The 66,359-nt window shown below is 44.8% G+C and overlaps 1 protein-coding gene across 1 annotated transcript; it reads right to left on the reverse strand.

Annotated features, from left to right (window-relative positions):
• Positions 1-365: 365 nt before the first annotated feature.
• On the reverse strand, positions 366-35,479 carry RAB31 (RAB31, member RAS oncogene family). The gene is made up of 6 exons (XM_054381604.1): positions 35,426-35,479; positions 31,234-31,313; positions 26,961-27,042; positions 8,956-9,027; positions 5,610-5,716; positions 366-483 (listed from the first exon to the last, which is right to left on the reverse strand). Exons 1-6 carry the CDS (start codon positions 35,477-35,479, stop codon positions 366-368), a joined length of 513 nt encoding a protein of 170 aa, XP_054237579.1.
• Positions 35,480-66,359: the final 30,880 nt, after the last annotated feature.

Here is a 66,359-nt window from a genome sequence, read left to right on the forward strand (position 1 = left end):
CCTCCTCTGCTGCTTTTTCACAGACCTCCAGATGCATTTCTCAACATCTAAGTTGTTATCAACAAGATGATAAGATCAACAGGATCACCTCTACAGCAGGCTTGGCCCAAAACAGAAGTTGTAAGCCAGGTCAGAATTTATACACACAATTAGAAGGAACAGGCTTAGCCCATACCTACTATCTACTATGAATTGCTCTGGTGGATTCAGAGTCATTCTTAGTTTACATCTGCAAGAGACAGCAGCCATGCTACTGGCCCAGTAGATTGCTGAGTAGATATCCTTGGGAAGGAGGTTTTTAGATCCAAAATAGCTATTTGCAGAATGCTTCCAAAGAATCACCAATAAATAAATAAATGGAGCATTTACTCACTGATTGCTTTAAAAAGTTCAGCAATGTTACAACCACTCTTTGCACTGGTTTCAAGATAAATTGCACCTATGGATTCTGCATAGTTTTTGGCCATCTTCAGAGGAACCTTCCTGCAAATAAAATAAATACAAATTTACAAATAAAAGAAACCAAATTTTAAGACAATTATGTAATTTTGGAAAAATAATTTTTAAAAAAGTCTCCAACAGCCTGCTCAGAAAAACATTGGTGTGCTCTTCACAGAATCACAGAACCACAGAATGGTAGGGGTTGGAAGGGACCTCTGAGATCATCTAGTCCAACCACCCTGCTAAAGCAGGGTCACCCACAGCAGGTTGCCCAGAATCATGTCTAGACAAGTTTGAAACCTCTGCAGAGAAGGAGACTCCACAACCTCTCTGGGCATCCTGTTCCAGGTCTCAGTCATCCTCACAGCAAAGAAGCTTTTCCTTACGTTTAGGAGGAACTTCCTGTGTTCCAGTTTGTGTCCCCTGCCCCTTGTCCAGTTGTTGGGCACTATGGAAAGGAGTCTGGCCCCATTCTCTTGTCCCCCACCCATTAGATATTGATCAGCATTGAGAAGATCCCCTCTCAGGCTGCTTGTCTCCAGGCTAAACAGCCCCAGGTCTGTCAGCCTTTCCTCATAAGAGAGATGCTCCAGTCCCCTCGTCATCTTTGTAGCCTCCACTGAACTCTCTCCAGTAGTTCCCTGTCGCTCTTGAACTGAGGAGCCCAGAACTGGACCAAATACTGCAAAAGTGGCTTCACTAGGGCAGAGTAGAGGGGGAAAAAACCTCCCTTGACCTGCTGGCCACAGTCTTCTTAATGTACCCCAGGTGACCATTTGCCGTCTTGGCCACAAGAGCACATTGCTGGCTCATGGTGACCTTACTGTCCACCAGCACTCCCAGGTCCTACTCTGTAGAGTTGCTTTCCAGCAGGTCAGCCCTTAACCTGTAGTGGTGCAGGGGCTTATTCCTCCCCAGGTGCAGGCCTCTACACTTGCACTGTAGTCCTAGCATTCTTCTTATGGCATTTAGATTATGAGACTGAAAATGTCAAAATTTCAGCAATGAGAAGTCTGCAGACATTTTGGACTTGCTGCTGGATCCATGGCTTGTGGAAAGGTAGATCATTTAAATTATAACCCATTTGTTTTCTTTTTCAACTTGACCCCGATAAGAACATTGTTAAAACACAGCAGAATAGGCACTCAACTCTGCTGATCCAAGCAGCAACCAGCACTGCCGACACCAAGGGTTCAAGCAAGGTAAGGTTTGACTGTGGTGGAAGAAAACAATAAGAGCATCATAGGACTAAGAAGAAAAGCAGCAGGTTAGACTGGATGATCTCCAAAAGTCCCTTCCAACACACATCACTGTGTGATTCTGTGATTTTAACATTGACATCTCAGCTCCCCTCTTTGAAACTACTTCTTTATGACCTGTCAGAAAGACAGGACACATATCAGAAGAAAAAGTCTATTACTGCTACTTACAAGTACGCCAAACACTCACCAGTCCTAGAGCTGGAGGTATTGGAACAAAGGAGGATTTACTCTCAACAAAATTGCCTGTCTACCTGTAGAAATCCCTTCAAAGTGGAGAACTTGACTTCAACAGAGTGCCAGTAACTGCTGATTGACAAGACTGAGAAAAGCAGCACGGTCCCTCAGCATCCCAAATCCATCTTGGCAGCTGAAAACCAAATCTGAGATGCTAAATGAGGAGGGTAATGTGGAAAGTGATGATGAGAAATAGTGCCACTCATCTCCCAAAGGAACAAAATCAGCTCTTATTGCTTCCATTCATTCCTCCTCATGTTATCTCCTAGAGTCACAGAGGTGGCAGAATCAAACATGAACCGGGTCAGCCTGTTCTCTTTAGCATCTATCCACGCTGGTCTGTAAAGTAGCTATCTCTCTGATATCCAGCAAAACATCTGCCAGAACTTCCACAAAACTAAAGAGAAATGCCAAAAAAGCACAGAAACAGAAACTTGCTCCTGTGTGCTCCCATCATCTCAGTTTGAAATTCTCCCTGCCCAAGGGCATGTGTGTTTTCTTTTCACTGGAAAATAGTCTGATAAACTGGTGACATGTTTCACCTAAAATCATCTTTACTGAAGTCGACATGAAGACATGAAGCAGAGAATGCAAACAGCAGCATGCATTGCATAAACAATCACATTCCTGGGAGAACTGTGAAAACGTCACATAGGAGAGAGTCTGCTCTCTATTTTCCACCAAAACCTCTTTAGCTGGGGATCCATGAGATGACTTTGGAAAGAAAAAGCAGCTGGGGGATGCAGAAAGAGTAAGTGCATGAAAAAAGTACTGTCAAAACCATTTATAATAATGAAGAGGGGGAAAAAAAGTCCGTAAAACCAAGTGCAAGGACCTACATCTGGGTTGGGGCAATCCCAAGCATTGATACAGGCCAGACAGTGACTGGCTTGGGAGCAGCCCTGAAGAAATGGACTTGGGGGTGCTGGCGGATGAGAACCTCAACATGAGCCACCAGTGTGCACTTGCAGCCCGGAAAGCAAATCGTGTCCTGGGCATAACAAGAGGAGCTTAGCCAGCAGATCAAGGGAGGTGCTTCTTCCTCTCCATACCACTCCTGTTAGACCCCACCTGGAGTACTGTGTCCAGTTCTGGAGCCCCTAGTACAAGAAAGATCTGGATGTGCTGGAATGTGTCCAGAGAAGGGCCACAAGGATGATCAGAGGGCTGGAGCACCTCTCCTATAGAGACAGACTGAGAGAGAGTTGGGGTGGTTCAGTCTGGAGAAGAGAAGGCTCCAAGGAGACCTTATTGTGGCCTTCCAGGATCTGAAGGGGGCTACAAAAAAGCTGGTGAGGGACTTTTTAGGGTGTCAGGCAGTGATAGGACTAGGAGGAATGGAGCAAAACTAGAAAAGGATAGATTCAGATTGGATGTTAGGAAGAAGTTCTCCATGAGGGTTGTGAGACACTGGAACAGGTTGCCCAGGGAGGTGGAGGAAGCTCCATTCCTGGAAGTTTTTAAGACCTGGCTGGATGTGGCTCTTAGCAACCTGATCTAGTGTGAGGTGTCCCTGCCTACAGCAGGGGGGTAGAACTGCCTGATCTTTAAGGTCCCTTCCAACCCTGACAATTCTGTGATTCTGTGAAAACAAGAAGAGACATAAGCTCATGGAGGACAACGAGGACCATGCAGACACCATTTTGTGCATGGAATTGCTGTACAGGCTGAATAACATCAAGAAGCTGATGATCATCATTGATACTGCTTAAGAATAATGTGGTGGAAAGATCCCAGATGCTTTGTGAGAAAATCCAGTATTGTAGAATCACAGAATCTATCTGGTTGGAAGAGACCTTGAAGATCATCCAGTCCAACCCTCCAACCAGCACTGAAGAGTCAACACTAAACCATGTCCCTAAGCACCAGATCCACATGTTGCTTGAACACCCCCAAGGATGGTGATTCCACCAATGCCCTGGGCAGACCATTCCAATGTTTGAGAATCTTTCTCATACCGTTTCTAGGGTGCAGGATTCTCTTCAAGTCCTCAAGTTAACCTGCCTCAGGTGGAACAGCATGGAAAATGCTGGTGCCATGGCAAAGGCTACCAAAAGCACAGGGAGGGCTGGATATGGATTTATTGCAATTGGTGCCTTTTGTCACTCTCTCCACAGTTATTATTCTTGATTTAACCAGGCAGTTGTATTGCTAGGAGCACTTAAACAATAAATTTAAAGTGACTCTCAGGGCAACTGAAAGCTCCAGATTTCTGCTAGCTGGGGTTTGGGTTTATTTTTATTTTTGTCCTTTCGTCTTTTCTCCTACTTCCTATTTGGAAACCTTTAGTTTTGCCTTACAGGGTGACAGAATTGGAACCAGCATCCCAGAGAAGTTGTGGAGAGATTCTCAGGTGAGATTCCAAACCCACACAGACATTGCAATCCTGGGCAACCTGCTGTGGGTGACCCTGCTTTAGCACTGGGGTGGACTGGATGATCTCCAGAGGTGGCTTCCAACCCCCACCATTCTGTGACTCTGTGATTGTGTGATCTGTGTGTCTGATTCTTAGCCCAACAGAAACCAAGAGTCTTCTACCTTCAGAGCTCTTTCAGGTTGTGCACAAAGCAATGACTCACAGATTTGTGTTGGTTTATGGCTGATAGTGGTGGTGGAACAAAAAACCCAAAACCTTAAAAACCCACACAGGTCCAGTTCTTGTAAATACCTTGACTGAATAAAGCCCTGCACCTCCTACTTGAAGTTACATACATGCTTCAGGGCTTTGGTGAACCTGAGGGGTATAGCTGAAGAACCATGACAGCCAATGAGGTCCTGAGAGGAAGGCATCAAATATGGTTATTACAGAATAACAAAATTATTGAGGCTGGAATAGACCTCTGAGATCATCAAGTCCAGCCTATGACCTAACAACACCACATGGACTAGACCATGTCACTGCATGCCACATCCAATCTTTCTTTAAACACCTCCAGGGATGGTGACTTCTCCACCTTCCTGGGCAGTCCATTCCAATGCCTAATTACCCTTTTCAGGAGGAAGTGCTTCCTAACATCCAACCTAAACCTCCCCTGGTGCAGCTTCAGGCCATGCCCTCCTCTTTTGTCATGAGTTGCCTGGGAGAAGAATCCAACCTCCACCGGACTACAACTTCCCTTCAGGTACTTGTAGAGTATGATATGGATTGAGTTTGTACTCATAGGAGGAGACTGAGAGGTGACCTTATTCATGTTTATAAAGATGTGAGGGGCAAGTGTCAGGAGGACAGAGCCAGGCTCTTCTCAGAGATGCCAAATGATAGGACATGGGGCAATGGGTGCAAGCTGGAGTATGGGAGGTTCCACATGAACATAAGGAAAAACCTTTTCACTGTGAGGGTGACAAAACACTGCAGCAGGCTGCCCAGAGAGGTGGAGTTTCCTTCTCTGGAGACATTCAAAACCTGTCTGGATGCATTCCTGTGTGACTTGCTTTAGGTGATCCTGCTCTGGCAGTGCTGTTGGACTGCATGATCTTTTGAGGTCCTAATGTTCTGTGACTCTGTGGAATAATGTATTATAACAACACAGAACAATATAATAATAATAATAGTAACAATAATTATTTTTTTGTTATTATTATGACTACAATTAAATAAACTGGTTGCCTGAAGGTAGGTAGGAAACTATATATTTAGTGCAACCAAAGCACCACCACCAATGGACATGTTACCTGATATCAGAAATATCACATTTGTTTCCAGCAATAGCAATTATAATGTCTTCAGGCTCGTGTTCTTTTAGTTCTTGCACCCATTTCTTCAAAGTATAAAACGAAGTCTAGGTCAGAGAAAGAACAAATAATAAGCAGTCAGCCTAATCTCCATTGTGGCATTTGCTTGTTCTATTTATTTTTTTTTTAATTTCGAGGAAAAGGCAATAATAACTTTATAGCTCACAAGACCAGAAGAAGATAGCTGTATCTATGTAAACTGCTTTTCAAACTTTAGGTCCTCAAATTAAGTCTCGACCTTGGACAGTTCTCCCTTTTACCCCCTGAAAACAGCACTGAATGTTTTTCTGACATTTTCAGTGATAAAGAGACTATCACAGCTCTTTTGAGTGTGGCTAGTTGCTAATTTCCTTCACTTTTAGTGTGAGCTTCATCTGTCCAGTTGCAGCTCCTGTCCATCCGGATGAGGGTTATCATCTCAACCACTGTCATATTTTGGGTATCATCCAGCAGGGCTTTCAGGGACCTCCTCCCCACTGCATTTCCCTGTCTATGAGCTGGTAAACCTCAGTTTACTCATTATGAAACCAAAGAGACAGGTGACAATTCACTTGGCTTTTTCCTCCAGGTACAAAATTCAAACACTTTTTGATCATAGAATCATAGAATACTTTGGGTTGGAAGGAACCTTTAAAGGTCATACAGTCCAAACCCCTGCAGTCAGCAGGGACATCTTCCTCAGAGCCCCAACCAACCTGACCTGAAATGTTTCTAGGGATGGGGTATCTACCACTTCTCTGGACAACATGGGCCAGTGTCTTACCACCTTCATTGCAATAAGCTTCTTCCTTCTCTCTAGTCTAAATATCCCTCTTTTAGTTTGGAATCATCACCCCTGCTAAAAAATCTGTCCCTATCTTTCCTGTAGGTCTCCCTTAAGACCACAAGAAGGTCTCCCTGAAGCCTTCTCTTCTCCAGGCTGAACAACCCTAACTCTCTCAGCCTGTCCTCACAGCAGAAGGGTTCCAGCTCTTGATCATTGTTGTGGCCTCCTCTGGCCCCACTCCAACAGGTCCATGTCTCTTCTGTGCCGAGGACTCCAGAGCTGGACCCAGTACTGCAGGTGGAGTCTCATCAGAGTGGAGCACAGGGGCAGAATCCAGCTTTCTTATTGTCCCCTTTAAGTACTGAGAGCCTTTCCTCCTCCAGGCTGATGCAACCTACCTTTTAATAGTAAATTTTCTATTTCTTTCCACTAATGAACTAATAGCATTAAAATCACTTTGCTCCTAGAGATTCTAATTATAACACATGGTTGAAATTTTTACTGAAACTCAAAGTGAGCTTCAAGATATATTTTAAATCTTTTTTTTTTTTTTTCACCTTTGGAAATGCACCTAAGAGCTGTGTCTGTATCAGCAGTGGCTGTATCAGTGTCATGGAATGGAGAAGACTATCAGTCATTTGGTTAAAAACAAACAACATCCATTCTGCTTTAGTGATCAATGCTGAATACTAAGCATCAGAAAGTGAAATACACATTGACCTTCCTGTTTCCCCTTCTTTATTCTGAGAGCTGATCCACCTAAGCTTGGAGAAAGGCTGGCAAAACAAAATTCTATCCTTATAATGTGTTACAAGATCAACTATAAGATATTTATATTTATACCTCACTACAACTACCAAGGAGGTTGGAGTGCACTGGAGGTTGGTCTCCTCTCCCTAGTAACAAGTAATAGGATGAAAAGAAATGGCCTCAAGCTATACCAGGGGAAGTTCAGGTTGGGTATTAGAAGAAACTTCTTCACTGAAAGGGTTCTTAAACTCTGCAACAGGCTCCCCAGGGAGGTGTTTGAATTCTCATTTCTGGAGGTGTTTGAAAAATGCAGAGATGCAGGGCTGAGGGTCATGGTTTAGCAGCAGACTTGGTAGAGTTAGATAATGGTTGGACTTGGTGATCTTAAAGGTCTTTTTCAACCATATCAGTCCTGATTCTGTATTTACATTCAACATAAGTATCAATCCAGCATGAGTCACTCTTCCTCATCTCCTCTTGGCAAAGTAGCAAAGGAGAGGAGCACTGCTGTGCAGCAGTGGCCACCGTTATCAGCCACAGATCATTACACTAACACACTGAAGAACCAGCCCAATGCTCTCAGCCTAGCAGTAAATAATTCAATTGGCAGCAAAGGAATAAAATGTGAATGAACTGTCAGGACCATCCAACCATTATCACCTCCTCTATCTCAGCTTTATCAGCAGCAGTTTCTCTTAAAAAACAGCTACAACCTTCCAGCCTCCTCAGCCTAAGAAATGAGCCAGAGCAGGTTAGGATCTGAAAATACAGTTTTCATTCCAAATGAATAATGCTGAGACAAAGCTCACAGACTTACTATTTCATCCATCTCTGGAGACCTCAACACAGGAAGGACATGGACCTGGTGGAGTGGGTCCAGAGGAGGGCCATGAAAATGATCAGGGGGTTGGAACGCTACTCCTATGAGGACAGGCTGAGGGAGCTGGGGTTCTTCAGCCTGGAGAAGAGAAGGCTCCAGGGAGACCTAATAGCAGCCTGCCAGTATCTGAAGGCCTACCAGAAGGCTGCAGAGGGACTGTTTACAAAGACCTGGAGTGTTAGTATGAGGGCCAATTGTTTGAAATTAGGGAAAAGCAGATTTAGATTGGATGTTAGGAACAAGTTCTTTACATGAGGGTGGTGGAACACTGGAAGAGGTTGCCCTGGGTGGTAGTTGAGGCCCCATCCCTGGAGATGTTCAAGGTGAGGCTCAACAGGGCTCTGAGCACACCTGATCTAGTGGAGGATGTCCCTGCTTACTGCAGAGGGGTTGGACTAGATGACTTTTGGAGGTCCCTTTCAACCCAAACTATTCTATGATTCTGTGATTACTGGTTTCAAAGACCTGGGTCCTGCAATGAAAATTCAAGATGAAATAATGAGTTTTAACATCAGTAATGCACCAACAGCTAAATGTTTGATAAAGTGGCCTGCTGGTTTTTGTAGTACTAACTCAATTCCATGCAGAGGATATAGGTGGTGGTGGCAGCAGGAGGGGATACTGAAGGATGTTGTAATAATTCTTCTGTCTACTTAGCCAGAGGAAATCCAAGCAAACCTTGACAAAACAGAATCTCCAACTTTTTGCCTAGATGAAGTTTAAACAATGTTGAAGTAGGACACCTCCATCCTACACAAAATCCTGAAGCATCCAACCCCTAATGACATATACAGGGATGAACACAAATACTTCTGTGGTTGTGGGTCCTAACTTCAGCTCTGGCCCAAGCAGAGGAGTTAACAGGGCAAAAGGCATGCTGAAGGTCTTACCCATTTGGTGACATCATAAACGATCACGGCTGCTGTTGAACCTCGGTAGTACATTGGAACCAAGGCATCAAACTGTGAAAACACAACACAAAATGTCATTAATCAATCAGGATTTTCATGCATTTGGTCGTGTCACAAAGAACTTGCCATGGTAGGACCACTGGCTCTCTTTTATCCCACAGAAAACACAGCTCTTCAGTGGTTACCCACCTCTAATTTTCCTTAAATCCCAAGGAAGCAAAGCTCCCTTATCTACTGTATTCTTCATCCTGTTGGCTTTACACCATCAGCTCTTACTGTAACTTTTCCATTACAGAGCATGGACTCTGAGAACAAGTTCTGACATGAAGATCATGCACCTGGGGAGAAATAGGCACCAGTACAGATTTGGGGCCATCCTGCTGGAAAGCAGCTCCATAGCAAAAGACCTTGGAGTCCTAGTGGACAGTAAGTTATCCATGGGACAGCAATGTGCCATTGTGGCCAAGAAGGCCAATGGTATCCTGGGGTGCATTAGTAAAAGTGTGTCCAGCAGGTCTAGCAAGGTTCTTCTCCCCCAATACTCTCCGTGGTGAGACCACACCTGGAATACTGTATCCAGTTTTGGGCTCCCCCAGTTCAAGAGAGACAGGGACCTGCTGGAAAGAGTCCAATGGAGAGCTATGAGGATGATTGCAGGACTTGAACTTCTTCTATGAAGAAAGACTGAGAGAGCTGGGGTTGTTTAGTCTGGAGAAGAGAAGGCTAAGAGGGGATTTTATCAATGTCTGTAAATATCTGAGGGTGGGTGTCAAGAGGAAGGTGCCAGTCTCTTTTCAGTGGCACTTAGTAACAGGACAAGGAATAATGGATATAAACTAGAACACAGGAGGTTCCACCTCAACATGAGGAGAAACTTCTTTACAGTGAGGGTGACAGAGCACTGGAACAGGCTGTCCAGAGAGGTTGTGGAGTCTCCTTCTCTGGAAACTTTCAAAGCCAACCTGGACATGTTCCTCTTATGTTGCAAACCTCTGCAGACTTTAAGAAAAGTGTGTGACCATCAGGCCAAGGAAGGTTCTCCCCTCCCTCTACTCTGCCCTAGTCAAGTCACATCTGGACTAGTGGGTGCAGTTCTGGGCTCCCCAGTTCACAAGGGACCGGGAACAACTGGAGGGAGTCCAGTGGAGGCTACATGGATGTTGAGTGGACTGGAGCATCTCTGTGAGGAGGAAAGGCTGAGAGACCTAGGGCTGTTTAGCCTGCAGAAGAGCAGTCTGAGAGGGGATCTTATCAATATCTAAGGGGTGGGTGTCAAGAGACTGGTGCTAGACTCTTTTCAGTGGTGCCCAGCAACAGGACAAGGGACAGCAAACACAAACTGGAACCCAGGAGGTTCCATCAGAACATCAGAAAAAGTTTCTTTGCTGTGAGGGTGCCAGAGACTTGGGGCAGGCTGCCCAGAGAGGTTGTGGAGTCTCCTTCTCTGGAGAGATTCCAAATCCACCCGGACATTGTGACCCTGGGCAACCTGCTGTGGGTGACCCTGCTTTAGCAGGAGGGTTGGACTAGATGATTTTCAGAGATGACTTTCAACCCCTACCATTCTGTGAATCTGTGACTTATTGATCACATCTCTTTCTGAGAACTGTCTTTACAAGACTGAGTATTTAGACCCAGCAGCCTCCACATTTCTTGCTGTTTCATGTGTGTGTAGGAAGTGAATTACTTCTAATATCAGTGGACTTCCACTTTGTAAGTTCTTCCTCACAGATCACACAGTCCAGCTCAAGGTCAATACCTTCTCTAATACCAGTAAGGATGCACAGCAGTAATGACAGATGGTGAAGTGCTAGAGTGTTTTGGGGAGTGAGGCAGGTGGGAGAGCTCTTTAATAGGAGAAAACAGCAGGAAGGAGGATGAGAAAAGAAACAGGAATCAGTCAAGAACTGTGATCTGAAGATCCTGAGGGAGTGGGGTAGATACGTACCTTCCAGGGTTTTAGTGTGTGGATTTAATCCTTGCCTGTTTCATGCAATAAATGGTTCCAGAATCTCTGAGCTTCCAGAGCATGACAGAAATTTCTAGTGTGTTAGAACAAACTAGGCTATTTCAGTTGGAAGGGACCTACAATCCAGTCCAACCAACTGACCTGTTGAAGGCTGATCAAAACTTGAAGCATGTTGTTAAGGGCATTATCCAAATGCCTCTTAAACACTGACAGGCTTGGGGCACTGATCCCTTCTCCAGGAAGCCTGTTCCAGTGTTTGACTACCCTCTCAGTAAAGAAATGCTTCCTAATGTTCAGTCTGAATGTCCCCTAATGGATGCAGCTTTGAACTATTCCCACACACTCAGTCACTGAGTCCTAAGGAGAAGAGGTCAGCACCTCCCTCTCCATGTCCCCACCTTGGGAAGCTGCAGAGAGCAATGAGATCACCCCTCAGCCCCTTTTCTCCAAACTACACAAACCAAGAGTCCTCAGCCTATGTTTTCTTTAGACCTTCTCTTGCTATTAACATACTTTTAAAAGTCCTTCTTGTTGTCTGAAGCAGCTCTGGCCAGTTTCAGCTCTAACTGAGCTTTGGCTTTTTGTGTCTTCTCCCTGCATAAAGAAACCACAGCTCTATACTCTTCCTGCAAAGCTTGACCTTACTTCCAGAGATCATACAGTTCCTTCTTCCTCTTCAGCTCCATGAGGGCTTCCCTGTTCAGCCAAGTTGGCCTTGTTGACCATCAAGCCAAGCTTCCTTGACTCAACACAACAGGATTGCCCACTCCTGCACTTCTAAAAGGTGTTTCTCAAGGACTGATCAGCATTTGTGGACTCCCAGAATACTCTGCTAAATAGCTCCCTGAACAGCTTAAAGTTTATTTTCCTAAAGCCCAGGATAGCAACACTTTCTCTCCTTATGCTCAACCACTTCATGATCACTTTGGCCAAAGCACCCACCTACCATCACTTCCCTCCGCAACTCCTTCTCTATTCACAAACAGCACCTCTAAGAGAGCATCTCTCCCAGCTGACTCACTGAGTACCTGTGACAAGAACCTATCACCTATAAACTTCAAGAATTTCCAAGGCCTGCTCATCAGCATGTATGTTGCGTTCAAGTAGACCGAAAATCAAGGATCTTAACAGTGGAGGGTAGATCTCACCTTTCCTCACCTCCCAGTCTGTAAACTCCTGGAAAAAAACCAGCCAGCCTAGCCTACCCACATGCTGATTTGGTTTTAATCTAGATTACATGGTATTCATGAATTTACAAAGAGCTCTCAGATAACAGTAATCACACTTCACAGGAGCCAGCCAATTAAACTCACATGCTTCACATTCCTTCAGTACTGGCCCAGGAAGCAAAATGAGAAGCCCTACAACATCTTGGGAATGTCTCTCCAAGTTTCTTTTGACCAAGGGAGAAGAACATTTTCCACAACAGCTATTTCACAACAGAATATTGCCAGTGTTGGAGGTAGAAAGTAAAAATAAATGTTTATAATAGTTAAAAACCAAACCAACCAAACAACCCAAACAACCAAAACCAAACCACCCAATCAAACAACTAACCAAAACAAACCAACCAACCAACCAAACAAATCAAACAAACCAAACCAAACCAACCAACCAAACCAACCAACAAACTAAACAAAACCAACCAACAAAAAAACCAACCCAATAACAACAACAAAAGCCCCACCCCCAAAACACCCAGAAAATATCTCTTTAATTGGATCCTGAACAAGTAGAGCAGGATGCAAACTGTAACCAGGAAGCACAAGTCTTATGAAGAGTGGTTGAGGGAAGTGGGGTTGTTTAGCCTGGAGGAAAGGAGGCTGACGGGAGACCTTCTGGCTCTCTACAACTCCCTAAAAGGAGGCTGGAAAGGAGGTTGGATCCAGGTGGATGTTGGTCTCTTCTCCCAGGTAACATGTGATAGGACAAGAGGAAAGCCTCAGGTTGCACCAGGGAGGTTTAGGTTGGACATTAGGAAAAATTTCTTCCCCAGAAGGGTTGTCAAACCCTGCCACAGGCTGCCCAGGGAAGTGGCGGAGTCACCACCCCTGAGGGATTTCAAAGCTGTGTAGATGTTGTGCTGAAGGACATTGTTTAGTGGTGACTTGGTGGTGCTGGGTTAACAGTTCAACTCAGTGATCCTAAAGGTCTTTTCCAACCTAAAAATTCTGTGATTTCATGATTTTTGGAGTAGGATTAGTTTTTAGCTGAATTCTCAAACCAGCTTGTGCATCAGATAAGCCTCAGGCAGAGCTGAAAAGAAGGGGTGGGAAAGCATGGCTGAGAAAAAGGATAAAGGAGAGAGACCCTTGAAGTCAGATTCACATCAGTTTAGGCAACACTTAAATAGCTCTGCACCTGCAGAACTCCATTGTGCACATCTCTGCTGGTACAGTCTACTGCCACTGACAGTGGTATTCCTTCTCTCCTATGAGGGAAGCAACAATCACTTTACATCACTGCAGGTAACCTATGGAAACAAAGAAAACTTCCTTTGAAATGTTTTTGGACATTAATTCACTTCAATGTGTGTTGCATTTCAGTGACACAAACAATGTCAAATTATGTTTGACTTGCTCCTTGTGTCAAGAAACAGAAAAAACAGAGACCAGAGGCACAGCATGCAGGAGGAATCTGGTTCCTCAGCTACTTAAGAACAAAATAATCTACTTAAATATTCCAGTTCCTCCCAGCTTGGAAACAGGGAGGGCAACAGGACAAAAAAGCTAGGCTCAAAAAGGCACTCAGGGTCAGTAGTTGTTGTAAACATCTAAGTATGACCTCCACACACTACTGAAAATCTCTTTATTGCTCAGCTGACAGGACAGTTATTTCCTCTTTCGAAACTCCACAGTAACATTTTACCAATAAGGCCTTTTCAGCACAGAAAACTCCTCTGACCCTAGTGAGGATACAGCTGGAGTACTGAGTCCAGATCTGGGCTCTGCAGTTCAAGAGAGAGTCCAGCAGAGGCTACCAAGATGCTGAGGGGTCTGGAGGATCTCTGTGAGGAGGAAAGGCTGTGAGGCCTGGGGCTGTTTAGCCTGGAGAAGAGCAGCCTGAGAGGGGATCTTCTCAATGCTCAGCAATATCTAAGGGGTAAGGGGCAAGAGGATGGGGCCAGACTCTTTTCAGTGGTGCCCAGCGACTGTGCAAGGAGCAATGGGCACAAACTGGAACCCAGGAAGTTCCATCTAAACATAAGCAAAAACTTCTTTGCTGTTAAGGGTGTTGGAGCACTGAACCAAGCTGCTCAGAGAGGCTGTGGAGTCTCCTTCTCTGCAGAGGTTTCAAACCTGTCTAGACATGATTCTGGGCAACCTGCTGTGGGTGACCCTGCTTTAGCAGATGGTTTGGACTAGATGATCTCTAGAGATCCCTTCTTACCCCTGCCACTCTGTGAGAACATTTTGTCAGTATTTGGGGGGGGGGGGTTTAATAGCAAATGATCAATTTCATCTGGCATGTGACTTTATAATGCCATTTGCATAAACCTGACACTCGGGATTTCATATTCCAAATGTGGTTACAACACATCTTAATGCAACTTCTTGTGCTGTGTGAAGAAAAGAAGTCCTCTGAAATAATTTAACAATCACTGAAAGTACATTAGTAACAACTATTATCAGTTACCACAGTACAGAATATCAAATAAACCCAAAATGTCATCCCTGTTGCACAATCTAATGAACAAATGTGCTGATACACCCTGTCTCAGACACAAGAAATCATTGTTATCCAGGAAAAAAAAGCAGGAAACGTCTCCTGGCAACACTGAAGGAATCAAGATTTGATCAACAGCTGGCTGAGCATGAGCCAGCAGTGTGCTGAGGTGGCTATCGGCAGCCTGGCCTGGACCAAGAATAGTGTGAGCAACAAAGTGATTGCCCCCTCAGCACTGGTGAGGCCACAGCTTGAGTACTGGGTTCAGTGTTGGGGCCCTCACTACAAAAAGGACATTGAAGTGATGGAGCAAGTCCAGAGAAGGGCAAAAAAGCTGGTGAAAGGTCTGGAGAGGAGCAGCTAACGGACCTGGGGTTGTTTAGTCTGCACAAAAGGAGGCTGAGGGGAAACCTTCTCACTCTCTACAACTCCCTGAAAAGAGGTTGGAATCAGGTGGAGGTCTTCCACTAGGGAGTTTCTTCTCCCTAGTAAAAAGTAACAGGATGACAGGAAATGGCCTCAAGGTCAACCACAGGAGGTTTAGGTTGGATATTAGAAGAAACATCTTCACAGATAGGGTTCTCAAACACTGGAAGAGGCTCCCCAGGAATGTGGTTAATCCCTGGAGGTGTTTAAAAGATGCAGAGATGTGGTGCTAAGGGACATGGTTTAGCACCAGCCTTGCTAGAGTTAGATAGTGGTTGAGCTCAATTATCTTAAAGGTCTTTTCCAGCCAAAACGATTCTATGACTCTGTAAGAGGGGTTGAAAATTGTAACTCTGAGTAACTTTCATAAGAGACACACAAATGTGCTTCATGAGTGTGGATTTTCCATAGCAGTAAAAATATTACTCAAATAATTATGTTAATTGATGCTTTTAGGGGGAGAAGTTCTTTCTGTTTCTTGTTACCTTCTAAATTAGTGCTCGAAAGCTCTTGAACCTTTTTCTGGCCTGATTACCTGGATAAAGAAGGTCACACAAAATTAATTGAAAGGGTACAAAATACTAATATGCACATTTTTCACCTGCCAAGGACCAAATATGGGACAGACGCCCAAACCAAGTGACACACAAAAAAAATCAGCTCACAAAATTAAATCTCACTGGACTGCCTTTCTATTATAAATTATGGTCTCCATAACCTCATATTTATAGCTCAGTAATTCCCAAGGAAATCAGGGAAAACAGGAGCAGTTTAACATTTGGCATGAGAACAGCTCTGGTTCTTGAGAAGGGCCACCTAAAACACTCAGGCAGCCACCACCAGCTCTGCCACATGAATGCCCAGACCCCATCCATCTTGCTGAGGAGCCAGCCTGTCCATAACCTGCAGCCAAGAGCAGATGTCACCTCTGCCTACAACCAGGAGCAGCTCACACTATCTTGAGTTAACAGGGAAACACAGACCCAAAACAGTAATCTTAACAGCTCCCACCAGCACAAATAACCACACTTCTGATCTATTGCAAAACTCATCAAGGCCCAGCCCCAAATCATTTGGGTTTTTATTTCCATGATACTTCTGAGTGGTCTAGGGATAACAAAGCTGGTGAAGGGTCTGGAGAACAGGTCTTGTTAGGAGCAGTTAAGGGAACTGGGGTTGTTGAGCCTGGAGAAAAGGAGGCTGAGGGGAGACCTTCCCCAACTCACTACAGTCTCCTCTCAGGGAGCTGGCTTTCTACAACACCCTGAACGGAGGCCACAGTGAGGTGGGGGCTGGTCTTTTCTCCCAGTGATGGGACAAAAGGAAATGTCCCCAAGTTGTGCAAGAGGAGGTGTAGATTGAACATTAGGAACAATTTCTTCCCCAAAAGTGTTTCCAAGCCCTGGAACAGGCTGCCCAGGGAAGCAGTGGAGTCACAATCACTGGAGGGATTTAAAAGCCATATAGATGTGGTGCTGAGGGAAGTGGCTTAGTGGTGGAGCTGGCTGTGTAGGGTTAACACTTGGACTCAATGATCTTAGAGGTCCCTTCCCACCAAAATGCTTCTGTGAGTTTTTGATCATATTATTTTGATGGTTAAAACAAAAGTCTGACTTCATAATTCCTAAGTTACTTGTCATTTACTTGCAGCTTGACTTACTAAAATTCAAGCATCAATGCTTGTCTTCAGCTGACACATGAACAGAGATCACCCTCGCAGTCTTAACTTAGCCACACCACTAAACCAAGATCTTTGAGTCTGAAGATAAAGTAATTGGATGAATGTAAGATCTAATCCCATCTCTCTGTACCTGCTCCTGCTTCAGTTCATCTTTCCTGCCTGCCAGTGACCAAGTTTGTATGTAGCATTCTAGATATTAAAGAGCCCTAACATGTAACACATTTCCCATGGCTGCATCATGCACAGCTGATTATCCTTCTACCAGTCAAGACATTCACAGGTGACTTTCCTCCTCTGTCTCTGAAAACATCACCTACAACTTTATAGCAAACATTTTTGCTGGGAGTCAAAAGGTACAGGGAATTCCTGCTAATACTCTGAATTTCATCTCTACCATTTCTCACCAGGGGAGATTTAGACTGGATAGAAGGAAGAGTCTTTTTTACACTGAGGCTGGTGAGATGCTGGCCCAGGTTGCCCAGAGAGGTGATAGATGCCCCATCTCTGGAAACATTCCAGGTCAGGTTGGACAGAGCTCTGAGCAACCTGATCTAGTTGAAGATGTCGCTGCTCATTGCAGGAGGGTTGGACTGGAGGATCTGTAAAGATCTCTTTCCACTCACTCTTGGGCCACAATGCAGAGTGTGCTACACAACTACACCATCACCTAACTCCTGGTACAGTACTGACTGGGTTCAGAGCACCTTGTGCTCCTTTATCAAGTCCCCATTGCACTTACGGTTTATCGTCTCTGCCACTAAGGCAGAAGAAGTGAGGACACATGCACACTGTGAAATTTTCTCTGAAAGCAGGTCCCCTTTTTGTCTGAGGATCTGACCAGAGGCTCCCCAACCTCTATAGCCCTGCAGCACAAAAGACAAATCCAGTCTTGGGTGGTACAAATGCATGTCAGAATTGCTCTCCTTGATTCCAGGAGTATTTCCCAAGAGCAAACCATTATCTGACCCTTTCCCTGAAGTCTTAGAGTAAATGAACTGTTTCAGTCAAAGAAGACCTCTAAAGATCATTGAGTCCAACCATCAACCTAACACCACCATAGCCATTAAACCATGTCCTGAAGTGCCTTCGGGGACAGTGACTCCACTACCTTCCTTGGACAACCTACTGCAATACCTGCCCAAGTCAACAGAAGCTTTACCCTTGCAAAGAGCAGAAATATGGAACCAAACAGCCATCAAGTAATGTGAGTGATTACTATGAGGGTGATGAAACAGTGGCCCAGGTTGTCCAGAGAGGTGGTACATGCCCTGTGGCTGTGTGTCTCAGAATCATAGAATACATCCAGTTGGAAGAGACCTCAAAGCTCATCCAGTCCAACCCTCAACCCAGCACTGAAGGGTCATCACAGGGGGGTGTATTTAACCACAGGCAATGCTCTTCCCATGTCCTCTGGGCTAACACTACAAAATGGGGAAGAAGAAAATTCCCCAGAGTAGCCATATCACAATAGTTTGAAGAAGGAAAACAAATCGAAAGGAACAGAAATTCAGTCGCAGCCAAGCTGTGGTAGTGCAAATCTGAAAACCATGTTTTGATGTAATGCTGGTTTAGAAAGCAAAACAGAAGTCATATAAAAAGATAAATAAAAACCTGCCACTCCTGCCTCTTTCTATAGAGACTCACAAATGCTGCTGAAGACAGCTTGGACTCATCCAATCTGCCAGGCACACCAGGGAACACTAATTCATGTCAGCAGCTCTTTGCACCATGCCGTGGTGCTACGCTCCAGTGCTGGCTTACTGCCACAGCAGCGCTGGCTCTTCCAAACTCCACAGCCAAGAGGGAAAAAAAACAACAACCACCCCCTGCAACTCTTCTCTTTGGTTGCTTTTACCATCCAGGAGAGGTTTAGCTTGGACATTAGGAAAATTTTCTTCCATGAAAGGGTTGTCAAGCCCTGGAACAGGCTACTGGAGTTACCGTTCTTGGAAATGTTTAAAAAACATCCACATGTGGTGCTAAGTGACATGGTTTAGTGGTGGACTTGGCAGTGCTGGGGTAATGATTGGACTCAATGATCTTAAAGGTTCATTCCAACCAAAATAGTTCTATGATTCATGACCTTAGACTGTAAAGAACAGAATTTGCTGATAAAGGATTACAATTCTTCCTGGAAAGTATAAGGATGCACAGAGCAAGAGAGATCAGTGAGGATTATTCACCATTTCACATCTACAGCTGAATTCAGCTAAGATTTTTCCGCACAGTGCCTTTTCAAGCCTCTGCAGGTGCACAGCACCACAAGATATGTTTCCTGACAGCTGTAACCATTTGACTAATTTCATCCCCATTCTTCTCTGACTAAGTAAGTTGCATCTGAGTGGCCAAGCCAAATCCACTTGATCCTCTCAATGTCACAGATCACAGATTCACAGAATGGTTTAGGTTGGAAAAAAACTTAAAGATCACCTAGTTCCAACCCCCTGTCACGGACAGAGACACCAACAACCAGACCAGGTTGCTCAAAGCCCCATCGAATCTGGTACAGGTACAGAGTATTCTTCTAGGGATGGTGCATCCACAGGTTCTCTTGGCAACCTGTTCTAGTGCCTCACCACCGTTACAGTGAATACTTTCTTCCTAATATCTAATCTAATCTACCCTCTTCCAGTTTAAAGCCATTACTCCTTGTCCTATCACTACCTGTCCTCGTAAAAAGTTCCTCTCCATCTTTCCTATTAGCCCCTTTAAGTACTGAAAGGCTGCAAGAAGGTCTCCCAGAACCCTTCTCTTCTCCTCCTCTTCTCCCAGAACCCAAACTCTCTCAGCCTCCATAGGAGAGGTGTCCCAGCCCTCTGATCATCTTTGTGGCCTCCTCAGGCCCTGCTTCAACAGGTCCATGTCTCTCCTGTGCTGAGAACTCCAGAGCTGGACCCAGCACTGCAGGTGGGGACAGAGCAGAGCAGAGCAGAGCAGAGGGATAGAATCCCCTCCCTCCACCTGCTGCCCATGCTGCTGGGGATGCAGCCCAGGCTATGGTTGGTGTTCTGGGCACCCACATTTATCTTGAGCAGTTTGAAAGAAATGGAGAAGCCCATGCACATATTCTAAAATACCTTCAGACTGCCTTCACACTGCTCCTGTTCATAGCAAAAAGCCATGCTCATGTGAGGTTGGGTTAAAATGAGATGCTGGCACAGGCTGTAATGTCACTCCTGATCCATCCAAGTGAATTGCAGGCAATGAAGGTGGGTTTTTTGGTTGGTTGGGTTTGGGTTTTTTTGCTGTTAAGTGCAGGAAATGCTTGGGCTTTTATTTACACTCTGCAGCATGATGTAACATGGCCTTGATGAAATCTGTGGACTCTCAATAATTCAGTGCATTATTTATGATGGGAAAACAGATCTTGAACAGAGCATGATTCCTTCCCTTGGATCTTGTTTATTCCATTTCTGCGTGGTCTGGAGCTGACTAATTATTGCAAGAGGTAGCAGAGGTTCAGTTTTCTTTCCCATGGTTTGAGTTCTCTGGCTTATTTTCTCTCTTCCCTATGCTGCCCTATTCTCCTTTCTTCTTTTTTTTTTCCTTTTCTTTTAGCTCCTTAGCACACAAAATTCAGCTCTTGACATTTAGCTGTAAGTATTAATCTACTTTCCTACACAGTCGTAAGACTCTCAAGGCCTTTTTTCTAAGTAGCTGAATATTAATAAAGTCATATTTGCTGAGCTAAATTATACCTCATGTCAGGCAGGAAATTTGTGACTGAGGTCTCACTCTCAGACACAAAAATCCATCCTTCCTATCAGGTCCCTTATGTTTCCTCTCAACTTTTGCTAAGCTCATCCTTTTCCAAACATCTGGTTTCTTTTTTTCTTGTGTCCAGTTGATGTGCTGTGACCACCACAAACCTCATAAATTGCTCTGAATCTGTTACAAAGAAGTTATGATGCAGTTTTTCATGTGTCATCATGAATTATAACCTCTTTCAGCCAGGGACCATCATGTTCTGTGCTTGCAGAATATATTTCCAGTCCGTCACTCTAGGGAACTGGAGTGATATAGCAAAATTGATGGGCATTGAGCACTAGCTACAGAGGCAGACAAGCTTCCCAAGGTGAGGTCCATACTGTTCAGGTCTCATTTTACAGCTAAACACACGATACCTCTCAACAGCTTATGAATTTTTACTTTATATCTAGGATTTTGGCTACTTGGCTCATGTTGCTACTCAAGATCAAATGTCTCCCCCCATCAATTTGCTTGTCGTTATCCTCTGAACAACAGGCATGACCCAAAGCTTCCAGCCTACATCAACATCTGGGCCTACTGCTATTTTTGAGAGTGTACTAATAAACATCTTCTGAGTGGTGTTTCTGCTCTGAGACCTTTTGTTCTTCTCTTCTTCTTCACAATTTTAGTTAAGGCTTTTATATTCCACCACTAATATCTGGAAATCTCATAATGCCTCTGTTGTCTAAACTGTTGATAGCAGTGTTAGGACCTCCTGCTCTTTCAACATTGCCTTCTTTTGACTTCATGATAAGGCAAAGCATAGGACTTGTCTGTGCTCATTCTGGAGTTGGGGGGCTCTGTGTTCCCTCAGCTGTTGCTATGTCTGATCTGTACTGATGTGGAACCTTCACAGCAGAAGAAGCTTGGGCCCTACTTATGCCGTGAAAGTTAAGCTCCAACCTTAACCATGGGAGAGTGGTCAGGGGAAAGCAACTGCAGCACTTCTTTTATCCTTATTCATGAGTTTATTCTTTTAGATGAGTTGTTTGGGTTGTTGGAGGTTTTTTGGGGGTTGTTTTTGGGGGGGAGGGGTTTATTCATGATCTTTCTCCTCCTTTTCATGAGTTTCTCTGGGCAACAAACTGGGAAACTCCCAGCTTGGAGGGTGTAGAGAAACCACTCATACATAATTTTAGTTGCAAGTTCTTATTTAAGCAATGTTCTGTGAGAGCCTCCTGGCTACTTTCACTCAGCTGGGAGAAACTGGACATTCATGTGGTTGCATCTGCAAAGGAGCTGTGTTCTGCGTGCTCAGAGAAGGCAGCTGGAAGCACTCAGCACCCCCTTGAGGCATTAAATCAACTTTCAGATAGCCACTTGGAACTTTGCAAGCCTTCAGAAATGTAGGTTGTTGCTGTGTTTAAAAGCTTTTAAGAATACAGAATGGTGGGGTTGGAAGGGACTTCTGGAGATCATCTAGCCCAACCCCTCTGCTAAAGCAGGGTTGTCCAGAGCAGGTTGCCCAGGATCACAATGTCCAGGCAAGTCTGGAATCTCTCCAGAGGAGACTTTACAACCTCTCTGGGAAGCCTGCTCTAGTGCTCTGACCCCCTCATATGAATGAAGTTTCTCCTTATGATTAGGAGGAATTTTCTGTGTTTCAGTTTGTGCCCATTGCTCCTTATCCTATTGCTGGGCACCACTGAAAAGAATCTGAGCCTATTCTCTTGCCCCTCACCCTTTGGATATTGATGAGCATTGAGAAGATGCTCTCTGAGTCTTCTCCATGCTGAACAGCCCCATGTCTCTCAGCCTTCCATTGACAGAGAGAGCAGCTGGGTTAGTTGAAGAACCTTAAACATACAGGGCAGCCAGTCATTGGTTGGTCATAGAGAACAGGTAACTTCTGATGCAAATGGATAATAGATACCATATTCTGCTTCTGTGTCTTTTGGAATTGTGGACAGAGTAGAGAAAGAACTAAAAAGGCCATTTTTGTGGCAAATAATGAGCAAATGTCAATTCTGCAGAATGTCAACAGTGAAGCAGAAAATGAACCTCAGAAGTGTTTCTATCACAGCACTGGTGGGACCCAGTGCTCAGCATACATCCTGAAGGAGGTGCTGGAGAAGGCCACGTGGCTCTTGAGCAGCTCTTGCTGTGGAAAATTCACATAGTACTTGGTTATAAAAGGAGAGAGTTTCTTAATTCTTCTGTCTTGTTTTTCCTTCTCCCTTTTTTGGCTGGAGGGGGAACCTTCAACTGGCAGCACGTTTAACAAAATCCACCTGCTAGAATTTCTGTGCCTCCATACTGGTCTCTGCAGACTCAGTGGCTTTGTGCTGTGGTGCTAGCAGACAAGCTTTCTGTATTCTGCTCCTCAGAGTGGCTTTTCCTCCACCCCACACCATTTTCCAAACCTTATTTTTTCCCTTAATCTCACTTTTTCCTCATCTGTTTTAAATTGCTGTCATGGATTTCAGGACTTAAAAGCATGACAATTACCTTCTTGTTAGCCAAGCCTCCCTCCCCTAAGAGGAGTCTCTTCACAAGTTAGTTAATGATGTTTTTATTAGCATATATTTTGGCTTCATGGTGCCCTAAGTAGCTTCTAATTACAATGCTTTGTGTGAATGCCTTGGGTGGCTGCCAGCTTTCCATTTTGCCAGCTGAGAAATATCAGAGCAAGTAGTCAGGGAGCCTGAGGGCTGTGTTTGTAGGGCAGGACAATTTATCTCTGCCCTTTTTAAGTTCTCTGTGCTGAACTCTGGGATCCTTAATTTTGTTTAAGAGATGAAGCTGCAATGACTTAAAGCCAATTTAAACCTTGATAGGAATCACCCTGAGCTGGGGGCTTGTTTTACACCATTGAACTGGGGTTGTTTAGTCTGGAGTAAAGAAGGCTGAGGGAAGACCTTCTTGCTCTCTACAACTTCCTGAAAGGAGATTGGAGCCCGGTGGGGGTCTGTCACCTCTCCCAGGTAGCAAGTGATAGGACAAGAGGAAACAGCCCCAAGCTGCACCATGGGGGGTTTGGGAAAATGTACTTCCCTAAAAGGGTTATCAAGCCCTGGAACAGGCTGCCCAGGGAAGTGACGGAATCACCATCCTTGGGAGTGTTCAAAAAACATGTAGATGTGGCACTGAAGGCCAAGGTTCAGTGGTGGACTTCACAGTCCTGGGTTAACAGTTGGACTTGATGATCTTAAAGGACCTTTCCAACCAGAGCAACTCTCTGATCTCCAGGAAAAGGCTGACTGATGAGATACCTACAGCACTCTATAGCCAGCCCCCTCTTTTCTGAGTGACACTACTTGTCCTGGTGATTCAGACACAGTGTTGTAAGGCAGAGGGTAAAAATGCAACTTGAGATGAGGACCTACCCTTGCTGCAGTCTTGCCTGGGACATTTCCTCTAAGCTAAGCAACCTGGCCACTAAGCTTATGGATGCTTCCTCTGAAACCAGACTGTCCTAAGAGGAGTTAACACCAACTATCAACGACTTGATCTATTTCTGCAGTCAAGGCATGGCCTGAATTTTGCTCTGTATAAGTGATTCTGATGGTAGCCTACAGCTCAAGTCAGCCTGAGGGTGGTTCCTTGTATGTGGTGTTAGGACCTTCAGTGGGATTAGAGCTAGTAAATTAATATGTTACTGATTCTATTGTTACAGCGAGTGTAAAGCACGAGGAAACACTTTAAAGATGCTCGTGGATGTGTTTTTTCTTAAGCTTCAACAAACCTGCAGCATGTGTAGCTTGACGGTGAGCCATGGTTCAGGTGTAGTGTCTTCTGCATTCTTTGTTTAGTTACTGTAAACTTCAGAAGGGCTCAACAGAGGTCACTTCTGTCAGGTTGCAAATGTTTGCTTTCTGCTTATTTTAAAAGTTTTCAAAAGATTGCTCTAAAAGGTTGGGATTTCTTCCTCTTCAACTAAGCATTTAATCATGATGAATGATGACACAGAACTGGGAGGAGTGGTTGACACACTGTCATGCTGGGCTGCCATTCAGGGAGAGTTGGGCAGAGGGCAACCTCATGATGTTCAACAATGGCAAGCATAGGGTCCTGCACCTGGGGAGGGATAACCCCTGCACCAACAGAGTTGGGGTTGGCCTGCTGGAAAGCAGCTCTGCAGAGAAGGACCTGTGAGTATTGATGGAAAACAAATTCACCGTGAGCCAGCAATGTATTCTCAGGGACAAGAAGGCCAGTGGTGTTCTGGGGTGAATGAAGACTATGGACATCAGGTCGAGGGAAGTTCTCCACTTCCTCTACTCCAGCCTCATGAGGCCACATCTGGAATACTAGGTCCAGTTCTGGACTTCCCAGTTCAAGAGAGACGGAACTACTGGAGAGTCCAGCAGAGACTACAAAGATGCTTTGGGGACTGGAGCATCTCTCTGAGGAGGAAAGGCTGAGAGACCTGGGGCTGTTTAGCCTGGAAAAGACTGAGAGGAGATCTTCACTAAAGAGTGGGCATCAAGAAGATGGGGTTGGGCTCTTCTCAGTGGTACTAGATATAAGACAAGGAGCACTGGGTAAAAACTAGAACAGAGGAGGTTTTACCTGAACTTAAGGAGAGACCTCTTTACTTTGTGTGGATGGAGCACTGGATCAGGCTGCCCAGAGAGGTTGTGGAGTCTCCTTCTCTGAGACTTTCAAAATCTGACTGGATGTGTTACTGTGCAGCCTGATTGAAGCATACCTGCATTAACAAGGAGGTTGGACTAGATAATCTCCAGAGGTCCCTTCCAACCCCTACCATTCTATGTTTCTGTGATAAAGTATCAAGTGAGAAGGAATCTCAAGAATCATCTGGTCTCTCCTGTCTTGGGAAAAGCACGATCTAGATAAGATGGCATAGCTTTCTGTCCAACTGAATTGAAAAGTGTCTTGTGTTGAGGAATCAAACACTTCCCAGGGGATATTATTCCAATGCCTGACACATTTAGCAAAAAATGTTCATTCTTTTATATTTATCTTCTTTAATTTGTCTAGCAAAAGAATACCCAGGACACAAAGACAGAGAGATCACACAACCATAAAATTATTTGGGTTGGAAAGTACCTTTAAAGGTTATCGAGTCCAACCCCACCACAGTGAGCAGGGACATCTCCAACTAGATCAGGTTGCCCAGAGCTCCAAACAACCCAACTTGAAATGTTTTCAGGGATGGGCATCTACCACCTCCCTGGGCAACCTAGGACAGTGTTTCACCACTCTCAGTGTAAACAATTTCTTCCTTCCATCTACTCTACATCTCCTTTCTTTTAGTTTAAAACCATCACTCCTTGTTCTGTCACAACAGGCCCTGCTAAAAGGTTCCTCCCCATATTCGTTATAGGTCCCCTTTAAGTACTGAAAGATCTTTCCTGCTTTACTTGTGTTCCAAATCCTGTGAACTGGAATCTCAGCCATCAATCACACAAGGAAAGCTACTCGAGGTTATAAAATGCTGAATGGTATCTGATAGTGGCTTTCATGCACAACATTTTTCCATTCACTCTTTGCCAGCTGAGAATGTCAGGAATTTTGTATCCCTCCCTGTGCCACTTCTAGTTTGAGCAGCTTATGTGCCAGGATAATCTGGTGACACATCTGGGGTTTGCCTCTGCTTCTCTCCACACTGATTTTCTGTCTGTTGGCAGCCACTGCCTCAGAGGTGAGAGGAACAGGGCATGTAAATGCCCAGATCTGGCCAAGCTAGATAGATACTGTTCATGGTGCATGGATTGCTTCAAGGAGGTCATGTAACATAGATACAGTGGTGGTAACCTCTGGGTCATTCCCCCACACATGCTTACATGATCCAGGGAAGCAGTTAAAGCAGTTCCCCTCAACAAGCTGGTAGTAAAGGGAATGGAACATCTCCCTCATGAGAAAAGGCTGAGGGAGCTGGGTCTCTTTAGCCTGGAGGAGACTGAAGGGGTGACCTCATTCACGTCTATAAAGATGTGAAGGGTGAGTGTCAGGACACAGCCAGGCTCTTCTCAGTGATGTCCAATGACAGGACAAGGGGCAATGAGTGCAAGCTTGAGCATAGGAGGTTCTACGTGAACATAAGGAAAAACTTTTTGACTGTGAGGGTGCTTGAGCACTGGAGCAGGCTGCCCAGAGGGGTTGTGGAGTCTCCTTCTCTGAAGACATTCAAAACCCACCTGGATGCATTCCTGTGTGACCTGCTCTAGGTGATCCTGCTCTGGCAGGGGGGTTGGACCCAATGATCTTCTGAGGTCCCTTCCAACCCCTAGCATTCTGTGATTCTGTGACAGTGTTTCTGGCACTGGTCTACCATGCTCTTCAACACGAGAACCTCAGTGGTTTAGGTTGGAGGAACAGGGGTCAAAGCATGTGCTTCAGGTGGGTTTGTGGACAGAACTGAAGGCGTTTGTGGGAGTGATATGGCAGGAAGGGCTAAGGATAGGAGAAATAGGACACCCAAAATCACATGCAATGGGTATTCTGAAGATCAAGGGCTTAGAAAAACTACACCAACACATTAAAAGAAACCAGGATGACAAAGATGAACTGCAAAGTGAAACTCACCCGTTCCTGACCAGCTGTGTCCCAGATGACAAATTTATGAAGCTCCTTCCCATACCACACAGTTTTATTTATGAAGAATGCTCTGAAAAAGAGGAAGCAGCAGAAAATCATACCATGGCCCACACTCTGTACATGCAACTTGTAGATCTTAGTCAGTTCTGCTGCATTAGACTGCATATAGGGAAACTCCCAAACCCTGATAAAATGCCTACACAGAAGTGAAAATCTCCCATTCCTCTGATAAAATACATGATACCTAAACATGGATTTTAAAAGAAGGGAAATACCTCTGAATGTTCAGAGGACATTTGTGAGTGGTCCCAGGAACATGAATGCTCCTGCTGCTCACACATAGCTTCTGTTGCTAGCTAGCTCCATCTTCTCAGTCATACCATCTGGATGTGTTCCTGTGCAACCTGCACTAGATTATATGGTCCTGCTCTGGCAGTGGATGTTGGACTTGACAATCTCCAGAGGTCCCTTACAGCCCCTAACATCCTGAGATGAACCTGAGAACAAGGCATCAGCCAGCATCATATCAGGCAATGTACAACATTTCAGTTAGACTTAGGAGACTGACTCAAGGAACTGAGGCTGATGGGATGAAGTTCAACAAGGCCAAGTTCCAGGTCCTGCACTTGAGTCACAACAACCCCATGCAATGCTACAGGCTTGGGCCAGAGTGGCTGGAAAGTTGCCTGGCAGAAAAAGACCTCAGGGTGTTGGTTGACAGCTGGCTGGTATGAGCCAGCGTGTGCCCAGGTGGCCAAGAAGGCAAACAGCATCCTGGCCTGTGGCAGCAACAGTGACAGAATTAAGGTAGTGACTGTCCTCTATACTCAGCACTGGTGAGGCTGCACCTCAAATACTGGGTTCAGTTCTGAGCCCCTCACTCCAAGGACATTGAGGTGCTGGAGTGTGTCCAAAGAAGGGCAACAAAGCTGGTGAAGGGTTAGAGCACAAATCTTGCTAGAAGCAGTTGAGGGAACTGGGATGGTTTAGCTCAAGGGAGACCTTCTTGCTCTCTGCAACTTCCTGAAAGGAGGTTGAAGTCAGGGGCTGGTCTCCTTTCCCTAGTAAAAAGTGAAAGGATGAGAAGAAATGGCCTCAGGTTGCACCAGGGGAAGCTTAGGTTGGGCATTGGAAGAACCTTCCTCATTGAAAGGGTTCTCAAACACTGGAACAGGCTTCCTAGGGAGGTGGTTGAAATCACTAACCCTGGAGGTGTTTATAAGACACAGAGATGTAGTGCTGAGGGACATGCTTTAGCACCAGACTTGGTACAGCTAGATAATGGTTGGACTCAATATAGTGAGAGGTCTTTTCCAGCCTGAAAGATTCTATGAATCTATGATCACCAGGGAAAAGAAAAATCACCTTCTGGAACGAACATGGTGAACAAAGAGAAAGAAGATTTCCCCCCCTCAACTCAGAGGAAGAAGTCTTTGTGCCTTCTTGTATTTTTCACAGAGGATTCTTCTTCTTTCAGAAAACAGGGTTACAATCTACAGGCTTTTCCTGTACCAAAGCATTTCAATTGAAAGCTGGCTAGGAGACACTGCCAAACTCTGCTAGATTATTTCCCCAACCACCCCCATCCTATCTGGACACTGCTGAACAATTTCTATGTGGTAACTTTTTTCCTGGCTCATGAAGATGCACTTGATAAAATGCACTGTCATTAAAGCATCATTTGAATGACATCAAATCACATATGACTTATCAAAACATTTCCTGAGAATGAGGCACCAGAGTTCTCCTCTACAGCTATCTGCAAACTGCTCGGATTTAACAACACTGAATTGTTTATACAAACATACAAAAAAGAAAACCTTTCAGTGAACAAATTTTTCCTCATGTCCAATTTAAATCTCCCCTGGTGCAACTTGAGCTCATTACCTGGCAGAAGAGACCAATCTGCTTTCAGGAAGTTGTAGGGAGTGCAACAGTCTCCCTTCAGCCTCCCTTTCTCCAAGCTAAACAGCCCCAGTTCCCTCAGCCACTCCTCATAAAATCAGTTCTGCAGACCCTTCACCAGCTTCACTGCCCTTCTCTAGATCTGCTCCAGCACCTCAGTGTCCTTCTTGTGGTCAGGGGCCCAAAACTGAACCCAGTATTCAAGGTGTGACCTCACTTGTGCTGAGTGGAGGGGTGCAATCACTGCCCTAGTACTGCTTGTCATACTATGGCTGATCTAAGCCAGGATGCTGTTGGCCTTCTTGACCACCTGGACATACCCTGGCTCCTATTCAGCTGGCCATTGACCAGCACCCCAAGGTCTTTCTCTGCCTTTCCAGCCAACCAACTGTTCTCCAACCTCCCTCTGCTGTCATAATGATGAACATTGCAGAGATTTTTTTCTTTTCCATTTGAGCAGAAGCCATTTACTTAGCAACAAAAACCACTTGGAAAAAAGGCTGCTAATGATTTAGAAGGAAAGAAGCACTCAAGTCCCCATCAATTCCTTCACTGCAAACAAGTGCCCTGCAGTCTAGTAAAGTTATTCATCATATGCTTCCTTTCTTTCTATCCATTTTTTCTCTATTCATGGCATCCAGGAGTCCAAAATCATTCTGGAACTTCAAAGTGCAGCTTCCAGCTGAGACTCCTTCATCAGTGAAAGGCAGAACTCTGGAAGATACTGTTTAAGCTGCTGAACAACACACAGCAATCAATACCAACCCTTCACAGACGACTTAAAACAGCTCTGGCTCACAAGCCAGATCAGCCCTTCTCACCCATAGAATCATAGAATGGTTTGGCTTGGAAGGGACCTCCGAGGGTCATCTAGTCCAACTCCCTCTGCAGTCAGCAGGGGCATCCTCAACTAGATCAAGTTGCCCAAAGCCCTGTCAAGCCTCACCTTGAATATCTCCAGGGATGGGGCCCCAACCACCTCCCCAGGCAACCTGTTCCAGTATTCCACTACCCTCAAGGTTAAGAACTTGTTCCTAACATCCAACATAAATGTACTATTCTCTAGTTTGGAGCCATTGCCCCTTGTCCTATCACTGCAGGCCTTCATAAATAGTCTCTCTCCATCCTTCTTGTAGGCCCCCTTCAGGTACTGGAAATTTGTTATTAGGTCTCCCCAGAGCCTGCTTTTCCCTAATTTCAAACCATTGGCCCTCATACTGACACTCCAGATCTTTGTAAACAGTCCCTATACCGCCTTCTGGTAGGCCTTCAGATACTGGCAGGCTGCCTTTAGGTCTCCCTGGAGCCTTCTCTTCTCCAGGCTGAACAACCCCAGCTCCCTCAGCCTGTCCTTGTAGCAGAGGTGTTCCAATCCCCTGATCATTTTTATGGCCCTCCTCTGGACCCACTCCATCAGGTCCACGTCCTTCCTGTATTGAGGACTCCAGAGCTGGATGCAGTACTGCAGGTGAGGTCTCACCAGAGCAGAGCAAAGCGTCAAAATCACCTCACTCCACCTGCTGGCCATGCTGCTTTTGATGCAGCTCAGGATGCCACTGGCCTTCAGGGCTGCAAGCGCATGCAGGGCCCTTAGTATTCCTAGAACAGGGAGAGCAGGGCAGACCTGGTCTGGAGCAGTTGCAGGCTCTCTAAATGTGAGCTGAAAGCCATTACAGAAGAGCAAAGAGTTGAGAGAGATTGATAAGCTAGAGAAAAAAGGATGGAAGGAAGGAAGGAAGGAAGGGAGGAAGGAAGGGAGGAAGGAAGGGAGGAAGGAAGGGAGGAAGGAAGGGAGGAAGGAAGGGAGGAAGGAAGGAAGGGAGGGAGGGAGGAAGGAAGGGAGGAAGGAAGGGAGGGAGGGAGGAAGGAAGGGAGGGAGGAAGGAAGGGAGGGAGGAAGGAAGGGAGGGAGGGAGGGAGGAAGGAAGGGAGGGAGGGAGGGAGGAAGGGAGGAAGAGAAAGAAAGGAAGGAAGGAAGGAAGAGAAAGGAAGGAAGGAAGAAAGAAAGAAAGAAAGAAAGAAAAAGAAAGAAAGGAAGAAAGGAAGAAGAAAGGAAGAAAGAAGAAAGAAGAAAGGAAGAAAGGAAGAAAGGAAGAAAGAAGAAGAAGAAAGAAAGAAAGAAAGAAGAAAGAAAGAAAGAAAGAAGAAAGAAAGAAGAAAGAAAGAAAGAAAGAAAGAAAGAAAGAAAGAAAGAAAGAAAGAAAGAAGAAAGAAGAAAGAAGAAAGAAAGGAAGAAAGGAAGAAAGAAAGATACACAGTATTCAGAGATTTGGAAGTCAAGAAAATAAAGAAGATGAGCAGAGGGCAGTGAGTTGAAAAATAAACAGAAGGAAAAGGAGACTGTGTGTGGTACTTACCCAATGGTAGGGTTCGTAGCGCGTTCAAAGCGGTCATTGGTAAACCGAGAAATGATGCTTGATTTCCCAACCCCGCTATCCTGAAAACAAAGGAAAGCAGGGCAGTGAGTTCAGTGGAGCCTAGATGTCAATATTTCACCTGAAGAAACAGTCAAATATCAGCCTGTGAAATTAAACCCTCTCCTGTGGCAGGTGGGTCAGGTTAAACCTTTCCAAAGAAAAGTGAGCACACAGATGATCCTTTTCAAACATCAGCTCCCTGAGCCTTTTTTCAACCCTGCCCTCTCTAGTTTTTGGGGGTGGATTTTATATTCCTGCTTCAAGGACTGCAGTGCCTTAAGCACAGCCATTTACCTGGGGACAGGCTGTGAGAGGTGTCATGGAGCTGGTGGTGTTCAGCCTGGAGAAAAGAAGGCCCCAGGGAGACCTTATAGTAGCTTTCCTGAAGAGGACCTACAAGAAAGCCAGAAAGGGACTTTTTAAAAGAGCCTGTAGTGATGGGATAAGAGGGAATGGATTGAAGCTTGAGGAGGGTAGATGTAGACTGGATATTAGAAAGAAATTCTTTACAGTGAGGGTGCTCAGACACTGGAATGAGTTGCCCAGGGAGGTTGTGGATGTCCCCTCCCTGGAGGTGTTCAAGGCCAGGTTGGATGAGGCCTCGAGCAACCTGGTCTAGAGGAAGGTGTCCCTGCCAATGACAGGCGGAACTAGATGATCTTGAAGTTCCTTTCCAACCCAAACCACTCTATGAATCAAATTCTGTGTTTTCAGACACATGGAGCATCCACCACCAAAGCCAGAGAAACAATTTAATTCTGTCCCCTTGCAAGAGCAGCATGAACACACTTCCAAACCATGTTACTAACATCAACCTTTTAGTACACTGACAGCACTACCTTGGTGGCACTGACCTTTTTGTGACATGACAAACAAGCCTGCACAGTGGAACCCTCACAGAAGCTGCTTACACTTGCAGGAATAGTGCTTTTTTAACCCCCTCAAAGGACAAAGAAGAGCAGTACAGCACTGCAAGGTCAGGATAACCTCAGGGAGAGAGGGAAGACTTGACATTGTGCAGAAAGAGCAGCACCCTGGCTTGTACCAGCAATAGTGTGGCCAGTAGGAGTAGGGAAGTGATTGTCCCCTCTGCTTGGCACTTGTGAAGCCACACCTTGAGTATTGTGTTCAGTTTTGAGGCCCTCACTCCAAGAAAGATGTTGAGGTGCTGAAGCAGATTCAGAGAAGGGTGACTAAGCTGGTGAAGAGTACGGAGAGCAGGTCTCCTGAGGAGCAGCTGAGGGAACTGGAATTGTTTAGCCTGGAGAAACCTTCTTGCTCTCTACAACATCCTGAAAGGAGGTTGTAGTCAGGTGGATGTTCACCTCTTCTCTCAAATAACAAACGACATGACAAGAGGAAACAGCTTCAATTTGCACCAGGGGAGGTTTAAGTTGGATATGAGGAAAAATTTCTTCTCCAAAGGGTTGTAAAGCCCTGGAACCGGCTGCCCAGGGAAGTGGTAGAATCACAATCCCTGGAGGGATTTAAAAGCCATGTAGATGTGTTGCTGAGGGACATGGTTCAGTGGTGGAATTGGCAGTGCTGAGTTAGTGGTTGGATCTGATAATCTTAAAGGTCTCTTCCAACCAAAACAATTCTATGGTTTTAGTCATTTAAGATATGAACAACTTCCCCAAAATGCAGATTTTTTTCATTTGTCTCTGTAATTCCATGAAGCCTTGGATGGTCGGAAGAGAAACTTAAATTATACAGAGAATAACCAAGGAAGAGGACTAGCAATATTGCTATGTCTCCCTCAGAGAGAAAAAGGATGTCAGGAAATCGATCCTGACCTTTCCAAGACATTAACAATGACAGCCAAGGGTCCAATCCAACTCATTAAAAAGTCAGTGGAAAAGTTTCCTATTAATTCACTGGAAGCGGTGTCAGAACTATGAGACTGCACCTGGTAGTTCCATTTGTATCCACATTTTTAAGACCCTTGACTAATTTACACAAGCTTGAAAAGTGTCAAGATGAGAGGAGAGTTTGTGGGAGAACACTATACATGTAACTATATGGTAAAATAAAGCAGCCTTTGTCCACATATATTTCATATATATATATATATATATATATATACATACACATATATATATCTCTCTCTATATATACATACACATATATATATATCTATATATATACATACACATATATATTCTATATATCTATGTATATATAAAGCTTTTCCTTTCCTGTAGCTGATTTTGCAATATTTTATCTGCTTTTTGAATGGGAAAGCAAAACAATACCTGTTTAGATTTCCTCTCACCATGCTTCAATGAAACTGTATCCCCACTGCAAGTGAAGTCTTTATGGGCAGCACTTAGCAGAAACCCATCATTTAAAGCCTCATATTTAATTCAGAGCTGTCCTTAGTCAGCTTAAAAGCCATAACAAATGCTGGTGCTACGCAGAGGGCTGTTTATCTGCTGTGTTCGATCAAAGGGGAAAAAAGGATCAAAGAGAGGAGCAGTGTTTAAAACCAGCCCCATAGCCTTTGATCAATAGCAGCAACACATCCTATTGCCATTCCCAAATTTTGCCTTTGTTATCGATTTCAGCTGACATCTCTGTCTAACTGCTAGAGCAGGATAGCAAAAAAAAAAAAGAAAACAAAACCAAAGGTCCTCTGCACTAAAACTGAGGATTTAATTATGACTCTGGATTCTAAATGCAGTGGAGAAACCACAATGCCCACCCATTAGATGTTAGAAATTACATTACCCTCTTGTGGAGACAGAGTTTCAGCCACCATGCTCTAAACTAGGCACTGACTCCTGTGCCCTGATGATGCTTCTCTGACAGGTCACTCAAAAGGGCAACTGCAATGACAACTCCTGAGCAGGAGGAGCCAGGCCTCTGGCAGGGATGTGATATTCACAAGCATAAATTAAAGCTCAGCTCATTTTCCTGGAGGCTCTTACCTCTTCATCTTTCAGTTTATGGCTCTTACTGACATGCTGATGTTAAAGAAACTTTAAAAGTTTCTATTACTCTTGCTCACAGCTAAACTTAAGCATATGCCAGGTACACCAATCATGTAATAGAAATGTAGAATAGTTTGGGAGGGAAGGGACCTTGAAGATCATCTACTTCGAACCTCCCTGCCATAAGCAGAAACATCTTCCACTAGATCAGGTTACTCTGATCCCCATGCAACCTGACCTGCAATGTTTCCAGCAATGGGGCATCTACCACCTCTCTGGGTAACCTCTGTCAGTACCTCACCATCCTCATTTTAAAGAATTTATTCTGAATATCTAATCTAATGCTAACCTTTTTAGTTTGAAACTATTACACCTGATAAAGAGCCCCTCCTCATCTTCTTGATAGGCCTCCTTTAAGTACTGAGAGGCCACAAGAAGGTCTCCCTGGAGTCTTCTCTTCTCCCAACTCTTTCAGCCTGGCCTCACAGCAGAGGGGTTTCAGCCCTGAGATAATTTTTGTGGCCTCCTCTGGCCCTGCTCCAACAGGTCCATATCACTCCTGTGCTGAGAACTCCAGAACTGGACCCAGCACTGTGGGTAGGGTCTCAGCAGAGCAGAGGGGCAGAATCCCCTCCCTCAACCTGCTGCCCACACTGCTGGGGATGCAGCCCAGGATGTGGTTGGCTTCTGGGCTGTAAGTGTATATTACCAGTTCATGTCCAGCAGTACCCAAGTCCTCTGCAGGGCTGCTCTCAGTCCATTTAAAGGTATTCTGAAACTTTGCTCCAGGGGTACTTTGGATTACCAAGAAGGCTAAATTTACCCCTGGTGTAACTCCAGTGACATCAATGGACTTGGGTCACAAATGAACCTGTCTTTAGGATGACCACCACTGCAGCCAGTGCTTTCCAGCTGAAACAAGCACTTCCAGCTTCTGCGCTGCTGCCTGGAGGATATAACTGGCCAGCTACTGGAGTATAATTAGAGCAGAGAGGGGAAGGAAGTAAAAAGAAAAATTTCCTACTTAAGGCAGCAATTATAATTCCACCACAGGATTTAAAACCACTTCAGCAGTTTTCAGGCCATGTTACTGTGCTCACACCCATCAAACAAGACCCTCACCTGCGTGAAAGCAAAAGTGAATTGTGGTATATGAACATTATACAGCAACTTGAAAACACAGGAAAAAAATCTTTTACCTTATTTTTGACTGACAAGAGGAAACCATTTTGCAGGTTGATCTCTTGAAGCATGGTTGCTTCAAAGATGTAAAAAGGCATCCACTTCTCAGCAGTGCCTTGAGATCAAACCTCCTTGATACAGCTACACAAAGCTTTCCTGCTCCCACCTGCTGTGTCCTTTCCTTCATGGTCTTCCTCTACATACACTCACTTTTCTAGCACCTGATAGGGATGATCATTCTTTTTTTGTTCCTTCTTCAAAGGATTATCAAGCCACATGCTTGGGCAACATTCAGGCATACAGACAGAATCACAGAATGGTTTGAGTTGGAAGGGACCTCCAAAGGTCATCTAGTCCAATCCCCCTGCAGTCAGCAGTGACATTCTGCACTAGATCAGGCTGCTCAGAGGTTTGTCGAGCTTGACCTTGAATATCTCCAGGGATGGGGCCTCAACTACCTCCCTGGGCAACCTGTTCTAGTGTTCCACCACCCTCATGGTAAAGAACTTGATCCTAACATCCAATCTAAATCTACTCTTCTCTCATTTCAAACCATTGCTCCTTGTCTTATCACTCCAGGCCTTTGCAAACAGTCCCTCTCCAGCATTCTTGTAGGCCCTCTTCAGGTACTGGAACACTGCTATTAGGGTCTCCCCAGAGCCTTCTCCCAGGCTGAACAACCCCAGCTCCATGACTTATTTTTCTCATTTCCCAAAGTTATGATATTTGCCAGGTTTTTATACCTGTCCATCTGGTTTTCTGTCTTGTTTTACTCCATGTGTACACACAATATCATACATGCCAAGGAATAACATTTCAGCATAAAAGAGCATAGCAATACTGAGCTGGGTGGATTGGGCAAGTTTGAGAAACTAAGAACATGTCCTCAGGAGTTATGGCACATTTTAAGGATCAGACCCTGCAATTCTTCAGAAAAATCCTTATCCAGGGGAAATCCAAGGTTTTCAGCACAATACAAATAGACTCGTCACCATCAAGAGCATATGACTCCATAAAAGGAGTGGCAAGAAGGAAATAAATATAAAGTAATTATTCTGAATTAAGGTCTTCATGATGCATTTGATGAATCAATGGGACCAGCTGCAGGTTTACTTTGCTCCTTTCTTCCTCAAAAGCCTTGCAGCACATTTACAAAATACCAGACAGAAACTGCATTGTATCAAGATAAGTGAAAAAGGTGGGGAGGAAAGAAAGAAACAGAAATGGAATCCACAGTAATTCAACCACTGTTAGTTATGCTCTGGCCTGAGCTAGAACAGAACCAGTCTTGGTCTAGGATTTGACTTATCTCAGTCTCTGCTCAGTGAGGGCACTTTATGAAGTTCAAGACAGGTTTGCACAGTCAGGGACTGCTTCTAGCACTGAGAACGCTGATGGGGAGAGTTACTGCCAAGGGCTGGGCTGCAGAAAGGCTCTGGCTTAGACTTGCTCCTGGGCACACCAAGGGCACTGCCACATCTTGTGCTCTGCCTTGGGGTGCAGGAAACAAGAGGTGGCACCTGCAGGAGGAGTGGACAGGATAGATGACCCTAAACACAGTCTGTCCAATGGACTTCACCTTCAGGATCAAGCTGAGGGACTGCCAGGGTCTCAAGCCTTTTCTTCAGTGGCCAGAGTCCAAGGAAGACTCTGTTCTTCCTTTGATCCTGATCTATGTGTTCCTGAATCCAGTTCCAGAATCCGGCTCCTTAACCTGGTTCCCATCTGCCACCGAGTCCAGTCTGGGACTTCTCCAGTGCCTGCCTACAGCATCAGTGATGACAATGATGTTATTGACACCAGGGATTTGGTTTGATCTTAGTTTATATCTGTTCATTTTCTTGTTATTATTTTCATTCCATCTGGTTTAGTTTCTTTCCCAACTCATTGAACTCTCTCCCTTCTTCCCTTTCTCTTTCCTTTGGGAAGGCAGAAGGGTTCATAGAGAGCATCTGTCACTCATCTGGTGGTTCACCCAGTAGCTACAACTTCAGAGTCTCCTACTGGTCAGTAAAATGGACATGGAAATCTGAAGCTGTATCAGATGCTTCTGATAAATACAAGGAATTAATGCAAGCATGACTAATTCCTGATTTATACCCTTTAATCCTGAATAGATGCTGCCTAATTCTTTCAAAATCCCTTCCCCACAGACTGAGGCATGAGGATTTTAAGAGCGCCAGAATGAAGAGCAGCATGCCACAAAACTCCTGTGCTTCCACCCACACTCCAGCTCCTGGAGAACCACCCCACTTGGCTTTTCTCATGTTACTGAAAAGATGAGACTGTATTTCAAGCCAGTAGAATTACAGGACGTTGGCAGCTCATTTGCAGGCAATCAACAACCAAGCTGCTGATTTCTTCTTGCTGATTTGCAGCACTGTAGAGGAAGATTAAAAAACACAGAGAGAAAAAAAAGGTGAAAGAAAGCAGAAGTTCAATATGAGCAATATATTAAAAAATAAACCCATTTTCCCACTACAAATAGGCAGCTGAAATATTCCTCTGCCCATTCTTCCAGATGGGTTTATCCTGGCAGAAAAAACCCAACAACCTAATGTAGAAAAATGGAGCTCTTTAATTTAAATTTGGATGGCTCATTTGTATCTTTGCTGAACCACATGGCCCAGCGCTTCAGGCTCTTTCCCAAATTGAAGGGAACTTTATTACCTTGTAAGCACACCCTTGATCAGCACCTTAGTCTTTAGCCTTGATAATAGCTTTTAAAGCAACCAGATGGGTCAAACCCTATGGTGCTGAACAAACTAAACCCTTCATGCAATTTTTTCTTTTTCCATCTGAAATGAAATAAATGTTGAACTCGCCAAAAAAGAAAATATCAAATCCACACCGAGCGTGACTGATGACTAAACAGCAGCCCTGTAATTATGCACACTGCTGCCAGAGCTGGTTTTATTCTTGGCTACACAGAATCTTTTTGTCCTCTGTTAACACACAGGGGTTTTAAAATAAATGTCTAGTTAGATAAACCATGCCAAAAAACCCTTTTTATGGCTCCAAGATTTTGGAAAAAAATTAAATAAAACTTCTCACGAGGAAATGGCACATCAAGAACCAAGATACTGAAGAAACTGCCTTCTGGCCTCCCACTTGTGAAGTAAGAAGACAAAAAGAACGTCTGGCTTATAACCACCACAGATCTCATGACTAACTTCCCATTTCTGCTTTAAAAGAGGGTTGAGATACCCTGGAGACCGGTGCCACAAGAGTCTGCACTGAGAAGTAACAGAGAAGAGATCTCTCTAAAACAAGGATCCAACACACGGCTCCTTTGGAAGGATGGAATGTTGCCCATCTTCTCAAAGCCAGGATTTGTTCCACGGTATTTCAATTTATATAATTTTCTACAAATTAACAATGTGTGTCTCTCCAAAGCACTTTACTGTAATAACCAAGATTCACTGAGACATGCTCCACAGGCAGAGGTCTCATTTAAACATGAGTTTAGCATGTGTAAGTCCTATATATCACAAGAAGAATGATCATGGCCAAGCAATTTGGAGCAGATTAATACCAAGTGCTCCAATAAAGCAGGTGAAGCAGATGTTATTTTAACAACAATGTGAGAATCATTTGGAAGTGACAGGTCTTCATCCTTTCCCATAAGCAAGAAACTGATCCCCCAGCTCTGTGAACTTGGCAGAGCTCTGTTGCACCTCACAGTGGAAATGCATCTGTCTCTCAGAGCTAGTTTCTGCTGGAGATCCCCAAAAGCTGATCTTTCATCAGACACAGGAAAAAGCTTCTTTCTCAGGGACACAGCTGGAGTTACAAAGCTGCTTACACCAATGAAAACCTGGGTTCCAGACACTGGAGTCTACCAGCAAGCTGTTCTGAGGCTTTCCTCATTGGATCTTAAAGTTTTTTTCCAACCTAAACAATTCTGTGATTTCTCAAGACAGGTTAACATCTGGTTGGCAGGGCTGGGATACTGGTTGGAATTAATGACCATAAAGATCTCTTCTAACCAAAACAATTCCATGATTCTATGATCAAGAGGTGCAATATATAAGTGCACACACCTGGAACAACCACGGCCAAATTTGCCTCACTAATGATCTTCTCAGTGAACCTTCCAGAGGGATGCTGCTGCCTTGTGTCATCTTTACAAAGCAGGAGGGAAAAAAAAAACAAAAACAAAGGTTCAGTCTAACATACAGAACAAGGGCACAGTCAAAAAGGTGTCCTGCTCTCCTGGAAGAGGATCTGCTCAGAGAGGAAGCTGGCTTCTCCTAATGATTAAGAAAAAGAACAAGTTCTGGCTTCCTATCACATATTCATGCCACTGGACAAACTTCTCGGCTAGTTCATTACTAACTGAAAAATAACAGAGGAGCCAGTTTATGCTCAAGATTTCCCATGTTAAATTCTCTTTGTTACACCCATCTGCCTCCTGCCAGTGCTACAGCAGAGAGGAAGGAGAGGCTGTGGCCTTGCCCAGTGCAGAAAGGTAATTGTTGGAGTAATTAAGACAAAATTGCTTAAATTGGGATGATGTTGCCAAAAAGGAGAAAACTGCTACAGAATCACAGAATATTAGGGCACCTTGAAAGATCAGCTAGTCAAACCCCCCTGCCAGAGCAGGATCACCTAGGGCAGGTCACACAGGAATGAATCCAGGTGGGTTTGGAAAGTCTCCAGAGAAGGAGACTCCACAGTCTCTCCAGGCAGCCTGTTCCAGTGCTCTGTCACCTTCACACTGAGAAAGCTTTTCCTTATGTTCATGTAGAACCTCCTATGCTCCAGCTTGCACCCACTGCCCCTTGTCCTATCATTGGATATCACTGAGAAGAGCCTGGCCTCCTGACACTCACCCTTCACATCTTTATAAACATGAATGAGGTCACCCCTCAGCCCCTCTTCTCCAGGCTACAGAGCCCCAGCTTCCTCAGCCTTTCCTCATAAAGGAGATGTTCCACTCCCTTCGTCATCCTTGTGGGCTCTGCACTGGACTCTCTCAAGCAGCTCCCTGTCCTTGTCAATCTGAGGGGCCCAGAACTGTCCTTTATCATCAATGCATTTGATATTTTGAATACTTAAAAAGAGGCACTCTGGAGAGATTCCCAACCCACCTGAAAGTGATCCTGTGCAACCTACTCTGGGTGACCCTGCTTTAGCAAGGGGGTGAACTACAAGATCTCCAAGGGTCCCTTCCACCTCCCACCATTCTGTGTGAAAATCTCTGAAACTGGCCAGGCAAATCTGAGGTAGAAAGCCAAGGTTTAAACTTTAAGGGAGGAAAAATCAATGAATCATAAAAAAATGCAAATGCAGGCAGACCTTTCACTCTAGCAGCTCTGCAAAGCACAGCTGGGTTTGACTTGGCAGGTCAGCTTCTGCACATTAAAATAGCTGTTCCTTCCTCCAACAGAATTGGCCAGGCTTTCAGTTTGGATTCACAGCGGAATCCCCCTGGCCTGTTGCCATTATCCTCAGCAGGACTTTGATGGAATTTGAAAAGTTCACAGCAGCACAATCACTTCGCAGTGCTGCTCGACAGCAAGCATTTCATTAGCTACCATAAAACACATCGCCAGGCCTGCACCCTGAAGTGTCACTGGGCTTTTGACCAGCTCTGGTTAAGCCTGGTATCTAGGAGGAATGTCACTCCTCAAGCAAGGTCTGGCATGCAGCCTAGAGATATCCAACCTGCATCTTCAATGCTTTCAGAGGTGCCAGTCCTTGACCCAAAGGCATGTGATGTGGTACAGGCTGAGTGCAGGATTCTGGATTGTCTTTTGAGCTATTGTTGTGGTTTGAGCTGGAATAGAACTAATTCTGGTCAGGGATTTGACTTCTCAGCTCAGTCTTTGCTCAGTAAGGGCACTTTCTGAAATTCAGGGGATGTTTGCACAGACAGTGGCTGTTTCTAGCATTAAGAATGCTGATGGGGAGAGCCACTAAAGCTGACGGATCATGTGCATCAAGCCTTTTCTTCAGTGCCCAGCATCTAAGGACGACTCTGTCCTTTCTGCCTTTGACCCTAGTCTGTATGTTCTCTGGGTCTAGTTCAAGAATCCAGCTCCTGAACCTGGTTCCCATCTGAGGCTAAGTCCAGTCAGGACTTCCCCACTGCCTGCCCATAGCATCGGTGGTGACAGTGATGTCACTGCCATCAGGGGCCTGGGTTCAATACTGGCTTGTATCTCTTTCATTTTATTGTTCTTATTTCCATTAAAGCTGGTTTAGTTTCTTTCACAACCCACCAGTGTCTTTCCTTGATTCCCTCTGGAAAGGGAGAGGGCTTCATAGAGAGCCTCTGCCACTTATCTGGTGGCCAGCCCAGCCTTAATCCTTGACAATTCCAAAGGAGATAAGAAAGCAATGAGCTGAACAACAAACCAAAGCTTTGCAATTTGCAGCCTGCTTTAGACCTCTGTGCCTGCCAGTTAAGATTTGAATCGTTACTCAGGCAATCAGATGCAGGCAGCATTGCAATACTTTGTGTGTCTTACTAATCCAGTTACAGCTGCTCTGGAAGGCTGTGGCAGCCAGCTCAGGGAGCATCTGAAACTGGCTCTGGATTTTTATCAACCATATGAACATACAAGGATGAGTTATGCACAACAGGCTCCTGACCGTAGTTTCCAAGGGCAGTGTTTTAATCCAGGAATTACTCCAAGCTGTAAAACTTTTTGCTAGCCTGAAACACATCTTTCGTCCTTGCCTGTATTTACTTTACACATAACTTGTCTGAAAACACTGCTGTAAAGAGAAATATCTTTCAGGAGACCTGGGTTCAAAGACACCCCTGGGATGGGACTGAATCTGCCAAGCATCAGGCTAGTCCCAGAGAAAATGCAGCCATGCTCTGTGGAGTGGTGGCTAGGAAGAAGTGCCAATAGCTTCTTGCTGGACTGAGTTTTTCCATCTGCAAGATGCATCAAGTGAGCAAAGCAGACAGATGAAAAAACAAGAGCAGCTCTTTGATGGACAGATTGGCTTTCAGCCATGTCACCAACAGAAAACTGCCCGAAGCTTCAGCCTGAACCAACTTCAGACTTCAGCTCTGAACTTTATACCTGAGGTGCTCTGAAGTCTCACTTCTGCAGTCAAAAAGCACACAGGTCTCATTCAGGACACAAATCGTTCTCATAAATGCCAATTTTCCTTACAGCCCTGCAGAGTGGGAAATAAATTGTTCTCCCTGTGAGCAACATGATTCTTGGAAAAGATCCTTTTCCTGTTGATTCGCTGGATCTTGCTTCCAGAGCTATAGAACTGGCCCAGGGATACAGCATCACAGAATGGTGGGGGTCTGAAGAGACCTTCAGAGATCATCTAGTCCAACCCTCCTGCTAAAGCAGGGTCACTCACAGCAGGTTGCCCTCTCAGTCTGCTCTTCTCCAAGCAAAACAGCTTGAAAACCCTTTTGGGAAAGAAATTGTTCCTCATATCCAACCTGAACCTCCCCTGGTGCAACTTGAGGCCGTTTCCTCGTCCTATCGCTTGTTATTTGGGAGAAGAGACCAACCCCCACCTGACTCCAACCTCCTCTCAGGGAGTTGTAAAAAGTGAGAAGCCTCAGCCTCCTTTTCTCCAGGCTAAATGACCCCAGTTCCCTCAGCCATTCCTCACAAGACCTGTTCTCTTGGATGGTCTGTGTCAAGTCTCCCACAGTAAAACATCCTGCCCATCAGTTCTAATCACCGGTGTAACTTCAGGCCAAAGTTGGTGTTGTGGAGCACAAGTGAGCTGCAGAATTAAGGCCTTTCATTCTGGTGCACGTTAGAATTAGATTAACTCTAATGCCTTCTACATGGAAGAAACACACTTCTTGTTCTGAGAGACATCTTCCTATCCCAGCCAGGTCAGTCCTGTTATATCAGAAGAAAATCCTTCCTCCTAGTGCTGCAAGGATTGCATTTGGCACATGAATTGTCAGCTCCATCGTTCTCAGCTCAATAGGTAATTATTAGTTTTGTTTAAGAGCTGCTTTTCACTTTGTAACAGTACCACAGTATCACAGTGTATCAGAGGTTGGAAGGGAACTCAAGAGATCATCAGGTCCACCCCCCCTGCCAGAGCAGGATCACTTAGGGTAGTCCACACAGGAATGCATCCAGGTGGGGTTGGAAAGTCTCCAGAGAAGGAGACTCCACAACCCCCCTGGGGAGCCTGTTCCAGGGCTCTGTCACCCTCACTCTAAAGAAGTTTCTCCTCATGTTGAGGTGAAATCTATGTTCTAGTTTGAACCCATTGTTCTTTGTCTTATCACTGTGAACCACCAAAAGAGTCTGGCCCCCTCCACTTGACACCCACTCCTCAGATATTTACACACATTGATGAGATCCCCTCTCAGTCTTCTCAAGACTAAACAACCTCAGGGCTCTCAGTCTCTCTTCATAGGGGAGATGTTCAAGTCCCCTAATCATCCTCTTGGCTCTCTGTTGGAATCTCTCCAGCAGGTCTCTGTCTCTCTTGAACTGGGGAGCCCAAAACTGGACACAGTATTCCAGGTGTGGTCTCAGCAAGGCAGAGCAGAGAGGTAGAAGAACTTCCCTAGACCTGCTGGACACACCCTTCTTGAGCACATTGTTGTCCAATGGAGAACTTGCTGTCCACCAGCACTCCAAGGTCTTTCTCTGTGGAGCTGCTTTCTAGCAGGGCAGCCCCTAACCTGTACTGGGGCATCACGGGGATTTAAATCAGTGACAGTTATAAGGTGATCAGAGAGTACAGTGTCAAAAGAACAATTTAAGTGCCTTAAGAGATATTCAAGGACTGAGTTTATTTGTTTCTCGTGTAGATGTGTCTTCAATACCACCCAGAAATTCCTAATAGCCATCTTAAAACAGAGAAATATCTGCTGGACAGGGCTTAATGGTATCCAGCCTCTTGTAGTGTGTTGATGCTGGCTGGATGCCAGGTGCCCACCAAAGCAGCTCTGTCACTCCCCTCCTTATCTGGATAGGCGAGAGAAATTATAACAAAGGTAACAAAGGCTTGTGGGTCAAAATAAGGGCAAGGAGATCACTCCACAATTACCATCATAGGCAAAACAGACTGAATTTGGGGAAATTAGTTTAATTTATTGCAAATCAAATCAGAGAAGGATAATAAGAAATAAAACCTAAATCTTAAAACACCTTCCCCTCACCCTTCCCTCCCAGGCTCAACCTCACTCCCCATTTCTCTATGCCCATTTCTCTGTGCCCAGTGGTCCCCCACAGTGGTACAAGGGAACAGGGAATGGGGGTTGTGGTGAACAATTTGGACTTTATTTGAGCTCCTATTTTTCAGTAAAATTCTGGGCATGTGTCTTGACTGTAATCCCTCTTCATAAAAAGCTCAGGTGAACTACAACAAGGTGGGAATATCCTGTTTGGTTCCTCCACAGAGAATGGGGGCACTCGAGCATCTGAGTCACCTCAGTATAGTGCTTGCTTGTGGCTGTAAAGCAAACAGCAACCTGGAGAGTAAGGAAGTACCCTTTGCTTGAGGGTAGCAAAAATCTACAGAGGGATCTGGGCAGGCTGGATCGACGGCATGAAGTCAATGGTGTGAGGTTCAACATGGCCAAGTGCTGGGTCCTGCACTTGGGTCACAACAACCCTATGCAATGCTACAGGATTTGGAAAGAGCAGCTGGAAAGCTGCCTCGTGCAAAAGGATCTGGGAGTGCTGGTCAACAGCCAGCTGCACATGAGCCAGCGTGTACCAAAGTGGCCAAGAAGGACAAAAGCATCCTGGCCTGGATCAGAAATGATGTGTCCAGCGCAGCGATCGTGCCTCTGTACTCGGCACTGATGAGGATGCACCTTGAATCCTGGGTTCAGTTTTGGGGTCCTCATTACAAGAAGAACACTGAGGTGCTGGAAAATGTCCAAAGCAGGACAACAAAGCTGGTGAAGAGCACAAGTCTTGTGAGGAGCAGCTGAGGGAACTAGGGGTTTTTAATCTGGAGGAAAGGAGGCTGAGGAGAGGACTTCTCGCTCGCCACAACGACCTGAAAGGAGATTGGAGCAAGGTAGGAGTTGGTCTCTTCTCCCAAATAACAAGCGATAGGACAAGAGGAAATGGCTTCAAGTTTCACCAGGGGAGGTTTAGGTTGGACATTAGGAAAAATTTCTCCCTTGAAAGGGTGGCCAAGCTCTGGAACAGGCTGCCCAGGGCAACAATGGAGCCAGCATCCCTAAAGGGATTGAAAAGCTGTGTAGATGTGGTGCTGAGGGACATGGTTTGGTTATGGACCTGGCTGTGTTGGGTTAACAGTTGGATTTGATGATCTTACAGGTCTCTTCCAACCTATGATCCTATCTTTACTTTGTGCATAGCCCAGTGACTGAGGTGGCACTAAATCAAACCCTTATTTTGCACTGCTCTAGCAGTGGGTGGCAGGATTGGTGGTCAGTTAAAGTATCTACTAGCCAAGAAATCACACAAGGTGGCCCACGTGGCTGCTGTACATTTACTTATCCAGCACTTACAAAAAATGTTGTTCTTCCATAGCCTGCCAACACTTGTGTGTCAAGTTGGTACAGGGCTGTAAAAGGACCTGAATTTATGAGACAGGGTGGGCCACAGAGGGAAGGGGAGAACAGAGAAGCTTCCTTCATATTCCTTAAAATAACTCAAATAGAATAAAAATAAATAAATGAAACCATATAGGCAGAACAGAAATGCAGATGATGGAGAAAACATAGCCTGGGGGTCCAGCTACCTCAGCTCCTTTCTCTGCAAGGTGACTCAAGAACAGCAACACTGTAGAATGTATTAAAAAAATAACAACAACAAATTAACACTGCAGCCAATCAAGCTCTGGAATGTCTAGCTTAGCAATTTAAAAAATGTATATATTTGTCAAACAAACACCCCCCAAACCCATACCCTAAATTAAATAATCACTGCATCTTAATGTACGAAGTGCTCAGGAACCACACCACCATGCCAGCAGGAGTGTGGACAGCAAAGATAACAGCCTGCAGTCATTAGTAATACCGCTCAGAAAGTGCTTCCCCACATCAAATTTCCAGCTAATTCTGTCTTACACACTTCCTTACCCTCTCCATACAAGTCATCAAATTCAGAACAGGAGCCGAGCTGCTGAGAGGATGGAGGGATTGAAATGGAAATCAAAGAGCGGAATCTTCATCAATCAAATTCTCATGCCCTTGGCAGCCTGCGGTGTGGACAGCGGCGCAGGAGGAATTGCTTAGCCTGGTGAAAAGGAAGATGGGAACTGGGTGTTTATTTGCATTCCTTCATCTCAAATGGTGGCTTTCGGGGGCACCAGCTCTTCACTTAAGATGCTGAACTTGTTTTGAACTGCCTCTACAGTTTCAAGTAGGAGCACAATCTCTATAAAAAGCAGCTGCAAATAAGGTGGTGTCAATCCAGCTGAGAGGAAGAAAGGAGAAACAAGAGGAGCACCTTCCAAGGAAGCAGTCACACACACAAATCTCCTCTGGAGCAGCAGCACATGCCTACAAATGAGCAAAAAAGCCTCCCACTGGATGGGGGACACACAACAGTGCAATGCTTGAGAACATCCTTAGTGAGATTTACTTGTGTTTTACACCACAGTAAAGCAGCTTCTGAGTACAACAGTGTGATCACAAGCTGTGTAGAAGAAGTCCAGCCTTTTGGGGACCTCATCGTCAAACAAAGCAGTGGCTTTTATGAGGACAAGCTGAGAGAGTTAGGGTTGTTCAGCCTGGAGAAGAGAAGGCTTCAGGGAGACCTTCTTGTGGCCTTTCTCGAGTCCTTAAAGGGACCTACAAGAAAGATGGAGACAGGAGGGCCTGTTGTGACAGGACAAGGGGTGATGGTTTAAAACTAAAAGAGGAGAGATTTAGACTGGATAAAAGGAAGACATGTTTATAGTAAGAGTGGTGAACACACTGGAACAGGTTGCCCAGAGCAGAGATTGGACTAGACAGCCTTTAAAGGTCCCTTCCAACCCAAACCATTCTATGATTAAACCATGGTGAATAACTTCACTTCAGAAAACAATGACTCAAGACTGAACGCGTGTTGAGTCTCACTACCTGACACACCAAAGAAAGCTCCAGCACAAAACTAAACACCATAACCTCTTCTTACAAGGGCTGGACTGTGCTGGCAGTTCAAGGGAGGGCATTTCATTGGCAAACAGCACCACCTGGTGACTCCTGTCACTATGGGAGGTCAACTTGGCCATACTGGGACAGGAGGAAAGGATGAAGGAGCACTGGCTAAACTGAGATGGGAACCAAGAGTGCCTGAGCACCTTCCCTTTGAAACATGGATATCTCCCAGCACCTCAGAAGCCCTGCATGGCAATGTGTGGTGTGATCATTGGAAAGCAGCTTCCCATGATCCCATGATCAAGCTGCCTACATAAATCACTATATTAATGTACCATGAAAAGAAAAAAACCCACATCTGAAAGTATCAACAATGCTCTACACCAAGTGAGACTTTTTGGAGTTCTTTTTTAGGAGAACTATAGCTGTGGGACTTTGAGTCACTACCACCCAAACAAGAATCATGCTTCTAATTGCCTTCTAATGATCACTGAATCATAGGATCCTCCTGACTAAGGCATAACACCAACCAGAAGGTAAACCTGCCCCACCAGATTCCCTGTAAGTGATAAGAATCATTGAATCATACAATGGTTTGGGTTGGAAGGCACCTTTAAAGGTCATCTTGTCCAATCCCCCTCACACTCCTTGGCATGCTCTACCACTTCTTCACTCCTACCACTCCAGTGCATGTTAATGACCCACTCTCTGTTGCTGGCTTGTTGATTCACAGCTGAGCACCACCACAGACTCTTAGCATGATCACCTCCATGTCTGCCACTTCATTTTCCAGGTAAGGAGGAGAAACAAGAGCCCAAGTTTACCATGGGAAAATTCACACTGTGGTGCCACACAGATGGGTGGTGGTCACCAGTCATCATCCCCACACCAATGAAGTAGAGACCAAGAGCAAACATAGAAGATCTCTGCAGCATGTAAAACCTCAACAGCTCAATAAATGAGGTAAAACTAAGAAAAATTTTGAGCCCTCTGCAGTTTTTCTGACAGCAAGCCCTGATTTTTGGCAATGCAAATGAGTTTTTGGGCAAACTGGGCAGACCTTTGAACAACTGCACACTGCCATCCTTTTCCTACTTGATCTATCTCAAAATACACATGCAGTCACAAAAATCATAGAATTGTTTTGGTTGGAAGAGACCTTAAAGACCATCAAGTCCAAATCCACTTAGGATGAGAGGAACCAGTTACACCAGGGGAGGTTTAGGTTGGATAGTGGAAGAAATGTCTTCACTGCAAGGGTTCTCAAATACTGCGACAGGTTCCCCAGGGAGGTGGTTGAATGCCCATCCTGGAGGTGTTTAGAAGGTGTTTCAAAGACACAGAGATGTGGTGCTGAGAGACATGGTTTAGCAGTAGATGTGGTAGAGTTAGATAATGGTTGGACTCGATGATCTGAACTCTTTTCCAATCAAAATAACTCTGTGATTCTGTAATATTCTGTTCCCACAGATAAATTCCTACTTGGATACAAATTCATGTGAATAATATCTGCTAAGCAATCCTGATAACTACCCCTGAACTTGAAAAATGAAGTAAGGGGTAATTGTATGGAAGGAGCTCACAAGTCACCATACCTCACATTGTCACTGAAAATGAGTATTGATTGCAGGAGCTGTTATCTCTCTAGGCCATACCCACACACACAAGCATAACAGTCTGGTTAAACATCATTCATCATCACAGATCAGAGAAAGCTAAATTCCATTTTCAGACTAAATACAGCAATAACCTGAGGCTTTCATAGGTCAGTAAACACATTAGGCATCCGCATCTTGACAAATGTTGGTTTTGAGTACAGTTTGGCAGCAAAAAAAGAAACTGGATAAACAAGTCTGTGATATTCTTTCCAAACCAATTCTTTTCCTAAGAGAACCTTCCCCACATGTATCTGTAGCAGCTGAAACTTTCAAAATAGTTGTATGGTGAAGAAATAGTCTTTTACCTGAACTGCTGCTTGACATAAGTTTCTTTTCATATGCCAGCACCTTGGCTCTTCTGTTGTCAAATCCGATCGTTAGGGGCCATCATTTCAAAATTGTAGAACTATTATGGCTGGAAAAAACCCTTTAAGATCATCAAGTCCAACCATTACCCCAACACTGCCAGGTTACCACTAAACCATGTCTCACAGCACCACATCTACACAGCTTTTAAATCCCTCCAGGGATGTTGAGTCCAGCACCTCCCTGGGCAGCCTGTTCCAGGGCTTGACAACCCTTTTTGGTGACACAATTTTGCCCTATGTCTAACCTAAACCTCCCCTGGTGCAACTTGAGGCTGTTTCCTCTTGTTCTATCACTTGCTAACTGGGAGAAGAGACCCCCACATACGTCAGTACAACCTCCTTTCAAGAGTTATACAGAACAAGAAGGTCTCCCTTCAGCTTCCTTTTCCCAGGCTAAACAACCCGAGTTCCCTCAGCATTCCTCACCAGACTTGTGCTCCAGACCCTTCACCAGCTTCATTGCCCTTTTCTGGACATGTTCCAGCACCTCAGTGTCCTTGGAGTGAAGGGCCCAAAACTGAACAAAGTATTCAATGTGTAGCCTCACAGGTGGCACATACAAGGGAACAATCACCTCTCAGCTCTGCTGGCCACACTTATTGCTGATACTATGATCCAAGGGCAGAACCTGGCACTTGGCTTTGTTGAATCTCATACCATTGGCCTCAGCCCTTTGATCCAGCCTGTACAGATCCCTCTGTAGAGCTTTCTACCCTCAGGCAGATTAACCCATCCACCCAACTTGGTGTCATCTGAAAACTTACTGAGGGTGCCCTCAATCCACTCATCCAGATCACTGATGAAGATGTTAAACAGAACTGACCCCAAAAGAGACCTTTTAGTGTCACTTTCTAAATAGGAAGAAAAAAATCATCTGATATTTGAAATCAGCCAGTTTGAAATTGACAATCCAATCCAAACATTATTGTTTCATGTTACAGATTGCCTACCCTCCATGTTCCTCACTCCCTCCCACTGGCTCCCCACAGTGCTCCTCTAATGCTTTCCCTCGATGTCTCAGTTTCAGTCCTCCACTTCCTCATCCTCTATCACTTTGTTTCTCCAAATCTCATCTATGCCAGCTTTTACAACCCTTTTTCGTCACAAACAATTCCTGAAGAACTTTTTGGGCTGTAGGGCTACCACTCTCCTTCAGAGAATCCTTTTTAATTTAGACTTACAGGTGCCAAAGCCTTGTTCTTTCTCTGCCTTTCTCTACATCAGCCTATTGGAGAAGCAAAGCTGTCCATGAAATTTAGGATCAGCTTAATACCTGGACAAATAAATCAGTATTTAAGGAAAAACTTTTTTATTTTGAGTGTGATGGAAGCACTGGATCAGGCTGCCCAGAGAGGTTGTGAAGTCACCTTCTCTGGAGAGATTCCAAACCCACCTGGATGTGACCCTGGGCAGCCTTCTGTGGGTGATCCTGCTTGAGCAGGAGGGTTGCACTCTATGGTCCCTTCCAGCCCCCACCATTCTGTGATTCATTATCTGGATTTATACAACTGCCATTTTTGTCACATAAAATGTACTCCAACTGTTTAAAGTGCATGGAGGCTCTTACTCTTTTTAAGTACACCCTGAAGGAAAAAAAAAAAATAAATATTCAAGGGTTGCACCTGCAGCCCAGAAGGTAAACCACATCCTGTGCTGCATCAAAAGAGTGGCCAGAAGGGTGCCAGCTGCATCCAGCTCTTGAGCCCTCAATACAGGAAGGACATGGATCTGATGGAATGCATCCAGAGGAGGGCCATGAAAATGATCAGGAGGTTGGAGCACCTCTGCTACAAGGACAGGATGAGGGAGCTGGGGTTGTGCTGCCTGGAGAAGAGGAGGCTCTGGGGAGACCTAATAGTAGCCTTGCAGTACCTGAAGGAGGAACTACAAGAAGGATGGAGAGAGACTGTTTACAAAGGCCTGGAGTGATAGCACAAGAGGCAATGGCTTCAAACTGCAGAAGAGCAGATTTAGATTGGATGTTAGGAACAAGTTCTTCACTATGAGGGTGGTAGAACACTGGAACAGGTTGCCCAGGGAAGTGGTTGGGGCCTCAAGGTGAGGCTCGACAGGGCTCTGGGTAACCTGATCTAGTTGAGGATGCCCCTGCTGACTGCAGAGGGGGCTGGACATTTGGAGGTCTTTTCTAAGCCAGCCTATTCTATGAAATACCAAAACACAGAACAATTGGCTATCAAGTCTATTCACATAAACCACATTCTGCGGCTGGAGTCGTAACAGCTGAGGACATTAAATGTGGGGGACAATGTTGAATTCCTTTGGTGATATTCAAGCAAACTAAGATGCACAAAAAAGAGTTTAACTTTCTTTGGATTTTTCACAAGAGCAATCACATCCAAAAAAAGAAAGTTACTGACTTAAAGGATAGCATAAGAGAAACTCTCATTTGTAGCACATTCAAGAACCGAATATCCTACAAGTAAGACTGACAGCACAGCATTGCAAAGGTTGAAGTCAGCATGGATTATGAGCCATGAAGGACTTCTGGCCCAAACGTGACTGGGAGCCTCCTGTTCATATTAGCTGTAACAAGACAAATTGGAAGTGTTGGTTTTATGACTCTTAAAATAGATGTTCTTGTACTTAGCATGCTAAGGGGAAAAAAAAAAGAGAGAGAGATAATGGGCTTCCTATCTAATAAAGTGACCCTGTACTTTCTCATTTCCCAAATCACTCCAGGAATTAACCAACCACCAGATTTATCCAGCCACAAAGTGGAAATATACCCTTGCCTGTTGGTAGTGGTGTGTGTCAGTCACTGAGAGGTTTTCTTTTAAATCAACAAAGACTGGCTTAATCAAACAGAAGATTTGCTTCCACAGGTGGCAGAAGCTGCTTGAGATGAAAATTGTGACTGTACATGGACAAACACCTCCAGTTTTTCAGTTGTAACACTAGCTCCCAAAACTACTAACTATAGCAATAATGTGCTTTCTTTCCCTTAAATCAAGTAATTAAAAATGAATCGAAGTCCCAAGATCCAAGCTGAGCCTTGCTGTGATTCTGTACCACATTCAGGGGATGCTTTTCACTGAAGTCTTTGGGAAGCCAGGTGATGCCCACTACAGCCTCTCCACAATGGCACACATCAGATGTTGACCACATACCTAAGGATTCCTCTTCTGCTGCTAAATCTCCAGCATCAGCTTCACGAGCAAGAAATGGACACATCTGGAGAACACATGCAACAGCAATCTTGGAGATGAGATACCAGCTACTGATTACAAGCATGAAATGGAGAAGATTAAAGCTACCTCAGTCTCCACTCTATCTCATGGGTTGCCCAGTGAGCATGGGAGGACATGTAAATGACATCAGACACAGAATCACAGAATCAACCAGGTTGGTAGAGACACCTCTACAAGGTACATAGAGAGAAAAACATCTCCATGAGAATAAACCCATCTTTTATTCACATTTACTTTGAAAGCATGTGTGCCATAGCAGCTCACATACCTTCTGGTGAGGGGCTGCAGAGTTATATTCACAGAGTCACAGAATGATGGGTCTTGGAAGGGTCCTCTGGAAATCATTCCGGTCCAACCCCTCTGCTAAAGCAAGGTCACACACAGCAGGTTGCACAGGATGGCAGTGTCCAGGAGGGTTTGGAATCTCTCCATAGAAGGAGACTCCCTAACTTCTAGGGGCAGACTCCTCCAGGGCCCTCACAGCAAAGCAGTTTTACCTCGTGTTCACATGGAACCTCCTGTGCACAAAAACCCTTGTCCTGTCACTGGGCACCACTGAAAGAGTCTGGCTTTATCCTCTTGCCCCTCACCCTTTAGATATTAATAAACATCGAGAAGATATTCTCTCAACCTTCTCCATGCTAAACAGCCCCAGGTCTTTCAACCTTTTCTCCTCACAGGGATGCTCCAGTCCCCGCAGCATCTTCACAGCACTGGACTCTCTCCAGCAGTTTCCTGTCTCTCTTGAACAGAGGAACCCAGAACTGGATACAATAGTCCAGATGTGGCCTCACTAGGGCAGAGCAGAGGGTGAGGAGAACCTCCCTCAACTTGCTGGTCATGCTTTTCTCCAAGAGACCATTAGCCTTCTTGGCCACAGGGGCACATCACTGGCTCAAGGTTAATATGAGCTGCCCTTGGGCAAGGTAGTAGAGGGCACACCTAGCCCAAACAAGGAGCAGGGCACTGGAGGTTTTCTCTGCCCTGTCCAGAAAGCACAGGATAATCTAACACACCAGTGTGATTAGCACTGGATGGAGGTAGGATTTTCTTTTTCTTTTTTTGTGATACTTAATAATAAAGCCCATTATCCAAAGAAAGTAGAGGGAGAAAAAATAAACTAGATTAAATCTGCTGCAAGGGTTAGTAGGCTAAGCATTCAGAAAGACCAGGCCATGAGCAACCTGATCTAGTTGAAGATATTCCTACTCTCTGCAGGGGAGTTGGACTACGTGACCCTTAAAGGTGCCTTCCAACCCAAACCATTCTCTGAAGCTATGAAATGAAGAAAATGGTGACTGCCTTGATTTCATCTGAACAGAGATACAGAAGGAAATACACAACCAGCAACAGTCCCTGTAGGGTATAACAGCCCTGAAGGCTGGGCAAACAGCATTTGGAAGGAGAAGAGAGGCAGAAAAGGTGAGTGTTTGAAAGCAACCAAAGCAGAGCTGCGGGTCCAGCCTGCCTGTAAACGCTTCTCTCAATGAATTACCTTGAGAAATTTTAGGAAGCACATGTCTAGCCAGCTTGTATGCTTGCAGTCTGCAGCAATCACATATCCAGCTCTGACAGACCCAACACTGGCAGAGTCCACCAGCACTGTAATTTATAAACACTACCATATGCCTAAGCTCTGCAGGTTCAGGGGCCTTTGCCCATCACCAGCTCAGCTAATACCTACTTTGCGACTTCCTTAGGCAACACACCCTATCACCAAGGCAAGTTATCACTATAGAAACAAGTTGCACCATCAGCCAGAAAATATATTTTAATCTAAAATGGCCTTTTAGTAGGGCTTGACTTAATCAAGTTAACAGGAATTGCCTGATGAGAATGAGAATGAGAGGGTTTCTCTTCTCCCCACACATTTCTTGCATGCAGTTTCTGATTGCTTCACATAATCCACCTCAGCACTACTTCACTGCTAAAATTGCATTGGTCTGTGTCAAAAAAAAAGTTTATCACCAATTCAACTTCCCTATTTTGGCAGAAAGAAAGAATTTACTGTTTTCTCAGCACTGCTGTAAGAAGTCTTACAATTTTTCAGCCGATAGTCAGAAATAAAGAGAGACTGAAGAAAGGGGCTGGAGAAACCTAAAAAACAACAACAACAAAACCCACAACAACAACAAACCACAAAAGAAATAAACACAGTTTGAGAGGCATTAACACGACAGCCCAGGTATGATTTTGGATGATCACCTGAGCAGGGTCTCATTCAACAGGCAAGCTATAAGCAGTGACCTGGGATCTGAGAGCAGGTTATCAGCAATTGGAGCTGATCACATACAGGGATCAGCCATGGGGGTATTATTTTGCTGCTCAGTTGATTAGTAGTAATGAGCTTCCTCTTCATAAGTTTTGCAGCTACTGAAAGTAAAACCTGCTCAAAGTCCTGCCCTCTGCTGCTTTAGAAATCCACTTTGGTTGTGCTGCTGCAAAGAAAAGCAGAATGTGGCCTCCAACTTTTCCTAGAAGGATGTTCTGCTCACAAGTCATTCTACTCACTTTCCTAAGCAATCCCACCCAAAACTTGGAAAACAGGAGTAAACAAAAAAGTTGTGTAGGTAACTTTGGAATGCTGTAAGGCCAGGGTCAATATGAAATCCTGAATTATGTTAAATTCCAAGAAACTGGTTCCCTATATATTTAACATCTACATTGCAAAAGTCTGCTTGTAGCCACTTAGATCTTTTGTAAATTAACAAGAAAAGCCTACTTTAGGCTTCTGAACATAGAATCATAGAATGGTTTGTGTTGGAAGGGCCCTTCCTGCAGTAAGCAGGGACATCCTCGACTACATCACGTTGCCCACAGACCTGTCGAGTCTCACCTTGAATATCTCCAATGATAGGGCCTCAATCACCTCCTTGTGCAACCTGTTCCAGTGTTCCACTGCCCACATGGTAAAGAGCTTCCTCCTAACATCCAACCTACTCTCATTTCAAACCATTGGCGTTCATCCTGTCACTGCAGGCCTTTGTAAACAGTCTCTCTGCAGCCTTCTTTTAGGCCCCCTTCATGTACTCTAAGGCCTCTATTAGGTCTCCCTGGAGTCTTGCCTTCTCCAGTCTGAACAACACCAGCTCCCTCAGCCTGTCCTTGTAGGAAAGGTGTTCCAGACCAACCGAGGAGAAAAAGCACTTCTTGCTTGGCATGTAACTGGATTTTTATAAAATACTTTTCCAAGGAAAACCCAAACTCCCTTTTTCCAGTCTCCTACAGTATCCTGGTAGATAGTTCTTTTGAATGTCAAAAGAAGCAATAGGGTATACAAGCGCTCTGTGCACACACTAAGCACAAACTTCAGAGTATTCTTCCCCAAGAACACCAAGCAAGCCATTCCCAAAAAAAACAAGGCATACTGTAGTCATGCTAATCATGTGTCTGTCTGTCTGCCTTTCAGTTCCCTGTGGGCTTAAAATCATTGTCCATTTTTACACATGATTTGATATTTCAAAAGTAAGCAGCTAGCAGAGAGACACAGATGAGGGCTCCTCTGATGAAGCCTGCTACGAGGGACACTTCACACCAATGATTCCACGAGACCTGGCTTGGTCTTGTTTAGCCCCATCTTAAAGATCTTTTCCAACCAAAAGGATTCTATGATTCTGTAAGACAGCCATTCAAAGCCGTGACTCAAAAACCGCTCTCATGATAGAGCTACTTGTTTACAAACTAAAACACGAATGAATAAGCTGATGATGATGAACCACTAACCTGACCAAAAAAACCCACAACTGCTTGACAGGCTCTCTCAGACAGGTACTTTGTGGACCAAAGTTTCTAAGGCATATATTTACTTCACCACTACAATTTTCTCTTTGAGACTGCCTTTGTCATCTGCACTACTTTAATCACTCTTGTTCAGTTTTAGGCTATCGTACTGCAACTGCTGATGCAGCACAGCTTCTGCCCCTGTGTTTGGTGTTGATGTCTTCAGCAGGATGCTCATCTTAACATGTAGACACCCTTGCAATGACTAGTGAGAAGGAAGGTCCTTAAGTTGTACAACCCATCTAGGGCTGCATTTCTAACAGCAAGGCTCCTCTTTGGGTTGGCTGTAAGAGCATTAACAATGATAAAGATTTTAGAGTCAAAAAAGAAATAAAATTGTCTTTTATAAACATTAACACAAACTAAAAGACACTGAGTCATACCTGTTCAGCATCATAGCTACTTTGAGAAGTGTGGGTGCTGAAGGTTTGCACTGAAAGGTCTGACACATGCCTATGCTCTGCTACAGGAATTTGTTCTCAATCCATCAGAATCCAGAGCTCTACTTTATCATGGCATGAAAATAAGAAAACCAGAGAGATTTTCTCCTTAAGAAAACTATTATCAACACCAACCATAATCAATGAGATCAAACAATTCTGATCTCAACTCCACATCCTGCACGTGCAGATGCTGCACACTGAGGTGTGCATGACATCAAAGGTAATAAACTGTCCTCCATACCTAGCAATTGGGATTCAGTTGTGAAGAAACTCTTGAGGAAACCTCCAAAAGAAATAGAAACATATGCAGCAGGGTGATGAAATGAAGTCTCAGGCATGAATGTGTAGGGACTATGGGAAAAGCTTTCTAAGGAGCAGTTAGGAGCATTTTCTAAGAGCAGTGGCCAAGCCCCCACTTTCGTCAGGCAGCAGAGACGTGGAACCTGGGAGAGAGGGGGGAGTGGGGGGATGGAAGTGTTCCCCTTTTCATCGAGCACCTCACTTCCCTCACCCCCCACCCCAAGCAAGGCGGGAGGCCACCCTCCGTCCCTGTCCCATCTACTCACTCCAAGCAGGCACACTTTCAGCTCGCGTATGGGCATTATTCTTGCAGGGCTGAACCTCAGCTCTTTCCCCGGATCGCTGCGGCTGCCTTCGACAGTGCCCTGCGCTTCCCCGCCGTGGTGCATCATAGGGCCACTGCTGCTTTACCGCTGCCTCCCCCAGATCCTGAGAACTGCCAGCTCCCAGCTGCGAGAGAACGTGAGTGGAGCTTGGGTTATATATCCGGCCTGGAGGCGTGGGCCTGACTGGGGATGGCACCATGCAGTTCTCAGGGGTGTGAACGACTGCAGTTGAGGCAGAAGGAATGGGGACTGAAAAGTAGAGGCAAGTTCATTTTGCCAAACAGTTCCAGCAAGAGTTCTGTTGCACCATTGTTGTGAGGGCAGCTGCTGGACGCGTGCAGAGTGCAGGATTCCTTAGCTGACCAATTCCTCAGCACACTGCATGGAGTGAAACAATAACATTCCATCCAAATGTGGATGGACAACTGCAAGATTTCAGGAGGCAATATCTGGTGCCTCAACATGGCTTGGTGGATTTGAAGACAAATTATCCAATGATGAGTCTGTGGCTGACAATGAGATGGGGGCATAGCACGCGTGCAACTTTCATCACCTCTGCTGGACAAGAAAACGAGCAGCCACAGCAAATAATTTTCCATTAGCATGGCGTTGTCTGCTATCAGAGGGCAAAAAGCTTCATTCTCAGCAACTGATAGTGTTCTATGGACATTGCGGGGAAGAAACTACATTTAAAAAGAGATGACTTACCTGAAGAAATTATTCTTACTTGGAAAATGATTTATGCTGCTGTTCTTAAGCCTACTATATTTTTCACGTCTCTTCTAAAAACAGCATAGGAATTTCTCAGGACAAAGCAGTGTCAAGGAAGCTTGCAGCAGTTGTATTAAGTTTTCAAGAAAGATTTCCCTCTGTGGTGAAGATTTGTAGTTGTTATGACTGATTAGCAGGCAGAAGCGCAGATAAGCAGCCTGGCTGGCCACTACAAAGAATGCCAGAGTTCGAATCTCTCCTGCTCCCCCACTTCTACTGTGTTTCTCTTGAAGGGAACACTAGCGAAGGAGACTGGGGGAGGGGGCTTGGAAGCCAAGGACGGCATTCATGAAACAAGGGAGGCTACTATCGTCTGTTTGCAGCACAGCACCTTCCCCCTTCTCTCCCTGTCTTTCCCCCTGGCTTTCAGTTTTTCACAGTTTGCAGGAGCCGTTTTTGGGGTTCCAAGTGACTGTGCTTTGTTTATTAGTTACAAAATACATTTTAACATTCTGTAGATGCAGATCTGGTATGGATAATGGCTTTGAAGTAGGATTTTGAATACAGTGGATCAGTGTCTTTTTCAGTGTCTGTAGTAGTTAAGTTCTGACAGTAGGAATAATAAATAATGGGTAATTATGATAAGTATTCAGTAATTATAACAAAGTATGTTAAACATTGGGTAATTATAATAAAATATGGTAAGTAGTTAATATGATAAGTACTAAGTATAATAAGTTGTAGTTAATTATAATAAAATATGATAAGCATGATGTGTTTATATTAGCAGAGAATAAAAAACAGTAAATAAATAATAGAATAATAGAGGATAAGCAATAGTACATAATAGAATACTATAGGTTAGAATGGTATAATACAGGATGATTGTAATTAATAAGCATAGATAATAAGAATAGACAATGGTAATAGTGATTGAAGTAAGATTAATATAAGTAAGGATTATAGCAATTGATAATAGTATAAGAAGTTTTGTGATTGGAGAATTGTAATTAGAATTGGTTTGGAATCTTTTTAAATAGAGTAAGTTGTTTGTAAGCCATAGGTAAATAGTTCTTTTCTAGGTTGAAGGATTTAGGATTTTTTCTGTGTGCCATGGCATTTCAAAAGTGCACTATATACTATAGAATCTTTTTGTTTTCTTTTTCAGAGGTTAATTCAATAGTTTGATTTCAACATAGTTTTTTTAGTTTCTCATAGACTTCTAGTATTAGCATAAGTCCTGGACTGCCAAAAGAAGTGTGACTAATAGGTTGAGAGAGACGATTCTGCCACTTTACTCTGCTCTGGTGCGACCTCACCTGCAGTACTGTGTCCAGCTCTGGGGGCCTCAACACAAGAGAGACATGGACTTGCTAGAGCAGGTCAAGAGGAAGGCCACAAAGGTGATCAGAGGGCTGGAGCACCTCTCCTATGAAGACAGGCTGAAAGAATTTGGGCTGTCCAGCCTGGAGGAGAGAAGACTCCCAGGAGACCTTATAGCTGCATTTCAATATCTGAAGGGGACCTACAGGAAGGCTGGAGAAGGACTGTTCAGAAGGGCTTGTAGTGACAGAATGAGGGGCAATGGCAATGCAGTCTGTGAATCTGTGACTCCAGGGGATGCTGCAATATGAACTGTTTCATGTGTAGTTTATTGATCAATCAGCATCAGAGAGTAAAATAAAACTGCAAAAGGTAGATAGAGCAACTAGATTGCAAGTTCCCAGTTAGAGTCAGCTGCATGTAAGATATATAATAATGGGAAAAGGTGAAGGAGAAGGAGAAGCAGGGACAAGTAAAGTTGCAGAAAGAGCCAGAGGAAGTGTTTGAGGGAGCTTGAGAGGCATAGATAGAAGTCATGAAGGCAATGTTGGTTATGACCTTCCTTTAGGAATCAATCAGTGAAGGGGGGACAAGGAAAAAGAACAGAGGAAGGAGTTAGAATAATGGTTGAAATCAAGTTAGACTTACAGAGACTGGAGAAATCTATTCTGATCCTCTGGTTCCAGTTAAACTGATGGATAAAACAATAAAATTTTTGATTGATAATGAAGCAACTCATTTAATAATACATAGATTTAAAGGAGCTATAGGGAAAAATAAAATAAACGTTGTTGTTCCCACAGCCATAGGACTCTAGGATAGTCCCAGAATGCCTGTTAACCTCTGATGGGAAGAGACTTAGTAAACAGATTAAGAACAGAAATATCTTTCAAACTAGAACAAGGTTCAAGTACATATTTCAACTAATAATATCTGGAGAGCACAAATAGATATATTACAGAAATTATCTCAGAAAGAGAATATTGAAAAGGAATAGTGGAGAGAGATCCCTCCCAAAATAATGAAAGTGGTGATTCTTTTGTGTGGGCAGCTGAGAATCCTGGAAGGGCCAAATCGGTAAACCAGGGAGGAAACTGGTAAGGCAAACAATAAACTTGTGTGGGATTGGAGCCTACAATTAACATTTTCTTGAAATATGGATTATTAGGAGAATGCCAATCAGAATAGAAGACTCCAATTTTGCCCATCAAGAAACTGCATTCTCAGGAATAGAGCCTGGGACAAAATCTAAGGAAAAAACAGATTCGAGAGAGAGAAGAGAAAACCAACAATACAAACAGACAAGTGCTCCAGGATTGTAAGGGACCAAAATATATATATGGCTCAACATCGTTGAGAAAGTCATTAGGGATAATGGTTTGGTATAAGGGAGCTTGGCACTTGGCCCCCTGGTGTCAAGTAAGGGGCTTTGTACTCGGGAGACTCCCTGGTGGGACTCAAGACCCTGGGGACTCCCTGGAGGTGAAGGTTTTGAAGCCCTGGAGACGGACAGGTTTGAAAGGCCTGGAGACGGCTTTTGTGCTGACCCATCAGGGCAGTCGGCAACTCTTGGCGGCAAGGATAAAAGAAACTGCCCGCCGCTGATGGGAAGACTACCTGGAGACTGCCTGCTAATGCTTGGAGGGACTGCCGGGCTGCTTAGGGAGCTGCTTGAGAGCTGGGAGAAGGACGGCGTGTCTGCTGCCTGCCCTGAGGAGCCGCCGCCCGCCCTACCTGCGTGCCTGACTGCCGCAGAGCCCTGCGCTGCCGCCCGCCCTACCTGCGTGCCTGACTGCCGCAGAGCCCTGCGCTGCCGCCCGCCCTACCTGCGTGCCTGACTGCCGCAGAGCCCTGCGCTGCCGCCCGCCCTACCTGCGTGCCTGACTGCCGCAGAGCCCTGCGCTGCCGCCCGCCCTACCTGCGTGCCTGACTGCCGCAGAGCCCTGCGCTGCCGCCTGCCCTACCTGCGTGCCTGACTGCCGCAGAGCCCTGCGCTGCCGCCTGCCTTCCTGCGTGCCTTTTAGGCACTTGACTCCGTTTGAGTCTTAATGATGTTCCGGAGAATGTACAAGTTAGTCACACTGAAGGTCCGGTTCAGCGTCAATCAGAAGTTAAGCTCAGCCCCACCCCGCACCAGCTGGTACGCAATGGAGTTTAACGTCTGCCAAATTCCCACCATTGGACCGTGACAAGGCTTGAGGAAAAAAATAAAAGCTGATGATGCTCATTGTAACTAAAGAAATGTGCATGTTCAGGGCTAAACTGTTCTTTTGGAGGACAAGCTGGAACAATAAAGAAAGGGCCTTCTTAGGATTTCTTGAGAGCTGAAACATCCTAGGCAAAGTATGAAAAATTGCTGTTAAATAGCATAGTCAGCTTTTGCCTCAAAAACACCAAGCAATTAGTTACATTTAAGTTCTCTGCCACTTTTCTGGCTAGACCTACTAATACATTTTTGCCTACAAAAAGGGAGTCCCAATTCCTTTTCTGACTTTCCCTTGAGCTCTTTATATAGTGGGGTCACCTCATTTCCAGTTGAGCCAGATTCTCAGAACCAAAAGGGGCCTCTAACCGTAGAACCAAAAGAATGCCTTTCTTCATACAACTTAAGCGAAATTTTATTTTTCCATATAAATTTAGATTTCATACAAAATTAAATCTTGATACTTCTTTAGACTCTCCAATTTATCAGCTTTACCAGAAATTCATTTCATATCCTTTCTGGGGAGATACAACTTAATGCTTCTGAGCCACTTTCTCTGCTGCCTTATTCCAGAAAAAAATTCCAGCAGAGCCTGTATATTTCACCAGCTAGGACTGTAAATCATCATTACAACTCTACCAGCACTATATATGCATATGTACTAATTTTCCCAGATTCTCACACCGGACTGACAGCAGCTTCAGTTTTTAGCTCCCTCCCCCAACAAGGGGAGAAGCTGCAGCCCATGTTTTACCAAAGCTACTGAACAAGTCTAAAAGTCGCACAACTTCAAAACAGACTTTTCAGGCCAAAGTGCCTGAACAAAGACCTTTGGCTAATTAACTGCGAAGTTTACAACCCCTCCCTCCTCACAAGACAGCTCTTACCCTCCTGTTAAGAATTCGCGCGTTTAGCACATGACTGACGTTGTTATTACTACCATAAATTAGCATCCCCACAAATATTTGCGTCCCCGCCCCTGTCGGGTGTTCCCCACTCGACCTTATTTACTGGATGGTAAGACAATTACAAACGTAGATCCTCCAACCCTGTCCCCACAAAGGGACCTAGTGTAAAGGCTTTGGTGAAACATGGGCTGCAGCTTCTCCCCTTGTTGGGGAGTGTTTTTTGTTTCCCTGTGCCCTGAGGCCATTTTCCCCCCCCCTCCCCCGCATCAGGCGCTCCCTCCTCCCTGCCACCAGCAAGGAGAGCTGTAGGCCCAAGCTGAGGTTTTAAACTGAGGGAGAGTATGTTTAGACTGGATCTTAGCAAGAATTTCTTCAGTATCAGGGTGGTGAGACTCTGAAACAGGTTGCCCAGGGAGGTTGTGGATGGCTCCTTCCTCAGGGTGTTCAAGGCCAGGCTGGTGAGGTGTTGAGCAGCTGAGTCTAGTTGAGAGGTGTCTCTGACCAAGGTGGGGAGGTTGGAGTAGATAATCTCTGGGTCCATTCCAGCCTCAGCCATTCTATGGTTCACTGTATCAATATCCACCTGGAATTTCAGCTGGTGTGCTGGATTTGTGGGGATGTCCCCTAGCACCCAAACTTATGTAGCTCTGTAATAAAGTAATGCCTGCTTGTTAATGCTAAACCTGGTGCTGAGGGGCTTTATTCTTGATTTCAGTGACATGTTGGGTTGTTTAGCCTGGAGAAAAGGAGGCTGAGGGGAGACCTTCACACTTGCTATGAAATCAGACCTCTGGAAATAGGAGAGTGGTTGGGAAGCTCCCGAACAATTTACACAGAAGATGAGGGAAAATTGAACTGCTGGCTGGTTTTATCCTTCAGGAAGGGTTGATAAATGACACTGAGTTCAAAGGCTTCTATCCAAATGCAGATCTGCCTGGGTACGTTATCCCATAGCAACAGCAAGTTCATGTCTTGTTTATTCCAACAAAGATGTGAGGACATAAGCATCTCTTTGAGGGGACATCTATTCTGCACCTATTCTTGGACTGATCATTCCCAAAATAAGCTCAGACTGAGGGCTGTTTTGTTTATGTAGCCTAAGGGAAAGCTCAGACTGAGGGATGATTTGTTTATGTAGCCCAAGGAAAGAAGTAAAACAAGCAAGTCATCAGGGTTAGTGGACACATGCTGTGCTGGTGGCATCCAAGGAGCTAAATGCAGGAGAAAACAAGGATGCAGCGATTTGTGAGGATAAAAACACATAAAGCCTGTCTTAAAGCAAGACATGCTGCTGCCAGCTCTATCTGTATGCAAGCTCTGTCTTGGATAAAAGAAACAAAATTGCTCTACAGATTGTTTGTTCAAGATAAGTCACATTTTCACTGCCTCTCCTCTGACTTGCACTGGCATGCTGCGCACACAGCAGCCCTTTATTTCCTTATCAATAGGTACCAGGAGATAATAAAGGCACATAAACTAGAACTTTCCAAGAGAGAGAACATTTCCTTTCTTCTCAAGATTAGACTAGATAGCAGGAAGAAATTGTTTACACCGAGGATGGTAAAACACTGGCACAGGCTGTTCAGAGAGGAGGTAGAAGCCCCATCCATGGAAGCATTCTAGGTCACATTGGACAGGGCTCTGAGCAACCTGATCTAGTTGAAGATGTCCCTGCTAACTGTAGGGGGTTGGATTAGAAGATCTTAAAAGGTCCCTTCCAAACCATTCTATGATTCTGTGATTTTATAAGTTCCTAATATCCTGAAGTTTTTAGTCCCTGATAATTCTGAGAACTGTACAGATTAATTTCTCATGGATACCTGAAGGACACCACTGCAAGCACAGCCTTTAATCTATTTCTCACTCAGACAAATTATAAACTAAAATCTTCCCTGTGTATTTAATCTAATTTAAACCTTAAAGTACATTGGAGTGGAAGGATGAAATAAATTATTTAAAGCTAATCCATTAACCTAGGGGTTAATAGCACCCAAACCCTTAAAAAACACACAGTTGATAGGAAATTTTGAGAACTAAATAGCATCTGTGGGATATCAATTCTGTAGACACTGGTCTTGAAAAGACCAGCAGCCTGCCTTTCAAAATCAAAGGCAGAAAGCCCTCTGAGAACATAATTTCTGCACTCTTTCCCATACTGAATCCTTTGCAGCATTAGGGTCAGGGCTTGAAGCTTTCTTTAAGTTCCTGTGAGCAGAAGAGTGCACCGTGTCCCATTGCACCTCTGTTCTGTGGGAACTCGAGTTTTGCAAGCTCCCTCTCAGAATCACAGAATACACTTAGTTGAAAGAGACCTTCAAGATCATCCAGTCCAACCTTTGACCCAGCACTGAAGGGTGAACACTAAACCCTGAACACTAACCCATGTCCCCAGCCGCCAGGTCCACATGTCATTTAAACACCTCCAGGGACAGTGACTTACTACTGTACTGGACAGGCCATTCCAATGTTTGATAACCCTTTCAGTGAAGAAATATTTCCTAATATTCAGCCTGAACCTCCCCTGGTGCAGCTTGAAACCATTCCCTCTAGTCCTGTTGCTTGCCACCAAAGAGAAGAAGCTGCCCCCTTCTCACTCCAACCTCCCTTCAGGTAGCTGTAGAGAGCAATGAGGTCTCCCCTCAGCCTCCTCTTCTCCAGACTGAACAACCCCAGCTCCCTGAGCTGTTCCTTGTAGCATGCGCTGTAGGTCCTTCACGAGCCTCACTGCCCTTCTCTGGACATGCTCCAGCACCTTGATGTCCTTCTTATAGTGAGGGGCCCAGAACTGAACACAGTACTCGAGATGTGGCCTCACCAGTGCTGAGTGCAGGAGGATGATCACCTCCCTGTTCCTGCTGGCCACAGTGTTTCTAATACAAGCCAGGATGCCATTGGCCTTCTTGGACATCTGGGCACACTGCTGACTCATGTTCAGTTGACTGTCAACCAATACCCCGGGTCCCTCTCCAAGTTGCAGCTTTCCAACCACACATCCCCAAGTTTGTAGCTTACCATGGGGTTGTTGTGACCCAAGTCCAGGACCTAGCATTTAGCCTTGTTGAACCACACACAAATAACCTTGACCCTCTCCTCCATAAAACTCTTCCTTGTGAAATAATATATCCATGGCCTTCATTTTGCCAGTTTTCATTTCAGCAAGCTGTCCTATCTCACCAACACATGGATTTGCCAAGGAGCAGTTAGGATCACTCTAATAACATCATTTAGTCATGGAACTTCACTGAGACATTGAAAAATGGTACTTGTACTGTTAAATCTTCTAAGTATGCACAAAAGTGAAGGTGTTCTGCTGATAGGACCACAATATACCTCAGCCCTGTAGGACCTGTAGATAGCACACTGGGATTCCAAGGTGGTTATGCCTTCCAAGTGCACCAATGTAGAGAAAGCAGACTACTCTGGGGTAGGGCAGACTACTCTGTTCCTACTGTTCAGAATCACAGAAACATAGAATAGCATCATTGGATCATAGAATCATAGAATATTTTGGGTTGGAAGGGACCTTTAAAGGTCATCTAGTCTACCCCCACTGCAGTCAGCAGGGACATCTGAAACTAGATCAGGTTGCTCAGAGCCCCAAACAACCTGACCTGGAGTGGTTCCAGGGATGGGGCTTCTACCATCTCTCTGGGCAACGTGGCACAGTGTTTCACCACCTGCAGTGTAAACAATT

Source organism: Indicator indicator, chromosome 6, assembly GCF_027791375.1.
Source record: "Indicator indicator isolate 239-I01 chromosome 6, UM_Iind_1.1, whole genome shotgun sequence".
Classification (NCBI taxonomy): domain Eukaryota; kingdom Metazoa; phylum Chordata; class Aves; order Piciformes; family Indicatoridae; genus Indicator; species Indicator indicator.

Coding starts and splice junctions, on each gene's coding strand:
- RAB31 (XM_054381604.1), bottom strand. CDS start 35,479: ATGCTTCAAGAGATCAACCTGCAAAATGGTTTCCTCTTGTCAGTCAAA. Junction 27,043..31,233: donor GCTACGAACCCTACCATTGG/GTAAGTACCACA, acceptor CCTCTTTTTCAG/AGCATTCTTCATAAATAAAA. Junction 484..5,609: donor TGTGATATTTCTGATATCAG/GTAACATGTCCA, acceptor TTTTATTTGCAG/GAAGGTTCCTCTGAAGATGG.